The sequence below is a fragment of the Hakea prostrata genome, chromosome 7 (assembly GCF_041222555.1).
Source record: "Hakea prostrata isolate BN-2017 chromosome 7, UWA_Hpros_2, whole genome shotgun sequence".
Classification (NCBI taxonomy): domain Eukaryota; kingdom Viridiplantae; phylum Streptophyta; class Magnoliopsida; order Proteales; family Proteaceae; genus Hakea; species Hakea prostrata.
Genome location: NC_142606.1, coordinates 60,158,968 through 60,231,056, shown reverse-complemented (window position 1 = coordinate 60,231,056; position 72,089 = coordinate 60,158,968). Strand labels below are relative to the sequence as shown.

The window sequence follows — 72,089 nt, the reverse complement described above, 5'->3', positions numbered from 1 at the left end:
TAACCAACCCGTGAGAGGACGTGAGAGCTTCCCGTTTACCATATGTGGATGATCAATAGGGTTGATGAGTCCGTAGTCAGGGACTATGAGGACTCTAGTGTGAAGGATACCGGAAAGGATCGTCAGGGACAAGGAATGGACGTATCTGGATCTGACTTGATGTAACTAAATAGAAGACTTGCATTTGGCTAGGCTTAACCCTGACATGCGCCGGTACTTAGACCAATGGTGATGTGAGAGAGTGGTGACTTAACCCCCAGCCATGGAATGTCCCGAGGGATGCCGGACCCATTACCAACTGATGATGAGTGATTGAGACCTTCCTAAAGAAGTACGGTGCTATGACTTAAAGCATGTCTGCCAATAGAGACCAGCATATGTAGAGTTAGATTCATTCATTCATTGCTTGTCTCATACCATATTGCATTTATGTTTCTTCTGAAATCCTGCCATTTATGTTATTATGGATTTAACTGCCTTACTGAGTTTCTTTGAAACTCATTCCTTTATTGTACAATGTTTGTTAGACTATTCTGCAGGTACTGAATATTATGACGGTCCCTATGAAGAAGCACAAGGCGAAGAGGCATATCTCCAGGAAGGTGATTGCGGTTACAACAATTACACTGAAGATTCCGCTAGTGGTTATGCTCCGTACGATGCTTAGTCCGACCATTGAGTGGAAGCGCCCTTGTGCCGTTTATGAGATTTATACTTATAGGGATGTTGTCTATAAAGTGGAGAATAATTTAGTTACCCATTGTACTTGCTACTGGGATTAGATTTTGTCTTGCTTATTCTCTTTTAGAACTACTTTTCCGCTGGTTGTAGAGTGGGATTTTTGCCTCACTTTACTTATCTGTTTTTGACACTCTGATTATATCTAGTACTCTGATTTATATATGATTTATTCCTTCCTTATTGGATCTATGGTTTATCTTCCGCACTTTTATTGTTATTGTTCATGATTATGTTATTGTTTATGTGGGAGGTTGATTACTCGATACCTGATCTTCGGGCTGTGGATCACACTCTCGGGTATGCCAGATAGGGTACCGGCTGGGAGGATGTGACAATCGAGGCTCGTCAGGAGGCTATAGAGGCAGGACAGAGGAGGATGGAGTCATACATGTGCACCCTAGGTGAGAGGTTTGCACGACTGGAGGAGGAGTTCAGATCTAGGAGGGATCAGACAGATCGTCAAAGTCGATCACCTAGATAGATAGTACTAGGAGTTTCCTTTTATGCTTTCTTGGATGTATTTCCTTTCAGACTTGTAAAAATTTCTTATGTGATTAATGAAGTTCAGTTGTTTTGTTTACATTATTGTGTCTTATTCAACAATCAATTTATGCTTCATTAATTAGGTTGCTAGTCCGGTTATCTATTATTCACCTCTAAGAGCACTTGAGTCACTTTTGGATCTATGACTCAGAATGTTCCGTTATCGTTTCTGTGGTCGGAGTTCCACTTGATCTTGGGCTCTAATACCAATCTGTCACATCCACCCAGCCGGTACCCCATCTGGCATATCCGGGAATGTGATCCACAGTCCAAGGATCAAGCATCGAGGGACAATGCTTCCCACATACGCAATAATACAATCATGAACAATGATAATCAAGGTAAAAGCAATAAATAACAGATATCATGAATAAGATAAGAACAAATAATCAAAGTGCGGAAATAAATGATACCGAGTGTATAAGTATAATCATAAGAAAGAGAAAATGAGTGGAAGTCACTCTCTCAAAGGCAGTGGAAAAGTAGTAAAATCAAGTTAAGTTACAATCCCATATCTAAAGAGTAACTCAAAGAAAGTTAATTACATATCCCAAATGTTTAACAAAAATCCAAGGAAATGGGACACTAAGCAAGGGTTTCTTCTATCTTAATGATTGTCTCTTCAAAAGTGTGGACGAAGAAAGCCCAGCACGGCCGCTCCCTCACCATTGTGGGGCTAACCCTGGTACGTAAAGTAATCCTCTTCGGCACCAAAACTCTGATCTTCACCGTAACTACCACACGGAGGGTAGTATGAGGGATCAAAGTCCGTCTCGTAGAGTGTGCCATCGGAGTCTTCAACACCTGTAGAAAAATCTAACAATATTTGCACAAAAGGAATGAGTTCAAAAGAACTCAGCAAGGCAGTTATTCCATAATTCATAATCATATAAATACAAATTATAACATTATATGAAACATATGATGCAAATATGATTCTAACTCTATGAATGCTAGTCTCTATGGTAGACATGCTTTAAGTCATAGCACCATACTTCTTTGGGTAGGTCTCAATCACTCAAGCCGGTGGAAAGTGGGTCCTGCATCCCTCTTGGACAAATCCATGGTTGGGGTTTCGGTCACCGCTCTCTCACATCACCATTTGGTCTAAGTATTGGTGCATGTCAAGGTAAAGCCTAGCCCAATGCAAGTCATCTACTCAGTCATATCAAGTCAGATCCGGATACATTCATTCCTCGCCCCAGGCGATCCTTTCCGGTATCTTTCACACTAGAGTCACAGATATTACCAACCGGACTCATCAACCCTATTGGTCATCCACAAATAGTAGACGGGAAGCTCTCACGTCCTCTCACGGATATGACCCACCGATCTTTGAGCGTCCGTGAGCCCAAGTCTAGCTATTTGCAACCCTACCAATAAATGGCCCCTTTCAGGTATCCGTAGCATGGTTTATGTCCTCCCCTGGGTTGGTTACCGGTCTTGAGCGCCCATCAAACCATACACTACCACAGGTCGTTCGGTCTCAATGCCCTTCCGATTCGGGTCTGACACGACAAGGACAATCCTAGCCACACAACTAGACAATCCTATGTATGTCATCCAATAACCCGGGAAAGTGTTGATAGGTACCTTCAGAAAACATCCCATACTATTCCCTCCGATGCCTAAGGACAGAAGCATCAATAGGACACTTCCCAATCCCAAGTTATACTTAAGCAATCACATACTCAAGTCCATCATATCTCATACATTTGATACATCATCATAATAAAAGTTAAATCATAACATCGAAATGATCCATCATAAATACAAGTAACAAGAATAATAATTCATTATGACAAGAGTATATGAAATCACAATTCTACTGTTCTAAAACATGTATAGCAGTCCTATGATATTTAAAAGCAATTAAGAGGCTATGGTCACTAATTATAAGCACCAAAACATAAGTACATAGCCTATGTGTTTATGGAGATAACCATCCTTACCTTATGTTGAGTTGATGACGAATCAAGAGTTACCAAGGAATGATCCAAGAGTAGTGTTAAGACCCTAAACAAACATAAATAAGAGATTAGAGAAGAAATCGGGAAGATCGGATGTTGAACGGGTCAAAACTAGTTGAAGTTGCTCTCAGCAACAAGTTTGGTCGATGCTCTTGGTCGATGGCATCGACCAAGGATGATCGACCAAAATAGTCCCGGGACTGCATAATGGGTTTTGGGGATTTGGGTTCGAAATTGGTCTTCCGGGGCTCGGATCGATCCGGAACTTGGAGGGTTGCTTAAGAACAGTATGAAGACACTACAAATCAAGAAATTAACATAATATAATGGTCTAAATAGAGAGCCCCAAATTGAGCTACTAAGTTCAATAGACAAGAATCATAGCATGGATTGAAATCAATTGCATTTGCATTGGAAAGGCATGCATTAGCTAGGGGAACTTATAGGAATTGAATTAGGATCATATGCTAGCCTTAAATATAGACATAGCACACTATATACTTCAGTTTATGATAAGAAAGCATGAAGTTAAGAAGAAAATCAAGGAATGCATATGCAAGGCTTGAAATGAGAGCATGGCATCAATGGACAAGGGAGAGAATCATAGTTTAAGCAAGAGTGAACCCTTGGAGTGATGGTTGCAAGGTTGCAGCACCATCTCCAAGGTTTCAACAGCAATAGAAGGAGTAGAAAAGAGTAGAAAAGAATACAATAGAGAGTGAGAGTGATGAATCATACCTTGTAGTTGTTGATGGAGGCAAGGAACAATGATTTGGGTGGAATCTTCCTCACAAATGCCTAGGAGGTGCTTTGGGAAGCTCTCCCCACGTTCTCAAGAGTGATAATGATTAGAATAGGGCTCAAAACACGAGGCTAGTATAAATAGAATAGAGAATATTCCAAAGAATCATTAACTTCGAGTTTGGGAAACTTTGGTCGATGGTCTTGGTCGATGGCATCGACCAAAGAGGATCGACCAAAACAGGTTTCAACAGAAAATCCAGAATAGTTCAGCAACTTTGGGCAGGGATTTGGAGGGCTATACAGGGTCAAATTGAGTGGGGTTTTCTTCTATAAGTCAATCAAGAAGTCTAGTTTCGGGAAATACCTTCGGATCGTGCACAGGAGTCCATTAGGTACTTCAACTAATTCACTCTTCCTCGATGCGCAGATTCTCACTAAACACCGACAATGTACTCAAGTAAGGGGTATCATCGTCAATGTCCATGGGCTCGGACTCTGACTCAAAATTATCAATCAAAAGGGTCCACAAGTCTCTTCTACCACCGCTTCAGGTCTTCGGACCTATAAACAACAATGGATCCGGGTCAGGGTTAGGGTAGGGCTGGATTTTACAACTTTGGCATGTCTATTACTTTGGAGATAGGCTATCGAAGACATCCTGTGCTCGATCATGTATCTTCCAAAAAACTGAGTGAAGTGTGGGTTATCAAATTGTGTCCGATGGTCTATGTATTATGCTCTCAAGTACAAACTTCTCGATCCTCTTTTCGGTAATTGTGGCGAGTGAGACTACTTTGACACATTTTGTGAAATAGCCAATAGCCACCACCAGATATTCCCTTTCTCCCGAAGCTTTGGTGAACTTACCCATTATATCCATCCCCCACATACGAACGAGCCTGGTCGCGGATAGATTTTAGGGGAACCGCAAGCTTTCTTAACACAACCGAGTGTATCTGGCAGTTCTTGCATCACCGAACATGCTTTAAGGCGTCTTCCTACATCTTCAGCCAATAGAGCCCGAGCTTGAGGATTATTTGTGCCAACGCTCCTCCTCCTATGTGTGCTCCACAGATCCCTTCATGTACTTCTACAAGTGCATTTCTTGATCCCTCTGGTCACAAGCATCCCTTGAACCAATTCACCACCAACTAAGAGTCGATGTAATTGCAATTTATGGGATGGCAAGTGCTTTTGCTAACCGAAGGCCTATGAGAAGGGCTTCATACTCAGCTTCATTATTACTTGCTTCGAATCCGAACTTCAAGGCATACCAAATAAGGAAACCTCCCGATTTTTTAATAGAATTCCAACCCCTCCACCTTGTTTGTTGCTTGATCCATCCACATAGATGTCCCACTTCATCGGGTTTTGGGGTTCAATGATTTTTATATAGGGGATGTTGTTTCAACCACGAAATCAGCCTATACTTGTGCTTTGATGGCCGTTTGAGGCTTGAAATCCACTTGATACTCGCTCAACTCTACCAACCATGCCACCATTTGTCCCAAAAGGTCTAGTTTATGGAGTACCTTCTTCAAAGGGAAGTTGGTTAATACCTCAATGGGTGATCCTAGAAATAAGGTCGTAGCTTCCTTGCAGCCATCATCAATGCCAATGCTTGCTTCTCGATCTCAGAGTATTTGGTTCCTGCGTCAAGAAGAACGTGACTTATATAATATATTGGTAGTTGTTTCTTCTCCTATTCCCAAACGAGGACCTCACTTACTGCCGAAGCAAAAGATGCCAAGTATAACTGTTGTCACACCCCACCCGCCGGTATTGGACCCGCCGATAACCCGTGGGTGCGATCCACAGTCAAAGATCCATGGTTTACCAATCAATGACAATAAATACACATAATAATAAATCAAGAGCAAGAATAATCCAAATAACTAAATAAAAGGGAATTACATAAGTCCGTTGTCTAAAAAAGGAATAATCAAAGAAAAGAATAAAGTAATTGTGTTAAAAAATGGAGTTTCAACGGAAGCAAATAATATTAAGTTTGATTGTTTTTCTGTTCTCTTTCATAAGCGACAGTCTTTTCTTCTAGCCTCTCAATGAAAGGGGTCATCCAACCTTCCTTCATCGACTTCTCAAAATGACGAGCTACTTGATTCCTCCTGCCATCAATGGTGCTGTAAGACCACTCTAGGCCCCTTGCAGGTGGCTTCGTGGTATATGTCACCACTTCCTATTTGTGCCTCCAAAGTTTCTTCACAGGAGTTATCTAAGTCTTGCGGAAGTTTTCCCGATCCGAAATCACCATCTGCTTTGTTTAACAATAATCCACAAAAGGAATGAGTTCTAGTGAATGTAGTAAGGAAATATATCTCATATACATGTCAACATCATATTATGGTAAGTAACATATGTAAAGAATGGTATGCATAAATATAGAATGCACCTAATAACTAACTATGCAAGTCTCTAATATGGCAAACATGCTTTAAGTTATAACACCAACTCTCCTGCAGGTAGGTTTAGTCATTCTGATCCCTCATGGACTGGTTACCTTTGTTAGGATCCCGTGAAAGGGGTATAGTCGTTGCCAAAAACCATGGTTGGGGTTTAGGTCCACACTCTCTCATTGTAAAACCCAGCCCTAACCTTGACCCGGAAACCTTGTTATTTGTAGGTCCGATGACCGTAATAATCTTTGCCATCCCGGCTTGTGTCGCTTTGATCCATGAGTTGATGATTTTATTTTGGGTGTGAATTATTAGTTGTGGATTGAGGCTCTCTATCTTGGTTTGATTTCTACCTTTAGGTAGTCTTGCTTTGTAAACCTTTGGTTGGTTTGTCTTATTTTTTTGGTTTTTTTCTTTGATCCTCATGGTCTGTTTTGTTGGTTTTTTGTTTTTGTATTGTCCTTGTTTTGTTATTCGGCGCTGTCTCTCTTGTCCTTGGTTTTTTTCGTCTTGTGTCTTCTTTGTGGTATGTCTCTCTCTCTTCTTCTCCTCCATCTTTGTTTTTCTTTCTTTTGGTTGGATAGTGGGTCTCTTCTCTGTTGCATCTCGCATGTTCTTTCATCCTGGTTTGAGGCTGTGATCTTCCTGATCTTGGCTTTTGGGATCTGTCACCATGATCTAATCTTTGTTAAACTCTATCTGATTGTCTCTTTGGTCTTCTTGTTGATCATGTTGTGTTTTTTGTTTTTTTATGTCCATTCTTGTTTTAGTTGTTCTCTTCTACCTACTATGTGTTCTTCATGATGATGGTAGTTCATATATGTGGTTTTATTTTTATTTAGTTTATGCTTCTAGCCTTATTCCATGAAGTCTATGTATGTTTTCATGATACCTTTAGGCATGTCCATCCTCCTATTGTTCTTGTCTTTGTTTTCTATTTAATTCATCAAGTCCATGTTGATTTAATTTGGTAACTTTTTGTTTCCTAATTTGGATCTTGATATCTTGATTGGATTAGTGTTTTGAGGTCCCCTATTGTTAGTACTACTGATGTGTTTACCCCTTGTTAGTACTTTTGACCACCTTCGGTTTATATCTTCTCGTTTTTTTAGGCTTTCTGCATTGGTCGTGATTGGTCGTGGCGTCGACCAATCCACTCCCAATGAGTCGCAACTCCGTTGGTCTATGTTGGATGTTTTGGTATCTTTTTGTTAGGGATCTTTCCTAATATGTTGTATATACTTGTTTAGGACCTTCTTCTCAAGTTTGGAGATCTTACTTGTTTCTTGGATTCTTTGGAGTTATGGTGGTGGTTATTTCCTTAATTCATAGATAGCATGAATCTAGTTTCTATATTTGAATATCATAGATATGATTCCTAATTAGATTCTTACAATGATATACTCTGTTGCATAACTTTGATTACGGTGCATTACTTATTCATATTAAATTGATTCATGTATGATTTACTTACCAATGTTATAAAGTGATTGTATTATTGATTTCTTTCATATTGAGTTACCATATTGTGTGTATGAATTGATGCATGTGTATGCTTGTATGGTTTGGAAGGAGAGGTGTCCTTTTGCACTTGTCCTTGGACTACTCGGGAATATTATGGGATGTTTCCGAGTGCCTCTGGACACCTTCCTTGTTGGATGACATATCTAGGTTGTCTAGTAGTGTTTGGCTAGGATGTCTGTTATGTGACCTAATCGGAGGGGTTTGAGCCGCGACCCGTGGTGCTGGGGATTCATGGGCGCTCAAGCCGGTCCAACCCGTGAGAGGACGGAATCACTTGTGGGGGCCATTTATTGGTAGGGTTGCATATGGTTGACTTGGGCTCACGGGCGCTTAAGCCGGTACCCCGTGAGGGCGTGAGAGCTTCCGTTTACCATATGTGGATGTTGGGTTGATGAGTCCGTGTCGGGACTTGGGACTCTGTGTGGGTCGGGATCGTCGGCGAGGAATGGACGTATCGGATCTGACTTGATGTACTAAGTAGAGCTTGCATTTGGCTAGGTTTTACCGACATGCGCCGGTCTTATACCAAATGGTTGTGGGAGTGTGTTGACTTAACCCCTGAGGTTTGTCGAGGGATGGGACCCATTACCTCGGCTGCTCGCCGGTGATGATCCGTGAGAGAATCCAAGATATCTTAAATGGTTGAGGATGTGGTGGACTTTCCTGAAGTCGGTGCTATGCTTGCATGTGTAGAGACCGCTACATAGGTTAGATTCATTCATTCATTGCTTGTCTCATATCATATTGCATTCATGATTGTTGGAATCGCCATTTATGTTATTATGGATTTTTCGCCTTCGAGTTTCTTTGACTCATTCCTTTATTGTACAATGTTGTTAGCTATCCTGCAGTCTTGAGTACTATGCGGTCCCTATGGGCGCAGGCGGAGGCTATCTCCGGGGTGATTGGGTTACCACAATTACTCAAGATCCCCAGTGGTTTGTCGTACGATGCTTAGTCCGACCATTGAGTGGAGCGTCCTTGTGCCATTTATGAGATTTACACTTACAAGGATGTTGTCTATAAAGTGGAGAACAATTTAGTTACCCAATGTACTTGCTCCTGGGATTAGGTTCTGTCTAGTTTATTCTTTAGAGCTACTTTTCCGCTGGTTGTAAAGTGGGATTTTTGCCTCACTTTACTTATCTGTTTGATACTCTGATTATATCTATTATTCGGATTCATTTATGATTCATTCTTTCTTTATTGGATCTATGATTTATCTTCCGCACTATTATTATGATTGTTCATGATTATGTTATTGTTTATGTGGGAGGTTGATCACTCGATACCTGATCTTCGGGCTGTGGATCACACTCAAGGGTATGCCAGATAGGGTACCGGCTGGGAGGGCGTGACACTCATGACAACCATTGGCATGAGTACTAGCGCATATCAAAGTTTCTAATCCAATGCAAGGTCATACAGTGACATATTGCATGTAGTCTAAATACTTCCCCTATGGCACCAACCAACTCGATTAAATATCCTTCTCTACCTAGGAATGAGAATCCTCACAGACTAGCTACCTCTGTTGAACTCCATTCCCTAGCCCTATGGTCATTCACATATTGTTGTGGCGGATGCTCTCATATCCCCTCACGACACCCAGACGCTCCTTGGAAGCCCATGAGCCCAACACTAACATATGCAACCCTACCAATGCATGATCAACCATGGACCAGTCTCCCACGTGGATTGGCTATCATTATAGGATGAAACAGAGTCACATCACCATTATCATGGGTCATCCGACTTCAATACCCCCACCAAAAGGGTAGTAGCATGTACGGGTACCTAACCATGCAATCTAGACCTCCTAGGTATGTCATCCAGCAACCATGATAGTGTTGGGGGCATCAGAGAACATTGTTCCATACCATAGTCCCTGATATCCCAAGCTATGGATACCCCATAAGGTTACCCTCAATCATGGTTACAACACATCATCATTCACTATCACATAATCAGTCATTCAACATCGCATATTAATTGAAGTAGGATATCTAATCACCATTCACAACATATAACTATCAATGAATCATTTACTACTGTTACAGCAAGTTATAAGAACAGTAATGCATAAGAAGTTATAAACAACTCATCATAGATCATGTCAATACATATATGCAAGAATGTAACCTTACCTGTAGAAGTGTAAAAGCTACTGTAATTGCAATTAAACCTCACAGATAGGAAGTCCAGAGAACCTTAGTGATTACCTAGAATAGGGTTACAAAGATATATTTAGGACAGAAGTCAAAACAGAGCAACAACTAAACTGACAAGGCTTCTATGACCTAGCCGGTCGCTTATGGCAGTTGGTTGGGCCAATCAACCGCCCTGAGTGGCCACCCTCATATAGACATATTCACAAGAACGAATGATCACTTATCTTTGATCCGAATTTCATTCTTAACATGATTAAAATTCAATCACAAATAAAAACCCATGAAGATTAATGGTTAGTAATCACATCATCTCCTTCAATTAAATCAACCCTTGATTCGGATATGAGATTCCATTTTCGGATATGATTTGATCGAGATTATTGATGGAACGATATTAACCATCACAATTCACCATCTACAGAATCACGGAAGGAGGATTCACACTACTTAAAGAGAAGAAATAGGTAGTAAGAGTTTGAGATCATCTTACCTCCAATTGGCTTGTTAAACGGATCAAGGATTGAAGCTTCTTTACGAATCAAGCATCCTTCACCTTCAGACACGTGCTCTCTGCCTCCTAACTATCCACAACAACCTCTACGAATATAATAATACGAAAATTAGTCATGGTGGGTATTTTTAAAGGCCGGAGCAAAATAGGGTTTAATTCCCGTAAGTAGACTTGGCCGGTCACTTGGGGCGGTTGGTTGGGTCAATCAACCGCCTTAAGAAACCGCCCCCTAGTACTTTTCAGTACTTGGGTGCTTTGCTCATCTGGTTGATCCCCAACACTAACCTAACCCTAGTCAACAGGTGGAGGTGTTCTTACCTTGATTCCAAACATCTTCAAACTCAACTTGACTTCGGCTAGAGATCCACTTTCCCAATCCATCAAGGTTTCTACTGGATCTCCTTTGGGTTCCTAGTATGGCAGGTTCTTCATCTGCAGAATCCAGATCCATCGGCTCAAGGTATGGATCATGAGCTTCAATTCGGATAGTCCACAGCTTATTCCAAATGGATCTTTGGGTACTCGGACCTGCAAAACGGATCCCGAGTTAGAATTTGGGGGTTGTTACAACTGTAGCTTTTGTCTTTTCTCAGTTGAGATAACAGTCACGGCTTCTCGAGTATTGTCTTCAAATTCTTGAACTCTTCCTGGCACTCCTCGGTCTATCGTGCTTCTTTGTCTACTTTTAAGTTTTTCAGCGCCTTGAAGAATGGCAAACATCTTCACCCAATTGTGTTATATACTTGTTTAAGGCAACTACTCGTCCGGTCAGACATTGGACATCCTGAACGGTCTTTAGTGGCTCCATTTCGATCAAGGCTTGGATCTTGGTTGGGTTTGCCTCGATCCCTCTCTGCAAGACCATGAAACCCAATAACTTTCCTGAGGATACTCCAAATGCATATTTTTCTGGATATAACCTAATCTGGTACTTTTTTAATATGCTAAAACTTCCTTCAGATTGGAGATATGGCCTGATCGTTGTAGGCGTTTCACTAGCATATCATCTACATAGGCCTCCATGTTTCGCTTGATCAAGTCCCTGAAAATTTTGTTCACCACCCTCTGGTAAGTAGCGCCTGCATTCTTAAGCCCAAACGACATTGCTTTGTAGTAATAACTTTCTTGATCAATCATGAATGTTGTGGACTTATCGTCCTCCTTGTGCATTAGAATCTAGCTGTATCCGGAGTAATGCATCCATGAAACTCAATGTCTCATATCCCACCGTAGCATCAATAAGGAGATCAATTCGGGGGAGAGGGTAACAATTTTTCAGGCATGCTTTGTTCAAATTAGTATAGTTAATATACATCCACCATTTGCCATTCGTCTTCTTGACCATAACAACATTGGCCAACCACGTCGAGCACTCAATCTGTTCAATGAATCCCAAACCCTTCAACTTTTTGATCTCGATCCATATGGTCTCATGCTTCTCGAATGAGAAATTCCTCCCTTTTTGGACTACTGGTTTTGCTTTCAAGTCGATCCATGGCGTGTGCTAGGCCACACTTCGATCTATCCCTGACATATCTACTGCCGACCATACGAACATGTCCATGTGTTCCAGAAGAATTCTTTCAAGTCTCTTTTGAAATCCTCTAGTTGTTTTGAACCAATAAAGGTTCCTTTTGTCTTCTTAGAAGGATCTAGTTGGATCCTTTTTAACTTCTCTACAGGTTTGGGCCTTTGAATCGTTTCTTCCTCCCGATCGTCTTGTACTTCAATCGACATGGCCATGGACTTCCTCGGTCCATTCTTGTCCTTTAGACGTGAAATATAACATATGTCTGGTTGACACGATTGCTCCTAACTTGGTTAAGGATGGTCTCCCAAGGATGACATTGTACTCTGGCAACTCCAGAACAATTAGAAAATTCACCCACACAGTTGTCTCCTTTGGGTACGTCTCGACTATTAAGTCTAACTACACTGTTCCTTCCACTACTGTTGAGGACTTTACAAAACCGTATAAATTTGTTGAGGTTGGTTTCGTCAGGTCCTCCTCCATCTTCAATTTTTGGTAAGTTTCATAAGATAGTAGATCTACAGAGGATCCAGTATCCACGAGCACTCGATGAACCTCCCAATGACCGATTTTAACTTTGATCACTATCACGTCATCATGGGGAGTACAAATTCCTTTCTCATCCTCCTCGATAAACATAAGTTTCTTGTGAACTTGGTCTCTTTCTCTTATTGATTACTTCTCCCAATCCCACGAACTTAGAATTTGCCTTCAGCTTCCTGAGGGATTCAAGGCTCGATCCTTCAAATATTGTTAGGATCAAAGATGGGCTGGGTCCAACTATCTCCTTTCCTTTCTTCGTATTGGAACTTTCAAGTCTGCGGTCTCTGCTACCCAATCACTCCCTTCTTCTTTCTCTTGTTGTCCACCTCTCCTGATCATCTTCCTTTCGCCTTATATAATTGGCAAGGTGCCCTTGGGAAATCAACCTCTCAATTTTCGCTTTCAGATGTCTACAATCATCAATGTGTGTAATGCCCATAATCTTTGTGAAACATACAATATTTGTTCATGTTTCTCCCCTCGGAGGCCATTTAAGGATCTCCATCCTTGATCTATGTTAGAATCTTTGATCAGGTATTAAGGGGTGTGTATTATGCTTGATCGAGCAAGCGTTGCCTCCAGTTGGATTGTCCCTTCTCCCTCGAACCTTGCCCTTTCTCAAGAGTCTTTTGTTCTTTATTGGTTGCCTTTACTTCTCCCTGTTGAGCATCAAGGAGTTCTATCACCGTTGCTTGCTTTTGACCCCTTTGGACTAGTTCGGCATGCATGGTTGGCATATCTTGCAACAACAATTCTAGAAGGTGTTTATTGGAGAGTTTTGTAAAAAGAGTTGTTTTTGCTACTTGCTCATTGAGATTCTCAATCTCCATTATCGCCTTGTTGAATCTCTATATGTGAAACCCGGCCCTAACCTTAACCCGATACTCTTTGATTGTAGGTCCGAAGACCCGAAGTAGAAGTGAAAGTCAACTATGGGCCATATTGGTAGAAGATATAGTGTTCGACTCCGAACCTATGGAGATTGAAGATGATGCCCCATACTTGAAGACAGTGTTGGATATAGAGAAGAGACTGCACCTTGATGAAGAGAAGATTAGTTGATGACCTTAGAGCTTGGTGGGATATGATTTAAAGCCATTTTTCCATGCTAGGTATGTTATAGAATATGTGTTTAAAGTTTCGTTTGATTCCGAGTAGTGGAAGACCCTCAAATCCCTGTCTTTGGCTTTGCTGACAGCCTGGGTCGAGTGCTTGCGTTGACTGGGCCATGCTACCCAGCCAATCGACCCAGAGATGCTGAACTCTAACAGAATCTTCTGTTTTTGAGTATCTTGCTATGTATACCCCATGACTTCGTGATTTTAGTATCCCTAGCCTCCATAACACTTAGAGAACGAAGGGAAACCATCTCCAAGCCTCCAAGAGTGAAGAAGAAGACCTAATCTTGCAATCTTGCAAACTCTCTCTCTTGTTCTTCAATTAAAGGTTAGTATTCTATCTTTTATGTTAATGATTTATTCTTTCCATGATCACTCTCATCTCTTAACTAAGATTATGATGAAGATGTTGCAACCTTGTAGTCATATCTTTACAATCTCTTTTCATTCTCTTGTATTATGATCATCTCATTCATTCTTGACATGATTCTTATGATTTATTCTTAAACTATAATAATATTCCTATTTTGACTCATTCTAGCATTATAGATGCTTCTCTATGATTATTCATACCTCTGATCTACTGTGTTCTTGTACTAGAATGAGATCTAATCATCTCTAGTTCATCTCTTTCATTCATAGCATGTTTCCAATGAAAACTATTATTTTTACCAAAATAGAAACTACGATTCTAAATTAGTAAGTAATGGTTTTAATGGTGGTTTGATGTCTAAATTATGCTTTTTAGTCTTAGACTACTGTGTTAGACATTCTCTCCAAGTTTCGTCGCATTCCGGTTTGTGTAGCATAGATTTCGGATCAAGATTCTCTTTTTATTTTCGGATTTGCTCTTGGGCAAATTGCCTGGGTCGAATGGAGCACTCAACCCAGCCAATCAACCCACAAGAACAGAATCCGTTTTCTTCGTCCGATTCAATTCGATTCATGCTTATTCTTTTAGGACTACTTCCTAATGATTGTGTGATGCTATTCTAGGGTTTATTTGCTAACTTTGGATTAATCCTCTTGTCCGTCCGGAATACATTCGAATCTATTTAAGGTAAGGAAAGTTGTTACCATATTAACATAGATTGCATAGATTTAGTTTCTAATTTGGGAACTACTTAGATTTGCTACTGTTATGTTAGTTTCTATTATGATATGAATGCTGCAAGTACATTAGGATCTTATTTCCTTATTTACTTTATGTACTTGATTATGTATGAATACTTACTCATGTATGTTTTCTTATTTATTTAATCTTGTCTTATTATACTCTTTCATATGATGAGATATCTGTCGTGGATGATATGACTGAATTATGATTGTGATTGTTTAGGTATGATTTGGGATTGGGGAATGTCCTTTTGATATTTCTGTCCTTGGACCTCATTGGGAATAGTATGGGATATTTCCAATGTTGCCCCTTGACACTTTCTAGGATTATTGGTTTTCATACCTAGGACTTGTCTAGCAGTGTTTGGCTAGGTTACACCCTTGTTATATCAGACCCGATTCGGAAGGCTATTGAGACCAAACGACCCGTGGTAGCAATGGGGATTCATGGGTGCTCAAGACCGGTGAGTTATATCCGTGAGGGGACATGAATCACATTGTGGGGACCATTTATGGGAAGTGTTGCATATGGATAGACTTGGGCTCATGGGCGTTCAAGACCGGTAACCAACACGTGAGAGGACATGAGAGCTTCCCGTTTACTATATGTGGATGACCTATAGGGTTGATGAGTCCGTATTTGAGAGAGTCGGATACGCTGACTCTAGTGTGAAGGATACCGAAAAGGATCCCGAGAGGGGAGGAATGGACGTATCTGGATCTGAGTTGATGTAACTAAGTAGAAGACTTGCATTGGGCTAGGCTTTACCTTGACATGCGCCAATACTTAGACCAAACGGTGATGTGAGAGAGAGGTGACTTAACCCCTAACCATGGATTGTCCGAGATGGATGAAGGACCATTTGCCAACCGATGATGTGTGATTGAGACCTAACCAAGAAGTATGGTGCTATGACTTAAAGCATGTCTGCCTATAGAGACTAGCATACATAGAGTTAGACTCATACATGCATTGTTGTCTCATATCATATCACTTTATGCTTTGTTGTGATACTATATTATTTATGCTATTATGGAATAACTTGCCTTGCTGAGTTTCTTTTGAAACTCACTCCTTTTGTACAATATCTTTTGTTAGACTATTCTGCAGGTTTTGATGGCTATGAAACGCAATATGAGGAAGCGCAAAGAAGCGTACCATACGCAAAGTGTTGGCGATTACAAAGATTACTGTGAGGATCCCTCGAGTGGTCTCTCTTGTTACCAGGATTAGCCCTGCTGTGGAGTGGGAGCGTCTAAGCGTAATCGATGAAGTCTATGTTTATGAGGACATCCTTTATAAAGTAGAAAAGATTCTAGTTTAGTTAGATTATAACTTTCTTTCTTGTCTTTAGAATCAGTTGTAATCCCTTTGATTTTCGAACTACATTCCGCTGTACTCGTGGAGTGAGATTCCGCCTCACTCTACTTTTGATTTATATATCTATTGGTATCTTTTCCGCACTCTGATGATTATCTCGTTACTTAACTATGATTCATTTGAATAATATTGTTAACATTGATTTAGTCTTGTTCTTGATTATATTGTTGTGAATGTGGGAGGTTGATTTTACTAACTACTGGATCTTGTGGACTGTGGATCACACACTCGGGTATGCCAGATAGGGTACCGGCTGGGTGGATGTGACACTATAGATAGTCCCGAATGGACTCATTCTTTGCCTGCTTCACGACAAAAAGCGTCACACCACACCGCCTGTATCGGTCCCGCCTGACAACCCGTGGTTGCGATTCACAATCACAAGATCCATGTTTTACCATCAATGATAATAAATGCACACAATTATAATCACGAGCAAAAATAATCCAAATAATTAAATAAAAGGAATTACATGAGTCCAATACTCAAAAAGAATGAATCAAAGAAAAAGCAATAAAATAATATGTTCCAAAATTTGTAAAGTTCACCGGAAGCAAAAGTTAAACTAATTCACTTTGATTCTTTTAGTTCTCTCACGGGCAATGGTCTTTTCTTCAAATTTTGCAATAAAGGGAGCCATCCAGCTTTCCTCCACTGACTTCTCAAAATGGCGTACTATCTGCCTCCTCTTGCCATCAATGGGTGCTATAAGAGCACTCCAAGCATCCGCAGGTCGCTTTATGACATACATCTCCATTTCCCATTGGCGCCTCCATAACCTCTTCACGGGGTCATTCCAGTCATATGGAATTTCTCCTGATCCAGTATATCCATCTGTATAATATAATGCAACATACAAAAAGGAATGAGTTCTGAAGAACTCAGTAAGAAAACACATCTCATATACATATCAACAATGTATTAGGGTAAGCACATACTCTGTTGGACTTCATTCCTAACCCTATGGTCATCCACATATTGTTGGGGCAGATGCTCTCATGTCCCCTCACAATTCTTGGTCGCTCCTTGGACGCCCATGAGCCCAACCCTAACATATGCAACCCTACCAATGCATAATCAACAGTAGACCACTGAATCTCCGCACGGACTAGTTACTGTTGTAGGATGAGATAAAATCACATCACCATTATTAAAGGTCATTCGGCTTCAATACCCTTGCCGAAAGGGTAGTAGCATGTATGGGTTCCTAGCCATGCAATCTAGACTCCTAGGTATGTCATCCAACAACCATGATAGTGCTGGGGGCATCAATAGGCAGTGTGCCCTACCACATCCCCTGATATCCCAAGCAATGGATACCTAGTATGAATACCATCTACCATAATTACAGCACATCATAACTACGAATCAGTCATTCAACATCATAAAGTAATTGAAATACACCTAAACATTATTCACAATATAAATTCAACTACGAATCATTGCATCATACTATTACAAAAAGTTAATAAGAATAATGATGCATGCAATTAATCAAACAATTCATCATAGATCATATCTCATCATATATATATAAGAATGTGTCCTTACCTGTACGAATGTAAAAGCTACTGTAATTGTAATCGAACCTCACAATTAGAAAGTCCAGAGCACTTCAAAGATTACCTAGAATAGGGTTTAAAAATACATTAAAGACAGGAGTCAAAACAGAGCAACAACTGGACTAACTTAGCTACTATGAACCAGCCGGTTGCTTGGGGCGGTTGGTCAGTCAAGCGACCTCCACTATTCTAGACAACTTCCAAGTTCGAAATTCTGACTTTTGATCTCCCAATTTAAAATCCGATTTTGGGATGATATAGATTCGAATTTTGTCCTTAAGGAGCATACAACACAAGTACAAACCAAAACCCTAAAATTCTAATGATTCAATATCCTCATCATCTCCTTCAATCAGATCCATCCTTTATTTGGATACAAGGATCCATTTTTGGACATTATCTAATCAAGATCACTGATGGGAGGATAGAACCATCACAAATAACTCACTCCCAATCAAGGATGATAGATTCTCACCATTCAAAAAGATGAGGAAAAAATATAGAGGGTGTGAGATTAACTTACCTTCGAAAGATTCTCTAAACTGACGAGGGATTGGATCTTCCTCGCAAATCATGCTTCATTCACCTTCCACCATGTGTTCTCTGACTCCTAAACGTCTACAACAGCCTCCACGAATATAATAATGAGTAAAAAGGTCGAGGTTGCTTATTTATAACGGACTGGAGAAAAATAGATTTAAAACTTGGAAGCAGACATGGGCAGTCGCTTGGGGCGGTTGATTGGTCAATCAACCGCCTTAAGAAATCGCCCCCTAGTACTTTTCAGTATTTGGGTGCTTCGCTCAAGTGGTTGATCCCCAACTCAACTCTAACCATAAATAGCATGTGGGGCTATTCTTACCTTGATTCCTAACATCTTCAATCACATCTTGTCTTCGACTAGTGATCCACTTTCCCAGTCCATCAGGGTTTTCAACGGATCTCCTTCGAATTCCCAATATGACAGGTTCTTCATCAGCAGAATCCAGATCCATGGACTCAGGGTATGGATCATGGACTTCAATTTGGATACTCCACAGTTTATTTCATTTGGACCTTTGGGTACTTGAACCTGCTATATGGATCCCGGGATAGAATAACGGGAGTTGTTACAAAAAGAGTCTCCTCGGTTTTCTTTGTCTGCATGGGACTTTGGAACCTCCCGATGAACTTTCAGGCTAGCTCATCGAAATTGCTATGCTTCCTGAGGGAAGGTTCAAGAACCACTTTTGTGTTGCTCCCATCAGTGAGGATCCGAACACTCTGCATAAGATTGTGTCTGGATTTTTGGCTACCACCATTGTTTGTTGGTAATAACTTATATAAGCCATTGGGTCTCCACACCCATCAAATAGGGAAAATGTCGGTAGCCTAAAATTGTAGGGGAATTAGTACCTAGCGATCTTATCTACGAATGGGGTCTTCCTAATGATCGAGTAAATGTCATATGTCCTCTTGCCATCCTCTTGTCCCTTATAAGTTGTCCTAGATTCTGGTTTATATCCACCAGCTCTCGATCAATTTGTACAGCTTTGGTGCTGGGTGTTTGTATGCTATCCCTGTCCTAATGTTGAGAAGTATTGGAATGCGTCCGAACGCCTCTCTCAAGCCGTGTAAGGGATCCCGTTTGACTGCCTTGTGATTGATCTCACACCTCTGCATCATCCCTCCTAGGGAGCTCTCTGGTTCTTCGTACTCTCGATCGTTCGCCTTCGGCCTCTTGTTGCCTTAGGTTTCTGTCAGGGGGTTGTTGAAAATTTTGCCCCTCGGTTGGGTGCAAATCTCCTCTTGCTGGGGAATGCCTCATTTCAGCTCTTCGAGCTTGCCTTCTCGCTTCTTCTTGGTTATAAGGGTTTGGGTTCCTTGGAGGCCCTAAGTGTCTTGCCATCGTTTGAAGCAGGGCTTGCATCTCAAGGAATTGTGCTTGCATTTGGTTCATTTGTGGTTGGCTCTGGTTCATCTACTCTTAAATGGGCAAGATAATCTATATTTGGACCTGCTGAATGTCAGGGCATCCACCTCCATTAACTTTCCGACCGTTGGATCGATTCACAAACTTCATTCACCGCCTTCCAATCATAGGGTTTAATTCCCGTAATATGTGTTAGTTGCGGTTTCCATATGGAGCATGATGGCCTATCCCAAACTTGGCGGGGTCACATTTCTTCCTATAACTATTGAGTTCCTTCGTGCTCAAGGCATCTCTAGGTTAACCTCTGGAACCGGTCTCCACCGGGGTGATTGAATTGATCGTGGTTCGACCCGATTGGCTATTATTTTTTACTTATCATCTACAACTAGCAAAATTGTGGAATTGCGAAGGTGGATTTAGCCATGAATGAGCTCGTGAGAGTGAAGAAATAGAGATGGGGGAGTAAATGCAGTTGATTTGAAGGGGGAGGGAAAGTGAAATAGTTGTCAAAAATTATACAAACAAGCAAGGTGGCATCGATCTAATGACACCTAATAATGGATTTTCAACTACAATTTCTTTAATGGGTAATCGTACAAAGAGTTATTTCATAAAGAGAATTCTTGGGACGACGGTTGGGTGAATTCCGGTAGGGAGAAAGCTGGCGGTAGGGTCAGTGGTCTCTGACAGGGGAGGGGGTGTGGTGATTTCTGGCAGTGGTAGGTAGTTTTTGGCGAGGGATATTTTTTTCTTCACCCATCTAAGTGTCTTCGAATAATTTTACTGCTCAAAGGGTATTTAGGTAATTTGAATATTAAATTTTGAATGAGTTAAATGAGATAAGGGCATTTAGGTTATTTTATCCCTCACTTAACTGAAAATCCTAACTGTGACTTTGTAACTTGTAAATTTCAAAATGGGTGACATGTGACTAAGGCCATAATATTGTGGATACACATTGGTTTCAACTTTCAAAGGCCATAATAGTGGTGTTGAGTGAAAAAAATCTTACACAAAAGGTCCGGGAGAATGTAGTCGTGGCTTAAATTGTCCCGTCTGGTAATTCAGGAATGCTGGCTCTTCCTTTTTTTTTTTTTTTTCTTTCTTTTGGGTAGCATTTCAGATTCGGGAATGCTATTTTTTTTTTTTTTTTTGTTGATACAAAACAACATAATACAACTAGGTTGGTACATTACACATTACATTCTTCCAGTCCCATGGGGTATTCTCATCTAGTGCTGTACAAGCGAGCAAAATTGCCGACTTTAAGATTCCATGGTCCTCATTGGTAATAATCGGAACTCCCCCTATTTTAGATGCAAGAACCAATAGATCTTCAATTGTTTCTAAGGGCCATCTAAGCTTTGGATTAGGTATAGTCTCCTTGATCTGACCCCAGTTTGTTATGATTTCGTCCAGCTGCAATTGTTGATTTTGAGCAATTCTCATTCCTGAAGCTAACCCTTTAGCCATAGCAGCAACATAGGAGATTCCTTTCTCTTTGCCGATCCAGTAGTAGACAATATTCCCTTGTCGCGTTAGCCCCCAGCAGCATCCTATTTCCTTTGTGTCGTGATTCACAACTCCTGCACAGAATAATGTAGTGAGGTCGTTAGCCACTGATGTTTGTAATCTAGAGAAATTAGTTTCCCTAGAACCCCTATATATTGAGGTCTGGAGATTACAACATGTTTCAGCAGGTGGATGTAACTGTAGTTCCCGACACCACTTGTTTATATAATTCAGCACTCTCATAGGGTCCGCAACAGATTTTCTGAAAATTATTTCATTACGCATTCACCACACACTAAAGCAAGTAATACTTATAACAGATACTAACCATCTTAACATAGGTTTGCCAAGTTGTGAGTTATAGAACAAATCTAAACAGAAATTAGAAAGATTAGAGAAAGGTAGTAATTCTGTTCTTAGCCCGATGGGTCCCGATGCCCAGATCCTTCTTGACCATTCACAAGTGAAAAATAGATGCCAACTCGATTCCGTGCTATGACCACAAAACGTACAGCCACCTGCATTAAGATTCCATTTTGCGAGTATTGCATTAACTGGGATTCCTGCATGCATAAGTCGCCACAAAAAATTAATAAATCTTGGATGAATCTTAAGTTTCCATAAGAACAACCACCATCTTTTAGTCAGGTAAGATTCAGGTGAGAGATTAGAATTAAGAAGCAGTTGTTGATATGCTAATTTAGTAGACAATTTCTGTGCAGGAGAGAAATTTAACTTCCAAGAATCCTGTTGGGAATCAAGCAAAAGAGAGTTAAAATAAGACGACACCACAGGATCAAGTGTAAGTGAGATTTCATAATCAAATCTACCTCTCATGTTAGCCACATCTGCCACTGTCGCCTTATAGGGCGCAAAGTGCATGTTAAACTCCCCCACAACATGATCCTCTTTATTGGGTATCCAGGGATCAAACTAGAAAGAGGTTTCTTCCCCATTCTCTACTGATCTAATTAATAATTTCCTAAGGTTCGGAAGAGTAGACCGAATACTGTTCCATATGATTGATCCATTCCTTTTCCCCACCTTAGGATCAAATAATGAAGTATGGGGGAAATATTTTGGGGGAAATATTTTGCTTTAAAGTACTTTGCCCAGATTGAGGATTGCTCCGTCAAAAGTCTCCAACCAAGTTTAAGTAGAAGAGCTTTATTCATAAGCTCAATTCGCTTAAACCCTAAACCCCCCATGGGTTTTGGAAGGCAACACTTATCCCAAGAAATAAGCGAAAGATTCTTACCTTTTTCCTCTTTGCTTAGCCAGAATTTTTGGCAAATTGAATCCATTGACTTACACACTTTCTTTGGAAACAAGACATACTGCATATGATAGATTGGCACCGCTGGCATTACAGATTGAACCATGATTGCCCTCCTTGCAAACGAAAGAGAGTGCACTTTCCACCCCACAAGTTTAGATTTCAGCTTAACCAGGACAGGGTTGAAACTTTCTGATCTTGTCTTCCCATAGAAGAGAGGGCTGCCTAAATAGGTAGAATTCTTACCCATTTCCTTTATTCCTAAGGCCGGACAACTCACTCAGCCAAAAAAATAGTCAAAATCATTTTGGCAAGAAGAAAATGGTGGGAATTATCAAAAAAATTGAATGGAAAAAGTTTGGGCAGAAAAAATTGTTAAAAATGATAGTAAACAAGTGAAAGAAAAAGTAGGTTGAAAAGAATGTGATGACTATTCCCTCATCTTACTGCTTGAACTTACACATGAAGATATGTTCCATCATATCCTTGGACAAAGTTCTTGGTTTGGGGTTTCATTATTTTATAAAAATAAAATTCGATGATGTCAACATTTAAATAATGAATTTCATTGCTGTAGTCCGGCCTAAGACATTCTAGATTTGTTCCTTCATTGAAAAACACTTAGATGTTCTGGTAGCTACTCAATCATGCTACCACGTGTGCTGTTCCCAGACGACGTTTGGCTACTGGCAATTTCAGGAATGCTGGTTGGAAAAACATTAGGAAGTTCCTACAGCTGCTCATTACGCTGCCACGTATGAGATTCCCATTTCTCATTGGCTAGTAATAAGAGGGTGTAGAGAACGTGCCTTCTAGATTGCTTCTTATCCATCTTTTGACAAATGTTTTTTTTTTGGTAAACCATCTTTTGACAAATGTTAACATGTCACCGCTCATGGCCAGGAAAAAACTCAAAATCAATAGAGAACAGCGACAGTGTGCTGCTTTGAGATGGTATGTCATGTCATCGAAGTCCTCTATTTGCAAGAGGATACATTACAGCCGTCCGATAGAGATTCTTCGCTCACAGAGTTACTATCTCTGACTCAAGATTTTTTTGTGTTGAAGGGAAAAGAAGGGGCATTTTGGACATTTACGAAGTTTGTTAAGTTCCATCCATTTCGTCGTTATTACAGTAATAATAATATTTTTAATCTTTTATTTTTTAATGTGAAAAAAAAGTGGAGAAAAAGACAACATTATTCTTCCTAAGCTCTGTTTTCTCTTTTATCCAATTTCATTTTTCTCTTTTCCACCCCAGAAAAAAGTAAGCGAAAGGGAGGAAAAAAGAAAAAGGAAAAGGAAAATACAAGAAAACACGCAGAAGAGGAGAGGAAAGACAGGGAAAGAGAAAGAAAGAAAGGTACCGTTCGCTGTTCAAACCCTCCTATTGGTTTTGTCTGTGTTTCCGATGGAATAACGAAAACCTGCATTTTTTATGGTGCGTTGTGAGGATTTGAACCTATGATCTTACCGCGAGGCTGAGAAGAAGCCAATCGTTGATGTTGTGAAGTCATTTTTGGTGGATTCATTGGTCTTTTTGGCCGGAAATTCGCTCGGATATGAACGGCGGTGAAGACTTGGAAGTCTCAGATTCTGCGGGGCCGCCACCGGCGCTTGAGTGGAAGTTTTCTCAGGTTTTTGGCGAAAGGACTGCGGGGGAGGAAGTTCAGGAAGGTATCAACTTTTATCGGATCCATGGATTGTTGCGTCTATCAAGATATGGATTAGATTCAATTAGGATTAGGTTTTGGTTAGTGAAGTATCGATCTGTTTTGGATTCTTGATTGCTGGATTGTTATTTATATGCTTTATTGATAAGTTTTATTGGGTTTCTGGAGAGAAATAAGTGATGTTGTTGCTGATTGGAGGAGAAATGCTGTATGCTTGCCTGTTCTTGGTTCTGCAGACGTGAAAGGATTGATCTACAGTGCACGTCACATGCATGGTGATTAACAGAGAGGAGTAGTTAGTTTTTTTATGTATTAGGGAAAGACAACCGTATATAATCAAACTGGATAGAGCTGATGTGGTCTAATTTTAGCTTCTTAGTAAAAGGATGTTGCATCTTCAGTATCAGAGAACATTCTTTTGGTTAAAGATGGTTGAAGGATTGATCTGACGCCATTCATGCATTAGTATGGCATTTGTTGAGCTCTTCTTTCAATGCAAAATCAGGAACTTCCAAATGAGTCCAACAGAGCTTAGTTGATTTAAACGTAGTACTATACTTTATTTTGTATTGGCTGATGAACTAGGCTTCTTTCTTATTCAACACACATTGTCCTCTGTAACATTTTTTTTTTCATTTTTCCATGGCTGGCCAAGAAAATTTAGTTCATTATCACCAGAACTTGCACCTGAAGTTTTTATATTTGCATTAGTTTCAGTGCATCTTGAGAATATAGTTTGGTATAAACCGATAGATGCTGTACTTTCGGTGGATCTATTATCCTTATATCACCATAGTTAGTATTTAGTTGCACTAGACTGGCTTGGTTCACGAGGATGTTAGACAACCAAAGACATGATGACTCTGTGTAACTGACATGCCATGAAGTGCATGATATGTTTGTAGGTTGTTCATTAGTGCAATTCCTTTTGTGGATTAATGTGGGGGCGGAGGGTCCTCGGATGGGGTATGTTTGGATTTTACTTGGGATCTGGCCTCAAATGTTTCTACGGTAGAAAAACAAGGTTAGGTTTCAATATTCCTACAACTAAACTCTGGAAAGATGATGCCGATTGAGGGCTCTCTGGTTCCTATTAGCTTGCAATGGGTGGACTTATAATACTATGGTGAAGCATGGAACTTTTGTTAGAGTAAAGCCAGTGACTTAGATACTCTAGGACCTCAGGGAAGTTTTAATGATCAAAATTCTATTTATTGATATTACTTAGATCTTTGCATCATGTTATTCGCAAAGAAGGATGCGTACTTATGGTACTGATTATTTGACTTTTCCCCCCTAGAAGTCAATGGCATTACCTGTGGAATACTTGGAATAAACTTGCAAGTGTGAAAAATAAAAGTTGCTTGTTCCGTCGATTGGCTTCTGTTATAGTCATTGGAGCATCACAGTGAATTACTACACACAGAATGGTGGCTCTTACCCTTGTAGTCTAACTAGTACCCCTTTCTCTGTGGATCTATCTGTTTTTTATCATCTTATTCTGAAATATGTGAACTGTCCACTTTGATATAGTTCATTCATGATATTTTCTGAGTAGGAAGATGTATTTTACGTGGACATGTGGTCTGCTGATTTTTGGTCTTCCTGAAAGGACTTAGAATATAACCTTGGGACTTGTTGATACCAGTCAATGCTTTTATTGAATGTTATCTCCATGATGTTTCACATTGTGAGATGTTGATCTTAACGTTGAAGCTAATGTCCTATCCAGAATGACTCATTCCAAGGCAATACCTTAGTACTATTCACAGCTTAACTTCCATTATTCCTACCAAAATAGTTTTCTAATAAGGGAAAAAAAGGAGAGAGGGGGTAAAAGAAGATGGTAGAGACCACCAAAATAGATTCATTTAACCTAGGGAGCCAAATCATTCACATGTCCTCTTACTTTTACGGATTAATGAATGTCTGATTAAGCTGTTGGAAAGTGGGAAGAGTGCTAATTGCATTGCTTAGTTAAATGTGCAATCTTATTCAATCTTTTGGTTGTGTGAAGGAGGTTCAGTATTCATCATGTGGCTTTTGCACAGGCCCATTGTATGTGTTTTTAATTTTCTTTGATATGGTTTAGATTAGAAATTCAAATTCAAATTCAAAAGTGCAGGTAAATTTCTCTGACTTGATTTTGTCTTAAAAATTCTGATTCTTTGAATTGTAGGGGCGTTTTTACTGCACTCCAGTTATTCTTTAATGATGTTTGTTCCCATTATAATACTTGGTGCACTAACCAGCCCAATGCTTTCTTGCAGTTGATATCATTTCAGCAATTGAGTTTGATAAAACAGGGGACCACCTTGCAACTGGTGATCGAGGGGGACGGGTGGTATTATTTGAAAGAACTGATACAAAAGACGTATGCTCAATTATCACTATTCTTCTGTTATTATTTTCACTTCATGGTTCCCATCCTTTTCTATTCTTTTTTTGAAGTATGTGATGTTTCTTGATGTTTTCTCATATTTCAATGATTATGATTTATAGCATGGACATCGAAGGGATCTGGAGCGAATGGATTATCCAATTAGTAGGCATCCTGAGTTCCGGTATAAAACAGAATTTCAAAGTCATGAACCTGAGGTATTTCTTTCCACTTCGTTTGCTGATTATATTTTCTTTCTGGGTTTTGAAGTTTATCTTACTCTGCCTTTTTTGGTTGTTTTAAAATTAGTTTGACCATCTGAAAAGTTTGGAAATAGAGGAGAAAATTAACAAGATCAGATGGTGCCCGACAGCTAATGGTGCCTTGTTTCTTCTGTCCACTAATGACAAAACAATTAAGTTTTGGAAGGTAGGACCTTCGTATTTGATATTTCATGATTATCATTGTAAGCTGCTTTACATTTATGTTTCTGTCATCATAGTTGTTAAGGAGCTGTTTAGTGCCTTTTAGGCTTTTATGCATTTTTTAGTTGGTGTTGCCTTATCCCCCCCCCCCCCCCCCCAAAAAAAATAATAATAAAAATAATAATAATAATAATAAAAATAAAAATCAAGAGATTTGATTTGCCTAGACTGTGTTTGTCTTGAGTTTCTTATTATAGTTCAGCAATCCTGTTCTAGGTATGGAGTTGGCTTTTGAAGATTTATACCATTGTATGCATTTAATTCTTACTGATATATGAGATCGCGACCCTCCCCTCCTCTTTTATTTATATGCTTGTAGGTTAATGCATCTTCTCCTAAGAAGCATGAGTTGCTTAATAATTAATTGGTGATTGAGTTGAAAGATCTTGTATACATTGGTGATTGCTTGTTTTGTACTTTTAAGTGTAAAATGTCATGATGCATGTTCTTGGGGCATGCTAGGATGTACTCAAAGTATGGTTTTGGATAGTAGAACTTTGATTACTTTTAGTATGTTGGATGCCATGTCCAGGCTTTAGTGATTATTTTCTGCTGTTCTTCAATACAGACTTCAACATTTTCCAGTTTCTGCTGCTCTGCCTTTTAACACGGCAGATGATTATGACAATCCTTTGGTTTGTTTTTCAATGTGTCCAGATCATTTGTCACTTTCTTAGTTCTTCTCTTGCCACCTGCTCATAAGGACTTTTGATGGTTCACTGTTTGATGATCATTAGTGGGTGCTAGGTTCTTTGAGGATTTCTGTTGCTTGAGGCAAAGGGTTCTTTAGGGCGTGAGCTTACCTTAAGTTTTCATAGCCCATCTCTGATTTTTTGCCTCATGTTTGCCAGTTGAATCCTAGGATGCTGTTGTGTATGTTAAACTAAGGTCTTTCTTGCTGCAAACTTAGATTCCACCATGTTAGATGAGCGTCTCTGACCTGTATAACCATATTCAAAGTTTCAAGTATTGGGACTTGATCAGGCATCTCTGCTGACTCCTGAGTCCATCCCCCACAATAGCAGCTGCGCAGGTCTGCTACTTGCTGTTCTCCGACTAACTTGGCTTGCATCTATTAGGATTAGACGGTGCAGTTTTCCCCCAAGATAAGACAGGATCTTTTTGCATCAGCTGAGTCAACTGGTGATACTTGTCCCTAAGTTTAAATCCTTGGGGGATCAGTATTGTTCATATAACAATGATACTGGGTTTGTTAATTTGATTCTGGCTTTGTCACAAGATTGCCTCATCTGTTATGGAAGATTGACTTTCTTGTGGGAGGATCGCTGAAGCTCTTCTTTATATGTTTGTATAGATAGTATTCTTTTTGGCCTTCCCACCTGGAAAAAAAAAGAGAATAGTTTAAGATTGTTTTTCTGATTATCTACCATTATGCTTCCAGTCGATTCAAACCAGGGAAAACCTGGATAATGGCAATGAAGACCAAATTAAATAGCTTTTGTTTCCCCCCCCCCCCTCCCTTTCCCCTTTTTGTTGGAAATAAGAACTCAAAAGCAGAAGTGATGTTTATAGAAGAAGAAAGGGTGTAGGGGATTGGGCTATCTCAGTCGATGGATATCTAACCCAGAGTTATCTCAGCTGATGATTATAGATTTTTACTCCGTAAACTGAGGCTGTTAACCCACAAATTTGATTTCTCCTAGTCTATCTTTCTATTGCATGAAAATGGTTCGTTATAACTTGGCCAAAGCTTTACAAAATAGAAATAATCAAAATAAAACAAAAGTAGAAAGAAAAATCTAACTAAAAAAGAAAAGAAAAAAAGACTAGAATTGATATCCTCATATGAATGAGGGCTAGTTGACCAAGATCTTTTAAGAGAACCAACTCAGATGGGACCAAGAAAGGATCATGTTACAAGATCTCGATCTCGCGAGATATCTCACTTTTTTCAAATGGCGAGACGACATAAAGTGCGAGATTAGCACAACTCTCTCGAGATCTCACCATATCTTGCCAGATGTCTCCCCGGATCTCGCCGGAAATCTCAATTTTCTCCGGACTTTTTGTGGGTTTCAGCTGGATTTTCACTTGCAACTACTCTTAGCACATAGATTAGGTGGCTGCCCAAGAGTTCCAGCAATATAAAGAGGGTTTTTAAGGTGTTTTTAAGCTGTTCAAACCTGCTGTGATTGAGTTTCAGATCTGAAACAAAGTGATTTTTGAAGTTCAGATTAAAAAATTGGAGTCCTAGGTCAACTAGGATTAGGTTAGGGTTTTCAAGGTTTCAGCTGGTGGGGGTTTTGGACTCAGATTGTGCTGGTTTTGTGATTCAGGTTTAGGACTCAGGGTTTTGGAAGGGTTAAAGGAGTATGGAGGGTTAGGTTTAGGGTTTTATGAAGTTTCTAAAAGTTCTGCAGAATTCCAAGGTCGAAGAAGACTTGCAGAACATTTCAGATTAGGTGGAATAGGTTGAAGAGGTCAATTGGATTAGGGGTCATGCTCTACGGTTTGGTGCAATTCTAGAAAAGGGGGAACGGGTTCAGGAGGGGCTGGAGAGGTGGGTTTAATCAACGTGAGGTGCTGCTGCTTGCACAGAAACAGGGGAGGAAGGGGATGACCTACGATTGATGTGGGAGAGGGGCTGGAGTTGTAGAACCAGAAGGGGAAGCTAGGTGACTTGCGACTAGGTTGGGGTTGTTTCTAGGGCTAGGTAAGAAGGAAGGGCTGGGGAAAGCTATGGCTGAAGGGGAGGGGGTTCTTAGGGCTGCTTGGGCAAGGGGGAGGGGTGGGGATGATTTGTAACTTACTTGGGAAGGTCTGGAACTTGTAGATAGCTGCTGGAATTGGTGACTTGATGCTTCTATACTTGAAGATGGATTGCTTGAATGCTGGAATTGTAATTGAAAAGCTCTCAAAGACAACCGTAGGGTCTCCCTCACAAGGAATCTTGCCACACAGGCAAATTCTCAAAACAATTTCTTAAATTTCATTTGAAAAATAACTTACACTGAAAGGCTATTTATAGCCTAAGCAACTGACTCTAACTCAACGTCGGAGTTCCTTATTAGATAAGGATTCTTTTACTAGGAAAATTGGACTCTTAATTTAAAGAAACAATTATTACTAAATAAGATAGGGAATCCGATCCTAACTCAATTGGACTCTTTGAAACATAACTTTACTCACAAGCAAACTACTCAAATCAAATCCAAACTAAACTCAAATTGGAAACTAAAAGACTCAAATCACGGACTTAGAATTGGAAGGAAATCCAACTCTCAAAAAGGCAAAAATGCCTAAATTACCCCTCTAAGGGGATTCCGGCCAGGTTAGGGAGGTCTCTTTGATCCATCTTGTGGGCCCCACTTGGTGTTTCGATCACGGGGAGGGGGTTTTGTGTTCACATCAGCTGAATTTGATAGGGATTTGAATCCTAGTAGAACTCCTATGGTCAATGGGTCTAGAGCACTTGGATGGAATTGTAACTTGAGGGTGGGGGGAAAGGGTTCCTCCAAGTTTGAGTCAATTCCAGTGGTTGGTGTAATCTGAATTGGAAATTTAGTTGTTTAAGGGAATCAGAAAGTTAATAAAAAAATTACAGAATAAAGAAATAATATGGCTGGGGGGAGTGGTTGAAACCTCAAGCTTCAATGACAGGTGGAATGTTTGGGAAGCATCCTCTCCTTTTTCTAGGAATTTGAAACACTTAGAAGGTCTGGGATTTTGAATAGCAACCGGGTTGAACTCTGGAATTTTAAGCACCAGATTCCTCTTCTCAAGACAGATTCTCATAGCGAATGGTGAAAACCAAACATTACTTTAACATAGTCTCCTTTACTCTTCCACAAGGGGGATATAAGTATTGTAGCATAAAGTGTTACAACTTACAATTTAAAAGGAAAAAGAACACTTAGAAGTAGAAATAAGAAAAGGAAAGGGACTTCCTAATTAACTTAGACGTGGATGATTAAAGCTGCAATAAAACAGAAGAAAAGAATATTCTGCCTTCAAGAGTTAGACTGAGTTTACATAATTAAAGCGATTGTTAATTAATCTAGTTTTGCACTTAGCTTAGGCACCTAAGTTTAGGCTCATAAAATGGGGTCGATGACCACATAAAACTTGAACATAGGCCCAAGACTTATATCCATTAACCTAGGTTGATTTCAGAGGAAAATAGCCCAACTTGATGCTGGATCTGCATTAGGTTAGATTCAAGGAGTGTCAAAATATGTGGTCAAATTAGGGAGATATAGATACTCTTGAGTTGGGGAACTGGGGTTCTAGTAGTCAGAATGGGAGGGAATGTAGATAATGATGTAGAGGGATGATCTCCAAGTTAAGTGATGTTCCATGGTAAATTGAACTCTATCAAGGTTCTTGTTTTAGGCTTTTGGGAAGTATGGGAATTCAAGAACCATGCTGGTTTTTAGGATTAGGTATGTTGGAATGGACTGAATTCAGAAACTTGGAGAGAATATAGGAAATGATATAGGGATATGGCTAAATTTGAATGTATGGTGTTTCTTGTTTCTGGGGTTTTAGAGAGTCTGAAAACTAATGAAAATCCAATAAAATTAAATATAATAAGCATGGTGATAAGAGAAGGGGAATGAGGGTTGCTAATTGCCACCTAACATGGATAGGGGAGCTTTGCCTTGATTTATGGAGGAGCCAGAGTGGCTTGTGTAGGTTGGAATTCACAACCAATGAATGATCCTTGCCTGACTTCACGAAAAACCTTTGATCAAACACCTTGGGGATACCTTACCATGGGATGAGAACACAAATCTAACTGAGAACAGGAAATAAATAATAGAACTGGGTAACAAAGCTGAGAAATTTCATATAATAATTGAGGGTGTCTTTATGGTGTTGGATCTGCTTCAGAAATAGAAACCAACTCTGAGAATAGAAACTAAACTATAGCAGCTTATAATAGAATATTCCTCCAATGTCCAGCTGCTAATCCTCCCATTCCATTTTAGATCCCAATTCATTGTTCACATGAACAGTAGCTCGGGCAGCAATCACATCCCACAACATTGTCGGGCTGGTTTTGAGGCTTGTTCATAGGGGTATATGTGGAGTAGTGATCTACATCAGCTCTCCTCTTCTTCTTTTTTTTTTTTTTTGCGGGGGGGGGGGGGGGGAGAACTTGTCCTCAAGTATGGTAGAGATGCTGAATTTGACTTGCATGATGAAATTTTAAGCAGAGTATGCAATAACCACTGATCTTGCCTTTTGTCTTTCTTTTAGCTTTGATACCAATATTGCAAGAGTTGACCTTAACCCAGGCAAAACCAGTGGGAGATTAATTGCAGTCAGGATCAGCACAATCATGATGACGAAGTTAAATAACTATGACTGTTGCTGCTTTTCTTTCTTTCCTGTTTTCAAAGGAAATAAAGAGCATCAGAAGAGGGGGAAAAGATATAAGAAGAAGAAAGGGGGTAGGAGATGGGCTTTCTCAGCCTCGGGTCTCTCACTGACAGTCAAGGTTAAAAGTAGTAGTGTTGGGTGTCGTATTGGTCTGTTGAATTTGCCACACATATTGTATCATATCGGAAATATTTATTTCTGGTGTGGAATTGCATGGGAATGGTCACAGTTGCACAAAATACAATAGAAGTGACCAATATATAGTCACTCCATCATGCATAAACACTAATATGAGAATGATATACAACAATGAACATCAGAGATCTGATGTAGGTATAGTTCATGTATAATTCTTGCAGGGACTCGAGTTGATATTGGGAGAAAACGTGAAAAACAAAATTTAACAAAATTTTTTTTTGGGGGGTGGGGGTGGCAGTGACATGGTTTTTAAAAAACTTAGCTTTTCTTTCAAAGACCAATTCAACCTTGATGTTGCTTACTGGATGATGCAAATGTTGAAGTTTCTCCTTTGTCAAACCATTTTAAGTCTTGGATGGAAGCCCTAACCAGATTTGTGGGAAAAAACAAGCTAGTAGAGGAGATTTGGTGTTTTTACTCTCTCCGGGTGTGCAATTTGTTTTTGTGCCAAATGCTTGCTGGTTCATGTTCTGGGCAAAATAAGGGGCCTAACTTGAATGTATCAAGATGTATTGGTATGTATCATGTCATATTTGAGCGTATTGTTAGGTATGGACAAAACATATTAAGCATATTGAAGTTTATCAGCAATAGGTATTATTAAAACATAAAAAGACGCTTACAATTGTCTGTATTGATTGATTTAGCAGATTGTATTGTATTGGACTGTATCAGGCTATACATTTCGATACACTTGATGCACTTATGTTTTCATGAAGACATATGGGTTGTTATGGTAATGAGATCAGTGATATCGATATGTATTGACCAATGTGATATGACATAGATCAATACTGTAAGCTTTGCCCACAACTATTTTCTCTGTTGGACCTGGAATTTATTTCATAACCAAGGCCACTGGCCAAATTTTCAATTTCTCCAAGTCTTATCTTTTATTGCAATGAAAAATGCCTCTTTCTAGCTTGGCCAAGGCTTTAGCAGTTAGAAAGTCTCAAAAATTGAACCAAATGAAACTAGAAACAGAACTTTACTAAAAGGAACCAAAGGACTGAAATAGAAAACCAAAACTGACAAGAGAAACTAAATTAACGGCAGTGTATAATATAATATTCCATGAATATTCGGCAGTTAAGCCTCACAGCACTGTCCATGTCGGACCAAAATCACTGTTCATGTGAACAGTAATCCTCCTTTTATCCCCCCCTTTTTAAATACTTTACTGATCCCTTCTCTTCTTCATTCTGGATTTGCCTTAAAGAGTTGCTCCGTTAAACCGACAAAAACTTGCCGTGCAGATGAGTGAAGGGATAAGATGGGAACTATCAACTAAAGATTGGGGAAGGATCGAATCGAATTTGGGTAACGAGGACATTTTGGGAAAAGAGATGATATTTTGACAAATAAAATAGTGCCGCCAGGTATCTTCTTCCCCATGATATCAGCCAGCAACCTGTGGTAGACCACGTGGACAGATGGTTAAATTTATATTGATGAGGGTTCTATCAAGCTGAAACTAGAGAAGCCGTAATCTTGAAGACCTATGGCTTTCAGCAGACAACCAAAGGATCCTGTGGCAACTCATGGAAACTAGTGCTGAAACAAGGATGGGTGGACTGCTTTAAGCCAACACAGATGTGCATTTGTTTCTTGTGTTATGACTGATCTTTGGAAGTGTTACCTAGGGGTAGGGTTGCCAAGGGAAGGGAAACATATTAATTTAGAGCCAAATTATGTCTCACTAACAACCCCCCCCCCCCCCAAAAAAAAAAAAAAAAAAAAAAAAAAAAAAAAAAAAAAAGAAAAGAGCAAAAAAAAAGCCACAAATCAAAATTGCAATACATGGCAGAATTAGAAGTTAGAAATTGAACCTAACCAGCCTGTAGAATTCGACCAGAGTTGAATAAAAGGGTGCTTGTATAGAGTAGTATTGCTGAAATTTTATGATATAAGACAGAACATGAAGGAATGAATCCCAAAATAATGTTGGCGTCACTGTTGATGTGACTCTGTTCATGTGTCAGAGTCCCTTTTTAACCTTGATGGAATCTCTTTCTGAGATCTCATGGGATCCAATACCAGACCATGTGAAGATTTTAGAAGGGGCAATTTTGTTAGGACTGTAAAAATTTATTTTACTTTTTATTTTTTATTTATACTTAGTTCCTATTTTTATTAAGTTGCTTGTTGTGTTTTAGAAATCATGCAACTTAGAATTTTGGAATCGTTTTTGTTTCTTGGCAAAATTACTTTCTTTTCCTAGGATTTGTAGTTTTCTATTTTTATTTAAACTTGGGGAGCTAGCGTTAAAGCTCTATGTACAAATAGGCTATAAGAGCCCCTTCCCCATGTTTTGTTGAATTGATGAATAGATTTGCCTTCCAGCATGAAAAATCTCATCCATTGAGAGTGATAAGAAGGGCCAGGGCCTTGCTGAGTGCTAAACATTTAGTTCGGAAGGGGCCATGCTGCTGAGGGCTAAATCCATATACCCCAACCTTTTATTTTCTTCTTTCTGCTTTTGTTCTCTTGTTTGAGTTCTACTTTGAGGTTGTGCTGCTGCTGTTGATTGAAAGAAGAACTTGTAAAGGAGATCATGCCTTAATCAACTTCTTGTGCTCTGATCTGCTGCTAGTCTATATCATCTCACAATCCCTGCTGGGTTTACTAGCATCCTATTCCATCTCACCTTCGCCTTCATTCGGTCATCTTTCCATTCATACATCCACCATTTTGTTCCTCTTTTAAACTAAAACTTTCTATTTACAGTCCACAACAGTATTTTTGCTTCTCCATTGTATTTGTTTCCATCTCTCTGAGCTGGGGAAAAAACAGACGTGCACACGCACATACAGAGACACACAAAGAGATCTGCAACCGTCCTTTACCTTCTTTTGCTGGAATTTTTATAGGCAGCATCACTCCTTCCCCACCCATCCATATGTTCCAGCAGCAACTCGGAAAAATTGAGAGATGGTGAAAGTGAGAGATAATGGTACAAAAAAGAAGAACAGAGAGTTGAAGGCTTCGAACTGGAGAATTAAAAAGAAAAGAAGATCAACTAAGAGAGGCAGAGAAGCAGAAAATTTGAAAAACTAAAGTCTGTTCATATCCTACGGGAACTCCACTATTGCTGATTGTTGTTGAAGTTGAACTTCTTCTAATCTTCGGTAGATAAGTTTTCATCTTTAAATGCTCCATGCTATTTCTGTTATTCAGAAATACCCCCTCCCTGTCAACTTTTAAATCATAATTTTGGTTTTTCATATGTAGCCCTTAATCTATTCTGTCCCCTTTCTTATTCACTTTAGATTTTACCCATCCAACTATACCCATGATTCCTTTGTGTTTTGTAATTGAAATCTTCACTATTACTATACTGCCTGCCTGTAGAGTTCAAAGTAATTAAGAATTTGCCGTGACACTAACTTTGGTTTGTTTACTGCCTGGAAATAGACATTTTCAGGGTATAGTTTCACATTAGCTGCCCATTTACTGCATCAACATTGCTTTTAGAGTTTTGACTTTGTCCTTGTGATTCCTTGTGAGGCTTCCTGATCAAAATTATGTCAACAGTATGACTTGGATTTCAGGATTAATTAACCATTGTTGAATTTGATTGGTGACGGGTGGTTCATACATGTGTACTTTTTATTCCTTCCTAACTCTCATGGATAAGCATGTTTACCTGTTCTTCAAATTACCTGATGCCATCTGAATATGGTCTAATTTTGTTTTATTACTATGTTTCACCGTTGCTTGTCCAAATATAGTTGCTCCATTTGTAAAAATAGTCTTTTAGGATAAATTTGATGTTATAATTGTTGGTAACTTGGATTTTCCTTGAACTTACCCCACAATCTTCATGGTCTTCAATGGCTTATCTTAGTGTACCATCTGCAGTCATTAGTCATTTTTGTTCCTGGATGGCATCTTCCTAAGCTTCTAGTCTATCTGAAAATTTGCAGGTCCAAGAAAAAAAAGTGAAGAAAATTCGTGACATGAACTTAGAACCCTCAAAAGCTGTGGGAAATGGTGGTGTTGATGCTTCAAGTGTATCAACTAGCCCAACATCGTTTCTTGCTAATGGGGGATGTTTGAATAGTCCCTCCAGTTATTTGAGCGATGATTTCTTATTCCCCCCTGGAGGCATCCCATCACTACGTTTACCGATGGTAGTTGTGCTCAGCCTAGCCTAGTGACTTATCTGATGAATTAGCTTGTTATATTGTATTTGTCTTGTGGCTCTAACATTTGTATCGTTTTAGGTTACAAGTCAGGAGACAAATCTTGTACCTAGGTGTCGAAGAATATATGCTCATGCACATGACTATCATATCAATTCTATCTCAAATAATTGGTATGTACAGATCTTTTCTATTGAGTATGCAGTTCTTTCCTTTTCCCTCATGAGTTACATAACAAATTTGCAACACGTTCTCTAATGTTGAGTTGGTAATGTGATCAAGATAACCTTCTAGGTTATGTTTCTGTCTCAGCATGTTAATCTGTGGCTTGTAATATTTTTTGACTGATAGTACAATATTTTCTTTTCTATTAGTGTTAAGCTCTTCTTATCAAACACAAACGGGGAGATGGGTGAAAAATTCTCACTCATGTTTCAAAGGACAGAACCATTCTTTAGGGAACAGATAGCCTGTTTTGCAAGCTAGGTCAATAGCTCTCAATATTGTCTGCAGGAATTTAAGAGGAACCTCAGAACTTTGTGGTTCTCGTGTCATTGCCATATGTTGCTTTTTGTATCAGTATTTTTTAAATTATTTTGTATAGGTTTTTTTCATCTTTACTTTGGGGCCCTGGAATGATGAAAATTCTGTGTCTTATTGGTCATAGCCATAGCCAAACTTTCACATCTCTTTTCTAATTAATATAATCCAATAGATTCTATAACATTCTTAGTCTTTACAGTGGAGCTAAGTATTTTATGATTATATACTAACTTGTGCTAGAATATCTCATGGAGAGATTCACAACTTCTAATCAAAATAATTTGGTCTAGGCCTAGGTCTACTTTGCATATATCATTAGGTAGAAGGCTTAGACTACAAAAGTCCTGGCATCACCATTCTTGCCGGAATTGAAACTACAAGAGGGTTTCTTTTCAGTTGGGTTGTTCTTTGTTCTGTCCCACAACTTCAAGGACACCTTAGGGTTTCTGTAGTTTTCTTCAGCTTTCTTGTATCTGTTCTTCTAATCTTTAGACCATTTCTACTGGGGGAAACTGAGGGTACATGCCACGTGGTTCTTGTGTAAAAGGGTTGTTGAAAACAATTGAATTAGTGTAAAAGGGTTGTTGCAAACAATTGATTATGTGGCAGGGAATTAAACTTTATTAACCAGGGTAACACTCCAATCTGTTGTCTCGCTTGGTGCTACTAGATTTCCTAAGAACGTTGATATATCTATTCAATGGATGGAAACCTCTTCAATTTTGGAATTGGAGACTTACTGTTCAGGCACCTTTCATTGTACTCACTTTGACTTTTCATACTAGAGATTTTATTTCTGGCTGACATTGGGGTCTTGAGTGTATTCTATTTGGCAATTTGGTGCATGGGTTTTTCAGTGGAGAGTGTTTTGGTTTGTATCTCATGGTTTAATTAGGTCAACAGTGACTTTAAAGCATTGGCTCTTACTACTCACTTATCTTCCCTGAGGGTCCATTTAAGGCAAAATTAGTCCTATTTTTCATATCTATGGTCTGTGGGCTTTTAATTCCAAAATTTAATTTGTAAGTGGCTGTTTTTTAGCGTTATTAAGCGTGGTTACATCAGATGTATGCCACCAAGGTGTGAGCTAGAAGAGAAGGTGAAATCAACGAGGCGACCTAGGCATTGTCTTGACAACTATGTTTATAGGGTCCAAAGTGGGGTCTAAAGAGTGCTCTTAATGGTCTTTCACATAAAAGAAGAATACAGTATTTATTGACCTGTGGTTATGGGGATCTGACTGATCCAGATCCATGGCTAAACTGGCTTGAGACTTTTGGCAATCTAGATCAAGCTGAAATGGGTTTTTGAGTTCAGTAGGAATTATTGTTTATTTAGTCTGTCTCCTTTTTTGTGTGTGTGTGTGTGTGGGATCTATCTTAGAACTTTCTGTTTTAAGTTTTAATAGGTTAATTAGTGGAAACTAATTTAGGATTTTATTACAGGTTTAGTCCCAATTTAGAGTTCAAGTTTAATTTTGGTTTCAGGTTAGATTACTAGTTTTTTGTTTCACTTTGTGAACCTGCCTATGCTCAACGGTTGGGATTAAGATCCGATGAATTGATTTTATTTGAGTTGTTTGTCGCCTCACTTCTTGTATAGCAATTTACTTCATGCTTTTGCTTTCTTCTTTGTCATCAATGTTACTGCTTTCCTCGCTATTCATGTACCTTCTGTACTTGTTTGTTTGGGAAAAATTGTTGGAATTCTGTTGCGGCGACTCAGTGCAAACTGGGGCTTCTTGCATACCTTTCCCTGTAATATGCGATACTTCGTGCGGGAACTTAATATTCATTGAAAGTCACCAAAATATCTGAGTTTCTTGGTTTTGGGTCTGATCAAAACCCAAGGTCTGAAACTCATCAGAAATCGTGAGTTATTTAGCTGCAACTTCATCTGGTTGTGAATTCAGCAACAACAACACAGCCCCGAACTAAATATGGTCAGTTACATGGATCCTTGCTCTCCAAACAGCTCTATTCGTAAGTCATGCATGATACAAGGCTGAAACTCTACTTGGTCTTTCCTCACTACTATTCTTATTCTACCCTGGCTTGTTTAGTTCCTTTGAGCTGAATCAAGATGCCCTCCATATTGGAGCATCCAAAGGCCCATGTTGCACAAGGCCATGCCATGTCAGATAAGTTTTTTGGAGGTTATCATTTATTAGCTACTCACACATCAATTCTACCATGGTTGTAAACAGAGAAACAGAACAGGGGAGAAGAGAGAGTGATGTGTAACTCTGTCTGATATACAGGGGAGAGCAGTGGGCTTCAATTGAATACCACTGTATGATAATACAGGGGCATCTTGGAGCTAATTTAGCTTGCAATGCTTAGCCCAACAATTGTGGCTTCAATTGAACAAAAATGCCTGTGACTCCAGGATTTGAATGGTATGCTTATTGGAATATCTGAGTGACAGTGGGCTTGCTTTATAGCCAAACTAGCTTTAGAGAAAATGTTGTTATACAGCAGGTTTCACAGTGATATAAGGTAGAAGTGTTGAATCTAGGGATCCTACGTCAGATTGTCTAGTAACTTGGGGAGAAGTTATGTGATGATGTAGGTGGGTGAGTTCTGAAGTTTGGTCATATTCCAATGGGTAAATTTGCCTAAATCTAAGTTTTTTATTTCAGGGTTTCGGGGAGTACAGAATTTCAAGAAAATATTCGTATCTTGAGACTGGTTGGACAGAGTGGTTCAATTAGAATCAATCCATGGGGCTTATGTGGGTAGACTGTGGTTTAAAACATGGAAAAAACTGATGGTTAATTCTAGAGTTATGAGTTTTCTTGATTCTGGAGGGGAGAGGGCTCGGCTAGGGTTCTTGGGTTTAAAATAAAGCAAGACAAATGGGGAAAAGAGGAGGGAATGGGGCTGTACTGTACTATTGTTATTGTGAATAGTGGACAATGGGCTTATGGAGATGGCAGGCTGAGTCGACAACCTAAACCAGATTCTTGGGCATCACCAATATTCTCAACCACCTTGAACAGGGAACCGTAGGATCTCAAAGCTGGACTTTAAACACCAAGCCCAACACAGTCCTGGTGCATGGACCAAGTCTGAATTGTGTATACCCTCCAATTTGTTTCTTGCCTGTGTGTTTTCTTTCCTAAAGGGGTATAATTGGGGCTTAAAAACCCTTACTATCATAACAGAGAGAGGAAATAAATTCTTGAAAGGAATAGAGCTTAAAAACCTACTAGACCAAGGACTCGTTATGACACAGATACTTCAGACTGAAATAAAACATGTAAAAAAAATATTCTACTCTTATGAACATGTAAAATTTGAAACAGAATAAAATACTATTGTGCTCTTAAAACGTAAGTTGAGTAGAATTTACGTAAGTAGACCAATTAAACCAATTAATAATCTATTTTCATGCTTAGCGTAGACATCAACTTTTAGAGTAAGCCCATAACCACATAAAACTAGGGGACAAAGGCCAAAACCTAATTGGGTCAGTTTAGCCATCATCCCCATACTCATGACTAGGGGGGGTCAACTGCTGATGCTATTAGTATGTCTGCATTTAAGTATTAAGATGGATCGAGGTCAGGTGCATCACTTGTAGTCCATTCCCTGATGATACATTTCCTAGGTTGGGATATCTAGCTTATGTTGACGATGTCACTTATAGATTCACACTACCGGACTACCTGAACAAATATTGTCAGACCATGACATGGTAGTCTTTTGTCCATTATTATGAGTAATGGGTCAGATCTTACCAGTACTACACGTCTCTTGGGATGGATCCATTGAGGAACTCAACTTGGAATTGAGTGAAGATGTCAATAAAAGTTTCTTTTTGGTTATTTACTTCATGGCTAACTGGCTATAGTATTTGTATGAAAATTTGAACAACAACAACAACAACAACAACAATAAGCCTTGTCCCAACTAAATGTATGAAAATTTGAAGTATTTATGTAATTTATTCAATTTACAAGTCATTGTATTTGTTGAAACCTACCACTTGAATGCCATTGTTATTTTATTTATTTATTTTTTCTTTAAATATGTTGTGTGCAAAAACCCATGTCAAATGCCCATTCAAACAGGGCCGAAACCATCCATCGATTCCTCTTAGGAAAACCCTCAGATTTCGACCTCATCTCGGTTTCAAGGCTGGTAAAAATCAGACTTGAAACCGAGATTTCGATCCTTCCATTGATGTAAATTTTGCTATTGATGAGAGTAGAAGAGCCATCCTGGTTAACCTTTGTGATGTAAACCAAGGAGAGGGCCACTGTTACAGGGGTACTTGATGAATGGCAGACCCAATTGGGGTTTCCAAGGGTTTGGGGTAATTTTAAGCTGTATGTGAGTAGGTCTTATGATGGCAGTCGGTTGATTTTTGAATCTGAAATTAGTATTCTGCGTTTCAGATTCAACTCTAGGATTTAGGGTTTCAAGTGAAGCAAGGAGATGAAAATTCTTCGGTTTCGGATTAGGGCTGCAACTAAACTTGAAGGTTAATGTAGAGGTGTGCAGAGGCTGATTACATGCTGTTTGATCGGGGGATTGAAGAAATCTTGAGAAGAAGACACCTTAGAGCTGCTGCAGGGTTTCCTCTAACTTGGGAACTCTACATAGCCCAATCACACTCTCCTTGGCTATAAACCTCTTTGTAAAATTACCCCCCCCCCCCCCCCAAAAAAAAAAAAAAAAAAATTTTGCAAATTTTATTCATCATTGAAGAACTGCCTTGTGTACGAGCTTTGGCCTTGAATTTATAGCCAAAATAAAGTACTCCCAATAGGACTCAGCAAACAAGGAGTTCTACTTGAAACCACTTAAAATTAAAAGACTCCTATGCTAAGTAGAACTCCAATTTACCCTAGGACTACCAAATGCTAATCACAACTGAAATCAAATAAACAAAATAGAGATAGGTAAGGATTCCTAAATAAGCTTGGACATTAACTACAGGATTCTCTAATTAGGACTCCTAGATGGACTAGGACTCTGTCATATCCGAGCACAGACTAATCCAAACAGCAAAATAAGAGTGGATCTGGAGTCCTGATGAGCTTCTGCTTCTCTTAAGCTAGACTGAATGGTGTTGAGCACCTAAAAAATGACCAAATTACCATTGCTGGGTTTGGTTCTTCATTAGGGCCATAGGAGAAGGGCTGCAGCCCTAGGGCTTCTTGTGGCCTCTCCCGGAGTGGTCCTGGTGGTTCACATCACTTTACCCTGAAAACCCAATGAAACGAATGCAGATATTTCTCAAGGGTAAAGGTGCAAGAGCCCAAGTTCGATTTTCCTATGAATCCTATAGTTCCTGTCTGCGGTGGTCCACCCAAGACTAGGTCACTAGGCCAGGCTTTTGAACAAACTCAGGAATAAGGTGATTTTAGTAGTAGACAGGAGGAAACAAGAGGATAAACCTGCATAGGAAAGAAAGGTAAAAAATGGATTCCATACACAACTCCAGTACCTTATGGAGGGCAACCGGACCGTCCAGATCAAATGAAGGAATCCTGATCTCTGGATCTTTGATCAAAGAAGGCAAAAAGATAGTATTCATGGGGCCAAGGGTGGCCGAGTAACCATTTTTGGACCACTAATGTGCTCATAGTAATGGATAATTTAGAAGAATAGTGGTAGGGAAGAGGAAGGTTGTGATGGAACCTGCAGACCCTTGCTCTGAACAATGTAAATAGGGAGATCATTGTCAAAGTCAGAAACATTCATAGTATTAGCAGAATAGGGGGTGGACTCAAAAAGGGTTACATCAGCTAACAATTATATATGTAATGCAAAGGAATAGCAATGATAATTTTTTGGGTGTGTGAACACCCAACAAAAAGACACTTAAGAAATGTGGGAGCTACTCTAGAGAGCCCAGGATGATGTTCTTAATTAACACAAACACTGCCAAAAACAGATGGTGGTCAGAGAAAAAGAAGTCAGATGCAAATAACAAAGAAAAGGGTAACCACCCTAAAAAACAGAGGAAGCCATTAGACATGATTAATAAAATATCATGCATTCAAAATGGCATCAGCCCAGAATGATTTGGCCACATCCATTTATAACTAAAGGGAACGGGTGACCTCCATTCAATGTCTGCTTTCCTGCTCAGCTACACCATTCTATTGAGGGGTGTAACCATAAGAAGACTGATGAGTAATAATGTTATGAGCTATTACTTCATTAACTGGAGCACCAAAATACTCCTTTTTGTTATCACTTGTAGGAATTCTTGATGTAGATCCCACTGTTATCAAGTCGTTCGCCTAGGCGATGATCCGCTTTTTAGACATACAAGATTTCTACCGGCTTATAGCCTAGGTGCTGCCGCTTGGTCACCTTATGTGCCGTATTGCCGCTTTGTCACCTTATGTGCCATATTGCCGCCTAGGTGCTAAAGCAATCACATTTTGACATTTGGTACTTATACTTTTATCGGGATTTTTTTTAAAACATCAAATTTTATTTTTCAAAGCATCATACAATAATAGTTATTCATTTCAGATTCGGGAATCATTAGATGAAGAATTATTTGAAAAGTGTGATCTATTAATTTATCAGTTCAGTTAAAAAACAGTAAACTTAGTGAATAAATTAGATTCCGATCTGGATTTGAGCATTATTTGTTTACTGAAAAAAAGTCGGATGAAAAAAATTGGATGTTTAAGTTGAGAAACAAGCTAACAATTGGATATATTATAGACTACATGCGTATCTTTCCCCATACAACAAAAAATATTTTTCCCACTTCCATATCTTTAATGTTATATGGTTCTTAATAATATGCTATAATATTATTACATTATGTTGCTAATTTCTATTGTATATTTGTATTATGATGAAAGCAACTTATGTTTTCATTTTTATTTTTATTTTTATTTTTTAATGAGAATATTTCAAAATTATGATTCTTTAATAATTGTTTAGCTTATAGTAAAAGTATATTAGTTTTTGTATATTACTTCTGCAACATAAAATAATTGTTTTAAAAAAATGGGCCCCAACCGCTTTGGTTGCCATATTGCTGCCTAGATGCTGCTTTATTACCTAAGCGCTTAAGCGATGCCCCAACCTCTTTGGTCCCCTTGTCGTCTTGACAACCTTGGTAGATCCTAAGCCTGTATTAACTTGTAGGAACAAGCCCCGAAGCCAGCCCAGCAATGATGTGCTTCTGTGAGAGGCAGCCTGGTTTGATGATATGTTAAGGTTTTGTTGGTTGGACAAAGTATCACATAGGGCGGCACTGCTCCAAATAGAAATCTGAATATGAAGAAGAAAAAAACACCAAAACACTGTTCACGTCTATTTTCTTGTGAACAGTATCACAGCCAGTATTTGCCATGATTGGGAATGCTTTCTCGAAGATCTGTTGGACCCTACTAGTGGAGAAAGATTTTATCCTAATGCTATCATAGCTTAGTTATATATTTTTAGTTTTAGAAAGTATATTTTGTTTCATTGTAATAGAGTCTTAGGTAGTTTCTAATTCAGTTTGTTACTAGTTCAGGAGTTTCTATTTTTGATTTTTACAGGAAGTTTTGATTTTAGTTGAAATAAACGATTGTAGTAGAATGGCTTATTGATCCATGATCTCAAGCCCTCTATTTATAATTAAGTGGAAAGTAGACTATTACAAGGAATAAAATTTTACATGAATGCAAACTCTAATTTAACTCCTATACAAACTCTTATTAGACTCCTAATAGAATCCAACACTCCTCCTCAAGTTGAGGCATAGATATTAGTTATGCCCAACTTGCCTACAATAGGAAGGAAATCTCTTTCTTTCAAACCCTTAGTGAAAACATCTGCTACTTGGTCTCCAAATCTTACAAAAGGCATGCAGATAAGCCTTTGTTCCAACTTTCCTTTAACAAAAAACCTGTCAATTTCAATGTGCTTAGTTCGATCATGTTGCATTGGATTATTAGCAATACTAATAGCAGAGTCGTTGTCACAATATAACATCATAGGGTTTTGGAACTTGGACTCCAATATCTTGCAGCAAGCCTTTCAACCATAGTAGCTCACAAACTCCACGAACCATAGCTCTATATTCAGCTTCGGTACTAGATAAAGCTACCACATTCTGTTTCTTACTTGTCCAAGTAACTAGATTACCTTCAACAAAGGTATAGTAACCTGAAATTGACTTCCTGTCTGGAGATCCAACCCAATCTGCATCAGTGTATGCTTCTACTTTTAGATTATCGGTGGGTGATAGAAGTATTCCTTTTCCAGGAGTTCCCTTCAAATACTATAGTATTCTGGTAACAGCCTTCATATGAGCTAAATATGGATCATGCATGAATTCGCTCACTATTCCTACAGCATAAACGATGTCTGGCTTGATGTGGGACAAGTAAATAAGCTTCCCTACCAGCCTTTGGTATCTTACTTTGTCCACTGGTTCTTCCTCTTTTTCCTTAAGTTTAGCTCGAGCTTCAATAGGGGTATCAATTGCTTTACACCCCAACATTCCCACTTCTGATAATAGATCTAGGACATACTTTCTTTGGGATAGGAGTATACCTTTATTTGATCGAGCCACCTCAATCCCTAAGAAATACTATAACTTCCCTAGATCTTTAATTTCAAATTCTCTGCCAAGAAAGTCTTTCAACTTTTGAATTTCTTCACCATCATTTCCTGTGATGACAATATCGTCTACATAAACAATGAGAAGTGTGATGTTAGTACTTGACTTCGTGACAAATAGTGTATGATCAGCATTGCTTTGCTGTTACCCAATAGAAGTCATTGCCTTCAGAAGGCGTCCAAACCAGCATCTAGGAGACTGTTTTAACCCATATATTGACCTCTTCAACTGATAGACTTTCCCTGCAGTATTGTCATCGGAAAAACCATGTGGGATTTCCACATAGACCTCTTCTACTAACTCCCGATGTAAGAAGGCATTCTTTACGTCTAGTTGGTGCAAGTTCCATTGTTTGTTCACAACTACAGACAACAAAACTCTGACAGTATTTAGTTTCGCAACAGGGGCAAAGGTCTCCTGATAATCAATCCCATAGGTCTGGGTAAACCACTTTGCAACTAGTCTGGCTTTCAGCTTGTTGACTGATCCATCCATATTTTGTTTAACCACAAATACCCATTTGCAGCCCACTGGTTTTTTTCCTGGAGGAAGTGTAATCAGCTCCCAAGTGTCATTTTTCTTCATTGCCTGCATTTCCTCTACCATAGCTTCCTTCCATCTCTTATCAGCAGTAGAACTGAAGATTGGCAATGGTTTGAAAAAAAAAGAAGAAGAAGAAGGTGGGTTGCTTCCCTAATCGAACGATAGGTTATAGAAAAAAAGAATTTCTGTGATGATTGCAGAAAATTCCTGCGACTGTTGCAGAAAATTCTGCGATGATTGGAGAAAATCTGCGATGGGTTTTGCAAGAGAAAAAAGAAGATCCTAATCGAACTTAGGCTCTGATGCCATGTTGAAATAAACGATTGTAGTAGAATGGCTTATTGATCCATGATCTCAAGCCCTCTATTTATAATTAAGTGGAAAGTAGACTATTACAAGGAATAAAATTTTACATAAATGCAAACTCTAATTTAACTCCTATACAAACTCTTGTTAGACTCCTAATAGAATCCAACACTTTTAGTTGGTAGTTTCTATTTTTGTGACTTATTTCTTTTAAAGCTTTACCCAAGCTATAAATAAGCGTTTTTATTGCAATTGAAGAAAATATTTATTGAGAAATCAAATTTGTGGCCTTGTAGCCTCATGTATGGAATAAAATCCATGTTCACCAGCTGAGATAGCTGTGGGTCAGAGAGCTAGTACTGATATAGCCCATCCTTCTAATCCTTTCTTCTTCTCATCCTTTAATGCTATTCTTTCATATGTAAACAGAAAGAGCAAAAAACAGTTCTAGCTATTAAATTTGGTCTTATTGTATTATTGATTGTCGCTGCAACTGAGCTCACACTGGTTTACCTGGTTCGAGGTCCATTTAATTTATACAAGAACAACGAACTGAGTATGAACCTCAGCCAAAAACCAAAAAGAACAAGAAGCAATAATGAAAAACTCAAAACAGCATATCGAGGTAGCTCAGTAACACTCGCAACAAAACAAAGTAATGAAAAGTTGAAATATCATCAGAATGTATTTAAGAGTAAGATTGGTTGAACAATTTACTAACATGAGCGGGATAGCTCACTCAGTGAAGCTTTCCAAGTTGACAGCATCCACAATATAAACTTGAAAGAGAACAAAAAAGGTTATCTAATACTTCCCAACTCTCTACAGAAAGATGATCCAAATAGAAGCATGATTCTTGGGAATTCACGACCCCGGGACCAGCATTAGCCAAAAATGGACACTCACGCCCCCGGGTACCAAGTTCATGCCTTTTTGACCATCCCCTTATTTACTTATTTTTTATAATCTTTGAAATTTCGTTTAATTTGTTATTTTCTTCCCATCTTCTTCTTCCTCTGGCCCCTCCTTGTCTCTTCTCTCTTCCGCCCTCTTTACCCTGTTTCTTCGCTCCCCCCCTCGCGGTCCCCCCCCCCCTCCCCCCGGGCCCCTGCCCTTCCGCCTTGTGTTCTCTTCTCTTTCTTGGCTTTGCTTGTTTTCTCCCCCTTCCGCCCTGTTTGGCCGTCCGCCTGCCCCCTCGGGGGTCGTTCTCCTTGGTTCCTGCTTTCGTGTTGTTTGCCTGCTCTTTTTTTGCTGCCGTTCTCGTTCCTCTTCGCGGGGTCCTTCCTTCGTCTCCTTCGTTTTGTTTTTCTCCCGTCGTGCCTGTTCCTCTCCGGGTCGCTTCGCTGGCTTCCTCGTCCTCGCTGGGGTCTCTTTTGTTCTTCCGGCCCGGGTTGGCGTGCCCCTCGTCCCTCGTTGTTCCTCCCGTTGGCGGGTTCCCCCGTTTTTTCTTCCCCCCTTTGCGGGCTGTGGGTCGGGCGGGTGGTGCGTTTCGTCCCTCCGGCTTTGGGGTTGGTCCGGCGCCGGCTCGGTGGTGGTGGTGGTCGCTGTTTGCTTCCCGGCTTGGGTGCGGTGCCGGTGCCGTGGGTGGCGGTGGTGGGTCGGGTTCGTGGTTGGGTTGCTTTGGGTTTGCTGTGCGGCGTGGGGTCCGTGGGGTGGTTGGGGTTCTTTTTCGTTTTTTTTTCGTTTTTTCTTTTTTGTCTTTTGGGGTTTTTGGTCTTCTTTTGTCCTTTTGCTTTTGGTCCTCGGGGGGCGGTGCGTGTCCTTTTTTGGCTTGTTGGTCCCTCGGGGTCCGGTTCCCCTGTTCTTTTATTGTTTTACCCAAAAAAATGTAAGCATGGTTCAGAATCTAGGTTTCTAACAGCCACAAACTGAGATCTCAGGAAACCTGGCTGAAACCAGGGAATTTCCCCAGCCAGTCTTGACAGGTGGTTTTCACACCAAGTAGTATGTTTTTTCCACCTATTTTGGTATACAGGCTATTTAAAGGGTTTTGAACATAATGCATGAGCTATTTTTCTTTCTTATGAAAAATCTTTGAAAAGATAGAATTCATAATACTACCCTACCAATTGAGGGGCATATAATAAGTTAATGAAAAATGTTCTAATGTACTTTAAATCTTTAATATAACCATCATCCCATGACAAACTAAATGATGTAAACCATAAGCTAAATAAGCAAAAGAAATGATTGCCAAAGTCTCCACTTTGCAACACCAGCCTTAGTTGCATAAAGAGTTCCTTGGTGGATCCATCCCACGAGCCAGATACCATTGCATCTGGTTAAGCCCCTCCTCAAATGTGCAACATAGATACCCCATGACATTCTGTAGGCCCAACACTTATAGGTCCCATTGTCAATTGAGAAAGATATCCCTGTCTACAGAATGGGTCATCGAGAATGTGAGAAGATGACCCACACATACATACCTTTCTTGTTTGGGTCGTCAAACCACCTTCAACCCACCTTGCAATCTTGAGTGTTGAAGAAGTGAGGAGATTTCAACCAAAAATCAAGTTGAAGAGTCAATAATAGGGAGAGGAGCTCAAAACCAAGAAATCTTTGAAACCAGCGAGATCTCAGCAAAATGAGTGATTTTAAGTCCATCTCGATTGTGATTTCAACTAACTTGAACCCAGATGGGTTAATTGTTTTTTTCCTGCAGTCCTATCTCATTTCAACCTGAAGCTTAGATTTTCGGTGGAATTTAGGGCGGTTTTGACCGAAATTTGTACCATGAATAGAAGTGCATTTGTGGGGCCACTGCCATATTGGAATTTGCCACAAAAGGCATCCTTGAACAACATTCTTATTGCAAATAAACCTTCAACAAGAAAAAAAATTTCCAGCTCTTAACCACTCCCCCCCCCCCCCAAAAAAAAAAAAAAAAAAAAAAAAAAAGGAAAAGAAGAAGAAGAAGAAGAAAGTAAAAGAATTTCCAGCACTAGAGTGGAAAAATAACACTGAATGATAACTTTCAGAATGGATCAGCCCAAAATCTATTGCTACCGAAGTAAAAGTACCAAACCATGCCTATGGTCAATGGAAATTGCATTCCTTTCCAGCATGTCAGTTTGTTTTCATATTAATATTTACTTCTTCTTTTTTTCCTGAAATATTCCAATTTCCAAATAGCAACATGGAAATGTTAAAATTTTGGTTAGTGGGTGTCGTATGGGTATTTCTGGTCAGTGCTCATTTGATAGCTGGAGTCTAGTAACACTGCATTCTTGTTGTACATGCCAGAAATTCCAGTTTATCTGATGGGATGGAATTTTCAATGTTTCAAGGTGGAAATCTTTGAGCTCTCTAAACTAAATCTGAGGGGATCTGGGTTCTAGATACCCTGATCCTTTGTGGTATCATGAAGACAGGGGTTTCCAATCAAAGTTCAGTTTTTCCCATGCAGTGCTGAACTGAAGAAATCCTTATTCGAAGATAATCATGTAAACAAGGATTATTTTCTGCTGAATGTGTTTGTGCTGCATGATGCACTGATGAAATCCTTACCACAGTAACTGCATGAAAAATGAACATGCCAAATTTTTTTTCTTCCTACAGTGCTTCAGTACCGTAGCTTTGTTTGTACTTAAACAATTGAACTGCTCTTCCTGAACATGGGAATGTGGTTTGCCAGTCATTTGCTTCTGGGAGGTGGAAGCTGTTTAAATTGGGTCAGGATTCTTGTTCTTGAGCATTTGGGAGGAGGGAAATTGCCGGACTTGTTTTCAAAGTACATTAATTTGAGAAGAAATACAATGTTGCATTTATATGTAGAAGGAAATTCTGATATAAGTTTGCATATCACAGGAGGAAGAAAGTTGGGAAGCGTTAAACCAATGTAGTATGGCCCTAGTTGCAATGCATAGTAGAACAGGGGTTATTCTGATGAACCATAGTTGCCCACCAAGTTGTGGGGATGAATTCTTCAATTTATTTCTTCCATGGTTCTGACTTTGGCATGGGCATTGGTCAGAATATTCAATGAAATGTGAAAGCTTTTAATTTACTCATAAAGTTGCTGATACTTCACATTTATTTTTAGATATGGTTGTTATGGGTGGTGTCATGTTCTACTTGTCCAGCTTGTTATACTGTCATATTTTGGGCAATTTAGGAGAGGTGCTTAGTTGAAAAGGAAGAACCCTGAGGAATCTGTGCTGAAATCTGGATTTATGGAACCAGAGAACTCCAGAATTTTGAAGATCAAAATCTGGAAAGTAAAAGTTATTTATTTGTACCTGCACAACAGTAACATTCTGGGCATCACGGTCTACGATTGTATGAATTGTACATGCACTGTGTACAGATATTAAATTGTTAGGGGGCAAATTTTGTTATATGCTTATATTTATTTTTCATTTTGTAAGTCTTTGGCCTTTCCTTTCAATTGTCACCCTGCACTGGACATCATTTTTTAATGTATGGTCTCCTTCATCTTCCCAACTCCACATCTCATCAGAGAAAAATATCCCAACTTCACCACCCTACATAAAAAGTGGCTTCATCACTGCATATGTTCCTGCACACATGTAGATATTGGTTCCTGTCTCTGCCACCAGCTAATATGTAGCCAAGTACCAGTGACACCAGATATTCTCCAATAACAACAGGAAAAAAAAAAAAAAACATTATTGTGCATCTACTCACCGCATTCTTCTTTAATTTTCAGTGATGGGGAAACATTTATTTCGGCTGATGATCTACGAATTAATCTTTGGAACTTGGAAATAAGCGATCAAACTTTCAATATTGTTGATGTCAAACCATCAAACATGGAGGATCTAGCGGGTAAAATTTCTCAGTATTTTGATAGCTATACTTGCACTTGTCTGCTATACTTTCAATATGGATGCTCCTCTCCCTGTGGGTAATGAATGTAATGCTTCAATAAACCATTTGGTGGGTGTGATGGTTTATGGTTAAAATTGGTAAATTTAATCTTTCTTCCTTCAAGTTTTTTTCATGCTTCAAACCAAAAACTTTACTGTGTTTGCAGAGGTTATAACATCAGCTGAGTTCCACCCAACTCATTGTAACATGTTAGCATATAGTAGCTCAAAGGGTTCAATTCGTCTTATTGATATGCGGCAATCGGCTCTATGTGATACTCATACCAAATTGTAAGTGACCTTGTGGATTCTGTCTATTCTTACCATTCTATCCTAGAGTCCTCTAGAAGTGACAAAATTAAATATCTTAACTAAGGCTTTAAAGCGAGGTTTAATGATGTTTCTTGTATACAGGTTTGTGGAGCAGGAGGCACCTGGATCTAGATCTTTCTTTACGGAAATTATTGGCTCAATTTCAGATATTAAGTTTGGAAAGGATGGAAGACATATGCTTAGTCGTGATTACATGACCCTGAAGGTTTGTAACTTTACAATTTCATTCATCCTACTAAACAACCATTAACATTATTTGAGGTTTTTTTTTTTTTAGCTCCTCTTAGGATCCCATTTATTTGGATGAAATAAAATGGAAAAAAAGAACAGAAAGAGGTTCCCCCCCCCCCCCCCCGGGCGGGCGTGACGGCTTCTTGTTTGATAGACATAAAAAGAGAAGAAAGATTCCTTGGTGTTAGAGTGAATAATAGAAACGAAAAGAAAATCAGTAATATAGTATCCGACCTAAATAGTACATTAACCAAGCTCCTGTCACAACAATTGCATAACTATTACACTAAAGTTGTTCAATAAATGCTGCTAAAACCATATCACAATGTTTTCCATTACGCTGGTGTAAGTACTGCTGGAAATAAATAGCAACCTTTTTTTTCACAGCGGCAGTGAAGATTCTTGTTCAGTGTTAAAATATAAACACTGTTAGAAGTATCATACACTTGAGCTTAGCGGCTTCTTGCAAAAAATGACACATCACTGGGCTTATGAAATGTCAGTATAACTTTTGGAGTATGTGATCCGAGGTGTTTGTTTAGACACTTTTTTTCTTTCTTATACAATCCATTTCTAAGATAAATTCATCACATCCATTGACATTCATTGTAAAACTAAGAAATTACATGTAATTGATATTCACTTTAGGTTTAACCATTTTAGTACTAATGAGCAAAATCCACTTAACCTTAATCTCACTAAAATAGTTATAACATGTACAAATATCAAAGTTTGAGTCATAGTCCATGTGCTATGACTTACTTCACCGTTCACCTAGTCCAAACTATCTAAACTTTAATGGAGCGCTTTTTAGGATCAATCTTATTCCATTTCTCCAATTTTATACTTGCACAATGTGAACAAAGCTGTTTCATTATTTAAGATGGAGGAAAAAAAGAAAAAAGAAACAATAACGACTACAGCTTAGTAAGCTTACAAACTAGGAAGTTGATCAAGTAATATTCAAAATCAAACTCAAATCTCACCCATTCACAAGCTCTATAGGCTGCTTTTCAGTAGTAATGCAGAATTGAAGACATATACAACAAAGAAAAAGCCCAATGGGTTAGCCCATCAAAGGCCTTAGTATATGACTCTAATCAGCCCATGACTTTCATGGGCTAGGACTGTTTTAGTGGGTTACAGTGAGCCCACATGTTACGACTTTCATGGGCTAGTCCTAAGCCCAAGTCTAGTCCTTGAGATTTTCATCAAAGTCAATAAAATGTGCTATAGCTTAAAAATATGGAACTCTAGTAAAAAATGGGGTTTTCCTTTTGAGTTAGGTAGTAGTTGAGACATTGATAAGTAACTATTACCTAGTGGTTGGATGGTGCATTTAATGTTTGTCTCTTTAGAATTGCTATATAAAGGGACTTATGTAAGAGGGTGGATCACTCACTTACATTTTGAAATCAAAATTTCTTTGTAGATTGGTATCTGATCCCATCGATCCACCTTGTGGTGTGAAGCCTGGGTGTTACTTTGTTGTTGTTATTGTTCTCTCAATTCCCTCATATTGTTTCTTCGATTTCTTCATCTACTGTCGAGTTGAATTGATGATCAATTTTTCATCTAGTAACTAACCAGATCTGCCCATCCAGTTTACATCAAATTTCCAAGGCACCTTTGCTCATCTCTTCTTGATAATCTTAGTCCATCTTAATAAGCCTAGAGTCTATAATATAGAACCTGATGTGAATCAAATTCTAGGGTTTAGTTTGTTGGAGTTTTGCCCTAGGATTAAGGTTTGTCTTCTAGAGCTGTAGGTGCCTTTGATTGAAGGATTTTTGAGGAATTTAGGGTTTGCAAGGGTTAGGGATGGGCCTAGAAGGATTTGGCCAGGCCTAGGGTTAAAAGGAGTTTAGGTCTTAGGCCCACTACTGGGCTGTGGATGTAGTTTCAGATCTGGAATTTAGGTTTAGGCTTAGGTTAATGGGTTTTAGTGGTTGGCATGAAAGTGTTAGAACACAAGCTTTAATAAACCAAAACAGTAGCTGAACTTGAAAGAGAATGAAGAAGAAAGGAAGAAGAAGAAGAAGATGAAGAATCTGCAACTGTGAGCTGTGATTCTACCAAGAGAGCCTAGAATCGCAGCCTCCTTTATTTATATTGCTGCTGGGCTGAATTACAACTTGAGAAGCAATTTAACTTGCTCTCCACAAAAGGACACTAACAGTACTCCTTGCAAAAACAGAAAATAGAAAATTCCTAAAAAGGAAAGAACATGAAAATAGAAATTGTGTGAAAATAAAAAGTTCTATATTTTCTAACTCTTCATGACCAAGGAACCTCGTTTGAAGAAGGAAAGTAGACAACTTGAGCACCAAGGAAGACTGTTCAAGGCATGCACACCAAGGCAGCAGCCTTGGAGCATGCATATTCTCAACAAAAGGTATTAGGGTTTGGCTGCTGCTATTATGAAGTTTCAGAGGGAATTTTGAACTTACCGTTTAGGAAATAAGGTACTAGGGTTTTGGTAGGCAAGGGAAGGGGCTGTTGTGGTTGATTTATAATTTCAGGCTTGATCCTAATAGGTTTGGGTTGGTTTGAGGCTTCTTACCTGGGGTAGGATTCTTAGGGAAGTCAACTAAGGTTATGGGGAGGTACGGTAGGGATGGGAGATGGTAATCCTAAAAGGGTTTGAAGTTTGATTAAAGATTTTGGGAGTGATAGGGTTTCTAGTAACATTAGGGTTTAGGGTGTCTAGAGGTTGAAGATGAAGTGCAGGGCAGGTAATTCCAAAACCTATGGAGTATGCCTTAATGGAAAAACTAGAGGTAGGACTAGGGTCTAGGGAAGGGTGTGATCCAACTAGAAGGGAAAGGGGGTGGTTTGGGGTTGGGGATCTAGGGGTTTAGAAGGGAGGGTGAATGGTACTGCTACAGGGAAGAGGGGAGGGGATGGGGACGCTTGCGGGTAGGCTGGGAGAAGGGCGAGAGGGTTAGGAAAGGGTTGGGGTTGATGTTTACTTATTTGGAGATGAAGGAAGGCTGCTGGAGTTAATGAACTACTTCTGGAATTGAAGAACTATTGCTGAAGCTTGAAGAAACACAATTGAAAAAGCTGTCATAGGCTTCACAAAATGAAACACACGACTCTCTTGCCTCCAAAACTCTCAATCACAATTTTATAATCAATTCAACTTGTCAATTATAGAGAATGTGATGTAAATCCTATTCTAGGGTTAGGACTTCTTTGGTAGTTTCCCTAGAATTTGGGATTTGCCCATAATCTTCCAGCAAATGAAGGTAAAAGTATTATGGGTGGCCTAAGTTGGTAGCAAAAAAGCTAAATTTTTTTTGGATTGTGGAAAGGAGGATTGAATCACATAGTTTTGCAAAAGTCAGATTCACTATAGTATTGCGATGTGCTAATTGCCTAGTTCCTTCCTGAAACAATCCCATTAGGAAATTAGCTCTTCCACATAAAAGTCTTAAAGATCCATTTGACAAACTATCATGGGTTTCTGCTTTGAAGAACACTAGAAACAGTTTCCAAGTGTTTTTGGAAGTAGAAACATTTTTATAGACATTGATAAAACTTGTTTTTGGAAGCAAAAATAGTATCAGCAGGTTTTAGTAGGGTTCCCATGTTTGAAACGCAAATTTTCATGAATACCCTTCTTTAAAATTGTTTCATATAAAGTTAGCCCACACCTAACTTTTACTCTAAAAAACAGACATAAGTTGTTGCATCAAAACTATTTCTTGAAGCAGAAATTTTCATAAATCTCAATTTATGTTTTATAAAACCACCTGAAATGAAATAATTTTATTGCGTTTTTTCGTTTTTGTTTTTCCAGCGAATACCAAAAACGATTGTTTTTTTTTGACTTGTCAAATAGATCCTAATTTTGGGCAACATTTATGTAAAGGATAAGTCTCTAAATTCAAATTCTAATTCAAATCCACAATAACTAGCTCTATCTTTGCTATCTTTTCGCTCCGTCGGGTTTGATTATGTTAGTATCACATTGGTTAATTCAAATATTTGAATTATAATTCATATAATATTAATATACATCTCTCCTCGGTGTGTTCTCTTTCGATTCTACTATTTAACATTTTAGTTTCTTTTATGATAGATATAATCCAAAATTATGTGAGAAGGGTTTTGGAGAAAGGGGAAAATTTAGGGATTGTGAGGGGATTGTTTACCAGGTGGTAGTATATCTAAATATTATTAGGGAAGATGGCCCAGGGGTGTCAATTTGCAACCTAAACCATTAAAACCAAACCGAACCGGCCCGTTATAACCTGAATCAGCCCAAACTGAATCTTAATGGGCTGTGTTTGGGCTGAGGGGGGCAAAGCCTGAATGTTTGGGCTGGTTCAGGCCAGCCCGTGTGCAGCCCATTAACAAGTTAGTTCTACTAAAATATAGTTTTGCTGAAGTTTTATTGGACTAGTTCTACTAATCGTGTTAGTCTTTCTTTTTTTTTTTGTGTCATTTTTTTTAAGAGGTCTTAGTTTTTTACTAAGATATAGTTTTAGAGAGAGTTTTCTATTCAATAGCATCCACATTTTTGGAACATCTATAGCTTCAATTTTGAGCTTCAATTCTCTAATATATTTTAAGTTTAACTTGCACAGTGCCATCAAAATACCTTTTGCTTCAAATGCTTTCTACTTTGGGCTCAAAATTTATTGTTGAGAGTGAATAACAATACTTTTTAATGGTCTGAAAACCATCCCAACCTGAATCCAAAACGTTAGCACAAAGTGTTGGCCTACTTGAGCCCAGACCACACCAAACCAAAATCGAACCGAAACCGTTATTTTGCATATGGGCCATGTTTGGGGTTGGGCTTGGTGTTTTTCAACCCGAAACCATTAAGCCCAAATTGAAACCACCCCAAACCGCACTGTTGACACGCTTAGAAGATGGAAAGGGAAATGGAAAGAAAAGGAAACCTGCGATTAGGTATGGAAGGGTTTGGGATGTTAAGAAAATCAAGGAAGAATTGATAGAGGGACTCAAGTGTTCAATTGGGATGGGAATTATCTTGGGTAAGAGAGGGAGGGTTATGGGATCTTGCGGTAAAGGGAGGGAGGGGTTTGAGACTTGCGGCAAGGGGAGGGGGTGTTCTTGCTGGATTCTTGAAAGAACCCCAAGATTCTTTCATTTTCTTTTCTGTTTTCTTTTCTTATTCTGCCGCAAGAAAGAGAGACTGAGAGAGGGAGACCGAGAGGGTTGGGAGGGAAAGGGGAGCGTTGTAGTGCTGGGTGGGGGTGGGGAGGGGCTCAACAGGGTCTTCTTTTTTTCTTTTCTTTTTTTTTTTTTTTTTGGGGGGGGGGGGGGTTAGGGAAGGGACTGGGGCTGTTGCTGGTCTGGTGCGACAGCTGGGACAGGGTGGGTCAAGGTTGTGCAGAAACAGGGGAGGGCTGGGATGTGTGCGATGGACCTTGGGGAGGTGGGAGAGTGTAGGGATTTTGTACGTACTTGATTGAAAGGGTTACTGTGATTGGATTAGCTGCTGTGGAAGATAAATGATTGCTGGAATTGGTTAAAGACTGCACAAAATTGCTTGATCTTGAGAAATTTGAAGGGAGATTGCTGAATATTGAGGAACTTTTCTAAATCCGACCCTGGTCCTTAATAACTTTTCATTCAGTCCAAAAGCTGAAAATTACATAGATTCTTAAGCTTTTTATACTTTCAAAAGACTCTTACTTGGGTGGGGTTCCATGGTATACAAGGATTCCACCACTTAGCCAAAACCCTTAGATTGAAATTTAAATAATTAAAAGACTTGGACTTCAGTTGGGTTCCTTTATAGATTAGGATCCTACCTCATTACTAGGACTCTTGATATGGAATTCTACTAATTAAAAAATCACATGCTTAATTAGATTTTAAGTTAAGTTAAATAAGCACATGCTAATTTAAGATAGCTAGGACTCAAGAAAACAACTTTGAATCCAAATAAAACTCCCTAAACCAATCCAAACTCAACTCCTTAATTTAAACTCAAATAGAAATATGAAGTATTCTGGAAATAATTTCCGAACTAAAAGGGGGCAAAAATGCCCAAAGTACCCCCATATAGGGGTTCGGCCTGCCTAGGATGGCTTCTTTGAGCTGTCCTGGGGCCCCAGTTGAGGTTTCAGCTAGGAGGTCCTTGTGTTCACATCAATAGTCCCCTTCTTGGAAGCATTCATCTCCTGATGAATGTGCTGATTGAATGCTCCTGACTAATGCTTTGGAAATCCTTGGTATTGACTTGTCCTCGCATCTTGCAATGGGGAGAAAGTAGTAGATACATGGTAGCCAATACTGCTTCTAGACAGAACTCTGAAGAGCGATAGATTGATGGATGTGATCTTTGAGTCTAGGAGCCTCCTTTTCAACAAACTGAGAAGGCATGATGAAAATCCATGGCAATGTATGACTGATGTGATTCCTCCAATATACCCTTTACGGTTAAGGGTGGGTTTAGTGTAGTGCAAAATAGGGGCTGGTGCTATTCTGAAATTTGTGAGCAGCAGCTCTTGCAATTCAATTTCAGGGGCACGTTGATTTCAAGTAGAAATTACTTTTTGAGGCATGTCCTCCGTTGATGTAGTTGCCTTGGCCATGTCCCTGTACTTCGCTTGACCATGTGCCTATACTTCTTAGAGGCACTCTATGTATCTAGTAGGGCTTTGTCTTTGAGGGCTAAGATCTCCACCTCACGATTGGGGCCTTTTGGTCTATTGGGGACTCCTCTATAGTTACCTTAGAAAGCATGGGCAGCATCACTGTACTTTTTACTAATTCATTATGATCCTATTGACTGTCCAAGCGTCCTTCATTGCCGGAAGATTGTTCTAGGACTGCTTCTAGAGGTGGATACTGTACTTCCTCTAGAGGAGTTGGCTGGTGGCTTTGGGAGACTATCTCCCCTTCTTTGTGGACACTTACTGGCTAGAGGTTCTTTGTTGTTGTAGAAGCTAGGGTTGCTGTAGTTGGTGTAGCTTGTTCCCTTGTGGTCTGTCCTATGAGGTTGTGAAAATTATGAGAGTGGATCCCTCTTAAGGACATTACTCAGGTGGTGTTGTAACTCTTGGTTGTAGTCATGAAGGTAGTAAGATTCAAGGGTGGGTGAGCAGTAATGGTGGGACCCTTCATTATCTTCAAACAAAGGGTTCTCATACCTGAATTTGCTGATGTGAGTGCCCTTGTTTCTTTCTCTTTAGTAGCGGTCCTCCTGTTGGTGTCGATCAGCTGGATGTTCTTGTGGAAAAAACAGATGGCTCAAAGCTGCTGACATCTCTTCCCAAGTAGTGGGTTCATTACCTTCGTACATCATTGATCATTCGTCTCCTTTTTGTACTTCCACTGTTCATGGGCTTTATTTATAGCCTCTAAAAAGAAAACAAACTAGAACTCTGACTAGAAAACCAACTTGGTTTCAAATTAACACACTGGTTCTAAGTATAACTCTGACTTGGCTAAAGACTCTAATTCAAATGAGGCTTCTATCATATCTTACTCTACAAAGATCCAATTTGGAATCCAAAAGTAGATATCTAATCCTAGACTGAAACTAGGGACCTTGACAAGGACTCTTCAATAAGTCACAAAATAATGACTCAAATGAGAAAATAAGAATAGATCTAGGGTCCTAATAACAATCTGGACTCAATGGGATCAACATGACGAATTTTTTTGAAATGACCAAGTGACGTATGCAGGAACCCTCCCCCTAAACCCCTAATTTGAGCCCTAAAGCCCAACCAAAGTGGTGCACCTAGTGGGCTGACTGAACCCTCCCAGGGGCCTAATGGTCCTCTTCCCATCTCTTCTGTTAATTATACTAGTTCAGTAATTTTTGTTTTATTTTTTTGAGTCCAAATCTGATTTTGCTTTTTTATTTGAGTTAGTTATGAGAGTCCTAGTTAAAGTTGGGATGCCAATTGGGATCTATTTTAAATTAAGATTCCTTTGGATAATTAGCTATTATTATGCAAGTTAGTTTCTTTTATTTGTGGCTGTTATTTAATTGAGTAGTAAGGGGGATGAAAGTCTATATTATTTGAGTCAAGTTTTGTTTCCTAGCTAAGATTCATTAGTCTTTCCCTCCACTTCTAAGGTTATATATAACCCACCCATCTCATTGTAAAGACAAGTTGAATCGAATACCAAAAAGTCTGAATCTTGAGCAAAATCAAGTGGTGGTTTCTTGGGAGCGCCACGGCAGTTGTGAAGGTCTTCTTTTCCAAATCCCAGCATGCTTCTTCCAATCTTCTCAATCAATTCAACAAGCCAGCAGCATCTCCAAGTAACTACAGAAGCCTAGCTCCCTTCCCCCTCCTCCACCTGCAACCCCCCCCCCCCCCCCCCCCCCCCCCCCCCCTTTCTTTTGCAAGCATCCCCAGCCCTCCATCCCTTCGGCAGCCCTGAAGATGTGTCTCCACCCCCAACCCTACGGCACCCCTCCCCCTTCCCTTTCTCCCTTTCAGCCCCTCCCTTTTGAAAAAGGAAAAAAAAAAGAAGAAAAGAGAGAGAAAAGTGCCCGAGAAACCTTTCCAAGAATCATCTCTACACCTAAGAACCAATCCATAACAACTCCAAACCTATCCACCACTTTTTCTTTTCAAACTGTAGGGTGATCTTGGGTATCTCAAAACCATTCCATAGGAATTTGTTAAAATCCTAATTTATCTCAAACCCTCCTATACCTAACCATATAGCTTTTGTTAACCTTAACCAAGCCAAGACCTTACTGCAAACTTCCTTTTCCATCCTAGGGTTATTCTAGGTATCCCAAGTTCAACCCATCTTGATCTTTTTAACCCTAAAATTTCGCCAAACCCTAATTTTCCCAAACTTAACCATCTCATCTAGGATTGTTAAAATCTCCTTTTCCCAGGTTTGATAATTACTTTTCTAGTTCACAAAGGAAAGGTTTCTGGGCAATCCTTAATTGTAGGGAAACAATCACAGAACCCTAACCCTAGAATTGTGGTTACATCAGAAAAATACTCCTGGTTCATTTAGGGCTGTAGGGTTTGAGAACAGTAACCCTAGGCCCTATGCAACCCCTGGCAACAGTTTACATCACAACCATGCTCAGTGGTTCATTGACTGATGGTCAAAGAAGAGGACTGATGTCACTACAAAAAGCTGAGGCCTTGAGTTCCTTGGTTTAGTTGATGGCCAGATTCGGACATATTCCTTCATTGACTAAATTCTCTAAATGAACATTTTGACTGGGTTGAAACTGCGAAGGGAAGGAAGCTTTGCTTTGCTTACTTGTGATTGAGTGGTTGTGCTAGAGAATGGTGGACAGTGCATGAAAAGAGGCTTAAAGTTGGAAGGCATGAACCTAGTATGTAGGAAGAGATGAAGCACAAGTACATACCAGAGAGTTGCTAAAGCTAAAACAGTGGAAGGTGAGGTGATGATCAAGAATACTCCTACAAAAATCAACATTCATATTGATATTCTTAAGAAGGTAGAGCTTGAGTCTCAAATCTATGAAGAGCATGGTGGGAGATCTCGCGAGACATCTCGGTTTTTTCGTAAACCAAGACAAGATCAAGGGTGAGATCTGCGAAATGGGATATCTCGCTCGAGATCTCGCCATATCGCCCCAAATCTCGCCATATCTCTCTGGAACTCTCAATTTTTGCTTTATTTTTTGCGGATTTCAGCCAAAGTTTCACTTGCAACTACTGTTAGCACACATCTACAACATCAAAGGAAGCTCAATCATCCTCTACTTGTCTTATGAACTTATGCGTTAATGACTTATATAGAACTTCTAATGGTTGTATACTTTTATCATTCTATTCTCAAACGTCAAGATTGTAATACTCATATGAATGTTATCTTGATGGCAGTTAAGTTATTTGATGTATTTGATACACTTGATTTTCATTTGTATGCCTTAATGGTTTTATATTACATGTTATATAACCTTGCATTCTCTAATCCTACAACATTTTGGTTTCACACTATGGGTAGACTTAGAAATCATACTTAGGGCTGTTTTCTCACAAATCCAAGGCCACTAGTGTGTTCAAAAGGCCTTAAATAGGCTAAATACCAAGTTTTAGCCCAAGTGGGATCCTAAAACCCACCAAGATGGGCTACCGAGTTGACGCCTAAAAAATGGCATATCTCGACCGAGATGGTCGAGATCTCGGTTTTTCATGTTAGCGAGATCTCCTACCATGATGAAGAGTAAGGTTACTATAGCTGATGATCATCCTACACAAGGATTTGAAAATATCATTAACACAATAGTACCAGCTAGGGTCATGATTAAGGAAACATTGCGAGCAAAACTTGCATGGAATTGTCACCCCTGATGCCGTTTTTATGATTGGAGAACCTATTGAGGTTGTAATTCTGTGTCACTGCTTTGAAGAGATGATTCTCAATGTTGAAGATTTTCTTCTTAACTTTTTTAGATTACAAGAGTTTTGTTTGGGAATGGGCAAATCTGCCAATCATGTTGCTTCCTCCTCATCACTACCAAATTTGAGGATGAATTTTTTTTCCAAGCTGGAGAGAGTTGATGCAAATTCATCATCAGCTAGGACTATAAGTATTAATGCAGGGCAGAATCAACCCACTTGTTATGGTCTTATAAGCTAGGCCTAAACCCAAGGCTAGTCCATGTGTGAAGAAATGTCCCAAAGTTAATAAATGAGGCTATAATGTGAAATAAGAACTTCATTTATCAAGAGGAACTTTTCTTCGTCAAGAGTTGGATGGCAGTTAAGTCAAATGTTAGGTAAGAGTTAATACTCATGTTAGCAGGTGTTAGTTGATGTATTTAATTTTTTGTCTTTATATTGACTATGTAAAACAACTTAATTAGAGGAATATTAACCTCCCTCATTATAAAATTTGAAGTTGCTATATGCTAGTTTGTTCCCATCGAATCCGCTTGTGTTTGATCAAGGTAGGTTGGTTTTGATAGATCCAATTGCTCCATTTTGTGGTATGGAGCCCGGGTGTCAGTTTCTTTTTAATACTATTTTCTCATTACTGTCTTCAATCACAGTTCTTGCCCCATTTTGGTCTACTTCTATATGCTTCTCTTCCCATCCATCATCTTTAGATCATAGGACACTTCCATCTACCCAAATCTACTCCTTACCATAAGCATTAATCTCTTCCCCTGCATCATCTTTAGATCACAGGACACCTTACGTGTGGGTGGTCACATTAGGACTCATCACAAAAAAGTTTCTCAGATTGGACTCTAGCTGGACTTGAGACTCACATTTAAACAAGGACTCAGTCATAACTTATCCTAGGATGATCCAAAATACAAAATAAGAGTAGATATGGACTCCTAAGAAGTGGACTGAAACTAAGGGATTCCCTTTCTAATGGGGACTCCTAGCCTAAATGGGACTCTTGAATAACTTGTCTTCAACTCAACCAAATTTTAAAACAAAAGTAGATTTAGGATCCTAAACATGCTGGATCCAACAAACCCTAATTTGACTCAACTAGAATAATGCAAAACTAAAGTGCCCCTAGTTCACTAGAGGGCCATACTGCCTTAGGGTGTTGGGCGATTAGTCTATTACCCGAGGCCCTGTTTCAGCTCTTTTCGTGGCCCTGATTCTGGTTCACATCACAGTATCTCTTCATTTGTATTTCTCCCCTTTTGGCTAGTTGGAATAAGTTACAGATCTGTCACTGAGCTTGTATTATTAATACATCTGACAACCATCCTTTTTGTTAAAAAAATACAGTTCTTTCTTTCTCTTTATTTTTTTTCTTGGGGTGGTTTTCGCAGGGGAAGGGGGGGGGGGGGGATCTCAAACTTGTTATTTGAGGAAAAATTTTGAAGATCATCTTTTGGCTTGTCATCTAACTCACTAACTCACTAACTTTTGCTGTTAACAGCTATGGGACATAAACATGGATTCTGGTCCAGTTGCAACTTTCCAGGTTCATGAATATTTAAGACCTAAGGTATTTTTATTTCTATAAGTTCTTGTTTCTAAAATTTTTGTACGATAATTGATGTATTGCTGCGTGATTGTGGGCTTATCACAATAGTGCTTGATCTTGGCCAGCTATGTGATTTATATGAGAATGATTCAATCTTTGACAAGTTTGAATGTTGTCTGAGTGGTGATGGACTCCGAGTTGCCACTGGATCCTACAGGTATGCAGTTCTTTTCATTGGTACATTGGTTACCATGTCTCTATCTGAATATGTGATGCAGTCATGTTACTTTTGTTGCAGTAATCTGTTCCGTGTGTTTGGTTGCACTGCTGGCAGCACAGAAGCAACATCATTAGAAGCCAGCAAAAATCCCATGAGGTATATTATTCCTATGATATCTTAGATGATGTAATGATTGAAGTCTCAATCATCTGCAAGCCCTCAGACTGCTCTTTTCATTTCTCACCATACCTCAAATCTTGATCAGGAGACAAGTGACAACCCCATCAAGGCCTTCAAGATCCCTAAGCAGTCTAACGCGAGTTGTCAGACGAGGTGGGTCATCGCTTAACTTTTCGAGGGAGCTATTGATAACTTATTGTGGACATCCTTATTAGCTGCATTCTTTTGAATTTTGGTCACCAAAGTAACATGGCTTTCTTGAATCTGTTCCAGGAGCGGATAGCCCTGCAGTTGATACTAATGGAAATGCTTTTGATTTGACAACAAAATTACTCCACCTAGCCTGGCACCCAACGGAAAATTCACTTGCCTGTGCTGCTGCTAACAGCCTGTACATGTATTATGCATAACATTGGTCTGATAAGAAATATGGTTTTTGGGAAGCTCTTTTGTTTGCTGTTGAAGGCCACCTTGCGTTACCAACCAACCAGTAAAAGTCGGAGGCTGCATCATATCCCTCAATGCATTGGCATCCCATAGATTGTAGCACGTTATCTGAACTGAGGTCCAAAAGTGGACGTCTCTCATCCACGAGTAGCTTGTCTTTTGTTCCAGGGTGGGCAGCACTCGTGTCTGATTTTTCCATTCGTTGAAGAAAAGATGCAGTTCTGTTCTTATTGTGTTGGGTTTAGGTTGAAGAAAAATGATTCTAGCTCTCCTACAACCAAAACAAAGGGTGTTCAACACTGCTGCTAGGTTTGACATCAATGGGATTCTTATTCAAGTTGGAGGCAAAGGTGATGTCGATCTCATTGGCACCTAGGGCATGGGGCTTGTATTGCTGTACCTACACTTTTGAGGGCTTATGAAATTTTATCATGATTATTGTCATATCCAAGCTAACCCTTCTTTCCCTCTGTTTCAAGTTGCCACTCTAGTTTTCATTTCTTGTAGGTGCCAAGTTATGGTGCCCAAGGATGTTGCGGAAACTGAAGTCCCTTGTTGAATTCTACTTTGCTTGGGGTTTTCATATTCTTTGTTGGGCATTTGGGTACTTGTAAATTTGAGGAGTTGGTTGAAATAAGCGTGGTCTCTCTCTCTCTCTCTAAAAATGGTTTTATGCTGGCAACATACACAAATCTATCTTCTCATCTGATTTTTTGAACGTCTGAGATTGGGTTTAAAATGGTTATGCTCAATTGAAGCGGTCATCAAAACTCTTCCTGCAGGATAGCCTCAACAACATACCGTTTAAGCGTTGCACTCCCAGAACACTCCCAGAACAGAGTCGGAAGTTTGTTCACTTAAGTGGCTAATATTTCAGTTTGCCCAATCTAGTGAGCTTTGACATATAAGCCCACTGAAGTTTACACCAAATTTTCATTTTGCTAAACGATAGTTTATTAACCTTTGACAGTTAAGTTTCCAAAAGGGTATTTATTTTTTTGTCATTCTGCCTGCTTAAGTAGCTTATTTCAGTTGGCCAATTTTATGAACTTGAGAGGTTACAAGAAACCCAATGTTAAGTGTCTAATCTTTACTGTTAAGTTTTTATGTGTTAGTCATAAATACTCCTCGTCCATGAGAATGATGAAAATACCCCTTAATGTGTATACAACCCCTAGGTGCATAAAGATATTCTTCCTTCACCCACCTTCTTATATCTCGCTGGAAATCTCACCACTGCCGGCGACCACCATCCCCACCTCCCCCCTCACCGTCCCTTGACGCTTCCAAATGCCTTAACCAAAAAAGAGTCCATTAATGGCCTCTTACCAAGAAAAACTCTATTAATAGCCAAGAATTACACGGCCATATCCTGCCAATAAGAATCTGCAGAATCCCCATCCTCTTCCCTTTTGCTAAACATAATTGCCTTATCAATTCTTTCACCATTACATCTTCATTTGCACCACCAGAAAACGTGAACCCTGAGTCTTGAAAAGAAATCCAGAACCAACAACCTCCGAAAGCCTAGACCCTATCATTCTAGAATTCGAAGACCCTAATTTCCCCTAGTGGCTGAAAAAATGGCTGATCTTTACAGGACTACTGTTGACATGGGAACGATGGCTTGAACCCAAAATTACCCGATGGTCATCTTTTCTCCGGAGAAGAAATCATTGCCTAGGTCTAGGGTTCCGACGTGAATAGGTGAAGAAAAGGGCGACATCTTCAGTTCATGGCGGCCGAAGATTTGAATATGTGAATCCAATTTTAAAGGCTTCATAGTCATATACGTTAGAAATTTTTATTCCTCTCTCTGCTAAGAAGAAGGCTGCTAAGTGATGCAAAAAGAGGTTAGGGGTCTTCAGAGGTATGTGAATTTGGTTTCTCCACTGAGTAATCGGATATGGGTTACAGAGGACTTAGTTGTAATCTCCGAGTCCAAGGAGGTTGATGGAGATATCATCATTGAGACCGTTCTTGATTAGGTGAGAATCGACTCGATAAGATTTTTAGTTTCAATTTCTTTGTTCATTCCTAACTTTGTGATTCTTTTCATATTCCATATTAGGCGTGATAATGATGATTTTTCATCATTTCCCTAATTGTCTCTAATTTGAATTCTTTCTATATCATTTCATCCTCTTTTTTGAATTTTTTCCATATCATTTCATTTTCTCATTTGAATTATTTTCATTCAACACTCCTCTCATTTGAATTCTTTCCATTCATCACTCCTCTCATTTGAATTCTTTCCATATCATTTTATCTTCTCATTTGAATTCTTTCCATTCATCATTCTTTACATTTGAATTCTTTCCATACCATTTCATCCTTCCATTTCATCAATATCCTAATTTGGCTTTGGCTTGATTAGGTTTCTCTATTAAATCATTTCCATGCAAACATTTCCATGTTTTATATCTTTCTTTTATTGTTCATAATTACCTAACAGTATGGGATGTATGCTGCCTATATATTTGAGGTTCTCTCATATAAAAGCATTCAACCATTTTTCCCATTGAGGTTGTTTCTTAATATGGTATCAGCCTAACACACGATTCTACATCTTCATCAGCCACGTCTTCTTCTTCCTCATCTTCCACCTCTTCTTCAATGGCTACCAATACTACCTCTTCAATGGATTTCTCTCATATGGTTCACTCTTTTGCTACAATTGTGATCCCTTCAGCTGTTGCACCATCTTTCACCACAGATCAGTATCATAAACTTATATCTCTATTGGAATCTGGTAACATTCCACCATTGGCAAATGTTGTAGGTAAAGTATCTTCTCTATGGGTAATTGATTCAGATGTCAGTCTTCATATGGTTTCCGACAGTCTTCATATGGTTTCCGACTTATCTTTATTTCATTCGGATAGTCTTGTTCCTCACACCCAATCTATTCGCCTTCCAAATGGTGGTTTTGCTCCCGTTACTCATATTGGGAATTGCAGCCCCATACCCACTTTACCTCTCACGACCGTATTACATGTTCCTTCCTTTGGTTTTAATTTATTATCTGTTACCCAACTTACCCATAACTTCATTGTTTCATAACTTTCTATCATGATCATTGTGTGATACAGGACCTACGCACGAAGGAGATGATTGGGCTAGGCAAGGCGTACAATAGACTTTATTATTTGGAGTTTGATTATCTCGCCGCTGCTGTTGTTTTACCCACCAAAGACCTTTGACATTCTTATTTAGGCCATCCATCTTTAAAGGTTTCTAGTTATATTGCACATTTGGATCTAGATATTTCTTTTCCTAAAGATTGTGTTTGCTCCATTTGTCCTTTAGCTAATCAAATTCGACTTCGTTTTCCATCTAAACAATTTCTACCACCTCTTGTTTTGAATTGATACATTGTGACATATGGGGCTCTTACTTCGTTCCATCAATTTGTGGTGCAAAATATTTTTTAACTATTGTGGAAGATTTTTCATAATGCGCCTTGGTGTTTTTGTTAAATCATAAATCTGATGCTTGGTCCCGATTAAGGGAATTTTTTACTATAATCAAAACCCAATTTAGATACCAAATTAAACAACTTCGAACTAATAATGGTCATGAGTTTTATAATCACCATTCAAATGCCTTTTTTACAACCCATGGTATTATTCATCAACATAGTTGCATTGATACACCCCAACAAAATGGGGTTGTTGAACGCAAACACCGCCATCTTCTTAATATGGCCCGTGCTTTACCTTTTCAAGCAAGTCTACTTCATAAGTTTTGGGGTCTTTGTGTTTTGACAGCCGCTTACCTAATTACCATTTACCCACCCCGCTATTACATGGTAAGTCACCACTTCAGTTTTATTTGGCAAGCTCCCTTCATATTCTCGTCTTCAAACTTTTGGATGCCTTTGTTATGGTCATAATCATTCATCCATTCGTCATAAATTTGATCCCCGAGCATCTCCATGTGTTTTTATTGGGTATCCATATGCACAAAAAGGGTATACAATTTATGATTTACAAATACATAAGGTTTACATTAGTCGTGATGTCACATTTATTGAAGATTCTTTTCCTTTTTCAAAATTGTCATCCCCATTATTGCCTGTTTTACCCATTGCAACTTCAGATATTGATAGTTTACGGATTTTTATTTGCGGTAGCTGCCAACGGTCGAGATTCGACCAACTCATCAAAAATATGTTGAACGGTCCAGATTAGAACTTCAAAATATTATATTAAAATATAATTTTTTTTCTTTTACATTTTTAAGGTTTATAATTTATAAATTTACAAAGTCAGCCCCTATAGGTAAGGGAATCCAAACTGACAAACTCAACCTTCGGTGCAAATAAAAATCTAGTTTTCTGCAGAGGCTGTGTGAGACGATTCAGGCAGTCGTAGAGGCAACTGTGTGAGGAATGATCGCAAGCAGAGCAGGCTTGGTTTGAAGGCACTTTTGTAAGGCACAAAAAGGCTTGTTTCTTGCAAATATAGGGTTTCTTCTTCTCCCATTTTCTCAGAAACAAACAAGAATAGCAGGGGGTGTGATTGAGATGTCGTCGAAGAACACTCACAGACGTGATGTTCAGATTCCTGAACCATGTACTCACCTTGCTGATTTCCATAGTCCTCATCTCCTCTTTGCAATGGACTCGAACCTCTTCCCATGAGGATGAGCTCCCTTGGATCGGAAGTCCACGGCTGATAATCCACCCTCCTCTTGATCAGATTCTCCGGTGGCACAATAGAAGGCAAAATAGAAGGGCAAAATAAAAGGGCGGAAGTAAACCGAAATGAACAAGGAAAAACCCTAGTTTTCAAAAAGATAGTTATAAAAGAATTGCATATAAATTAAGGTTGGTGGTACTCTTGATGCCTTTGATGGAGAGATAGAAGTCATGAGAAACCATGGCAAAACAAACGGATCTCTGAAGGATTCATGCAAATTTAAAGATCTTCCTTTATAGATGCTCTAATCTTGTTTTCGTTATTTGAATCAAAGATCTAATCTGTTTTTTTTTTTTTTTCTCCAGTTCGTTGCCATTGAGGTAAACCAAAATGAACTAGGAAAAACCTAGTGTTCTGTTTTTTTCCTTTTTTTTCCCAGTTCGTTGCGATTGAGAGTTAAAAAAGAGATGGAAGAGGTGAACGGAGGCTTATCAGTCGGCGGAGATTCCTATTCGGCTACCTACATTACAGGGGCTGAGTTTGTAAATTATCTAATTTCTAAAACCTTAAAATGAAAAAGAGAAAATCATATTTATTATTTTTAATCTGAACCGTTGAATATCAAATTGATGATGTGGTCGAATCTCGACCATCGACAACTGCCAGCAAGAGTTGCCGCAAATAAAAATCCCAAGCCCATCTTGTTAGATCCACCCTTATCAACCACACCCTCTCCCCAACCGGTTGAAGAACCTCCTTCACCCACCCTCCCATCCACTACCATCTCTCGACCATCTCAGGTTCATCGACTGCCACCCCATCTTCAGGACTATTATTGTTACGCCATGGATCCCCAAGCTCCTCCTTCATGGACAGATACTCTCACTCCTGAAAATTGTTTTTTATCCTATTATAGATTATCCTCACCCCATTTCAGGTATCTCAAGGCCCTCAATGCTATAACTGAACCTACAAGCTTTGCTAAGGCTATTATTTCACTTGATTGGAAGGAGGCAATGGACAATGAAATTGCAGCTCTTGACCTTAACAAGACTTGGTCTCTTTTACCTTTACCCCTAAACAAGAAACTTATAGGTTGTAAATGGGTTTACAAAATTAAACGGCATTTAGATGGGTCAATTGAGCGTTATAAAGCGCTTTTGGTGGCAAAGGGTTATACTCAAATTGAAGGGGTTGATTTCCATGAGACATTTGCCCCAGTTGCTAAGTTGGTTACTGTTAGAATACTTCTTGCCATTGCTGCCATCAAAGGATGGTCCTTGCATCAATTGGACGTGAACAACGCCTTTCTCCATGGCGATCTTGATGAAGAGGTATATATGACACTTCCACCTGGTTATCATCGAAAGGGGGAGAAATTGATTTGTCGCTTGCACAAATCATTATATGGGCTTAAGCAAGCATCTCGTAATTGATTTTCCAAGCTTTCTGGTGCCCTTATTGATCTTTGATATACACAATCTAAGGCAAATACTCTCTGTTTTCTCTACTTATAAAGTCTTCATCTACCTTTGTACTTGTTTATGTTGATGACATTTTAATTGTTGGATCTAATACAACTGTGATTTACAACTTAAAATCACTTCTTCAGCAACATTTTCGGATTAAAGATCTTGGATTGCTTAAATATTTCCTTGGTCTTGAGGTGGCATGTTCCAAGAAAGGTATTTTCATCAACCAAAGAAAATACACATTGGACATCTTAAATGATGTTGGTTTCACAGGTGCTAATCCGACTCAATTTCCAATGGAACAACACCTCAAGTTAACTACTTCTAATGGTGAGCCCTTACCTAATCCAACACCATACCGTCGGTTATTGGGAAGACTTATTTATCTCACAATTACTTGTCCTGATATTGTTCACACTGTGAATGTTCTTAGTCAATTCATTCATGAGCCTCGTAAACCTCATATGGATGCTACTAATCGTTTACTTCATTACCTCCATGGCACTCCAGGACGGGATTCTTTTTTCTGCTGATAGTGAGTTATCTCTTCGTGCTTATTGTGACTCAAATTGGGCAAGTTGTCCTATGACTCGAAGATCTACCACTGGATATTATGTATTTCTTGGTTCCAACCCTTTATCTTGGAAATCTAAAAAAATCTAAAAAAACAAGTTATTGTGTCCCACTCATCTGCTGAGGCTGAATATCGTGTTATGGCTGTCATTACTTGTGAACTCATGTGGTTAGTTACATTGCTAAAAGATCTTGGCATCATGGTCCCTCGACCAATCCCTTTATTTTGTGACAATCAAGCTGCTTTACATATTACTGCGAACCCAGTCTTTCACTAGCACACCAAGCACATTGAGATTGATTGTCATGTGGTTCATGATCAAGTTTGATATGGTCTTAGTCAACCCACCTCCACCACTAGTGCTGTTCAAGTTGCTGACATTTTCACCAAGACCCTTGGAAAAGATTTATTTCTCAGTCATAGAGGCAAGTTGGGAGTTCTTGACATTCACTCTCCAACTTGAGGGGGAG

The 72,089-nt window shown here is 39.2% G+C and overlaps 1 protein-coding gene across 2 annotated transcripts; it reads left to right on the top strand.

Annotated features, from left to right (window-relative positions):
- Positions 1 to 23,813: 23,813 nt before the first annotated feature.
- LOC149011544 (serine/threonine protein phosphatase 2A 55 kDa regulatory subunit B beta isoform-like) lies at positions 23,814 to 66,455 on the top strand. Of its 2 annotated transcripts, none has more exons than XM_089163865.1 (14): positions 23,814 to 24,246; positions 26,513 to 26,616; positions 26,745 to 26,840; positions 26,932 to 27,051; positions 36,578 to 36,787; positions 36,878 to 36,969; positions 51,453 to 51,571; positions 51,780 to 51,903; positions 52,027 to 52,150; positions 64,036 to 64,104; positions 64,209 to 64,300; positions 64,382 to 64,459; positions 64,569 to 64,636; positions 64,757 to 66,455. In XM_089163865.1, exons 1-14 carry the CDS (start codon positions 24,132 to 24,134, stop codon positions 64,891 to 64,893), a joined length of 1,548 nt encoding a protein of 515 aa, XP_089019991.1. In that variant the 5' UTR covers positions 23,814 to 24,131; the 3' UTR covers positions 64,894 to 66,455. The 2 variants fall into 2 exon arrangements, with proteins under 2 accessions (XP_089019991.1, XP_089019992.1); XM_089163866.1 differs by having other exon boundaries at positions 36,578 to 36,784; positions 64,757 to 66,453.
- The last annotated feature ends 5,634 nt before the right edge of the window (positions 66,456 to 72,089 follow it).

Coding starts and splice junctions, on each gene's coding strand:
- LOC149011544 (XM_089163865.1), top strand. CDS start 24,132: ATGAACGGCGGTGAAGACTTGGAAGTCTCAGATTCTGCGGGGCCGCCA. Junction 36,970..51,452: donor AATTCTATCTCAAATAATTG/GTATGTACAGAT, acceptor TTTAATTTTCAG/TGATGGGGAAACATTTATTT. Junction 52,151..64,035: donor GTGATTACATGACCCTGAAG/GTTTGTAACTTT, acceptor TGCTGTTAACAG/CTATGGGACATAAACATGGA.